This window comes from Cyanistes caeruleus, chromosome 1, assembly GCF_971803275.1.
Source record: "Cyanistes caeruleus chromosome 1, bCyaCae1.hap1.1, whole genome shotgun sequence".
Taxonomy (NCBI): Eukaryota; Metazoa; Chordata; class Aves; order Passeriformes; family Paridae; genus Cyanistes; species Cyanistes caeruleus.
Window position 1 is genome coordinate 63482726 of NC_141701.1, and position 71809 is coordinate 63554534.

General features: G+C 40.2%; 1 protein-coding gene and 4 long non-coding RNA genes across 5 annotated transcripts; 3 read left to right on the top strand and 2 right to left on the bottom strand.

The window, feature by feature from the left end:
* Nucleotides 1-16022: 16022 nt before the first annotated feature.
* Nucleotides 16023-21843, top strand: IRX2 (iroquois homeobox 2). Its single transcript, XM_086895920.1, has 5 exons — nt 16023-16358; nt 18194-18599; nt 19002-19745; nt 20478-20545; nt 21253-21843. The coding sequence occupies exons 1-4, from the start codon at nt 16116-16118 to the stop codon at nt 20519-20521; spliced, it is 1437 nt and encodes a 478-aa protein (XP_086752046.1). The 5' UTR covers nt 16023-16115; the 3' UTR covers nt 20522-20545; nt 21253-21843.
* Nucleotides 21844-24018: 2175 nt separating this feature from the next.
* Nucleotides 24019-24660, bottom strand: LOC111925409 (uncharacterized). The gene is made up of 2 exons (XR_002862233.2): nt 24432-24660; nt 24019-24321 (listed from the first exon to the last, which is right to left on the bottom strand). It is a non-coding gene; the product is annotated as an uncharacterized LOC111925409 (long non-coding RNA).
* A 617-nt stretch (nt 24661-25277) lies between these two features.
* On the bottom strand, nt 25278-27218 carry LOC147655542 (uncharacterized). The gene is made up of 2 exons (XR_015288790.1): nt 26507-27218; nt 25278-26387 (listed from the first exon to the last, which is right to left on the bottom strand). It is a non-coding gene; the product is annotated as an uncharacterized LOC147655542 (long non-coding RNA).
* LOC147655543 (uncharacterized) lies at nt 27117-28275 on the top strand. The gene is made up of 2 exons (XR_015288791.1): nt 27117-27155; nt 27741-28275. It is a non-coding gene; the product is annotated as an uncharacterized LOC147655543 (long non-coding RNA).
* A 3313-nt stretch (nt 28276-31588) lies between these two features.
* LOC111925411 (uncharacterized) lies at nt 31589-51582 on the top strand. The gene is made up of 4 exons (XR_002862234.2): nt 31589-32056; nt 43717-43876; nt 44203-44299; nt 50153-51582. It is a non-coding gene; the product is annotated as an uncharacterized LOC111925411 (long non-coding RNA).
* Nucleotides 51583-71809: the final 20227 nt, after the last annotated feature.

The following is a 71809-nucleotide window of genomic DNA, read 5'->3' on the forward strand; positions in this document are numbered from 1 at the left end:
TATACCTCTGATGGGCTGTAATGCATGGGATGTCAGGCTAAGATGATCTAATAATCCTTTCTGGCCCTAAACCGTATGAAACCATCATCAGTCACTTCCATTAATCTTCCATGAAGGAAAATAAGACACCTGAACATAGCAAGACAGTGACATACAGCAGTAAAAATGTTGAAAATGTTTCTCAACTTCACCCTGCTCTCTCTCTAATTCTGCCATAAATTACTGGCCTGCATCCATACAGACACTGAGATACTCTCAGGCTGTTTCAACTTGGACTTGCTACCAAGGTAGTGGCAATTGACCCGTTTTGGGGGGAGAATAAGAAAGGGATGGTGGTACACCAAAAATTCAGCAGGGTTACCAAAGTCCCTCCACGGTATCACAAGGATTTTTAGGCACAGGCACACCGTGTTAGACAACGATGGCCATGCAGCCCTTACTATTTTCATTAGCCTGAAGAGAAACAAGCAGACTCAGATTAACTCTCTCTGCTTTCATGCCTTGTGTAAAACACAATGAGAAAATTGCAATCTGGAAATGGGTAAAAAGCTTTGGATCAAAAAATTCCGATGGATCTTGGCCAGTTTGTGCAGAAGTTACCATAACAGGGTCTCATTGCTCCATACACGGGAAACAAACAGCTGGAGGGCCTAAGCATCCACATGATGAGGTTTTGAGAGAACCAAGCCTGGGAGATGTGCTGATTTTCTCTTCTGGCACGTGAAAAGGTTTATTTTGGACAGCATCTGTTTTACTTTTTGTTCTCCGTTCCTTTAAAAAGGGAGCGACTAGGTCAGATGGACCCCCTGGAAGGAGCAGAGATTCCTCCTTTCCCTGGAGAGCAGATGAGCATGCTTGAGGATTGAGTGGGAGGAGGAGGATAGGAGGAGCTCCCAGGCTTCTTCAGCATCTAGTGGGGAGAAGAGAAGAGAAGAGATTGACAGCCCTAGTGAGGAGATGGGAGCCTGCTGTTCAAGAGAGGTTCATGAAAGGAGCAGGGAAAACATGCACAGCCAATCTCCCTTGGTGACAGGAAAAAACTTCCTAGGGATCAGAGGGGACTGCACAAAGCTTGCTGCATCCCAGAAAGTTACTAAATTGACTGAAACCAAACCTGGAAACAAGTATCCACTGAGCAACACACAGGGGAAGAGCAGTGAAGCTGTTTATAAACTTCTTTTATATATATGTATATTTAGTCCTCGCGGAGAGAGAAACTGTTTCTTTATTTATAAAGTCAAATGTTTTCATTTCTATTCTGTACAAATTGTCTTTGGGCTTTTAAAGACCCTTTGGTCTCCTCAGATTGCTTCCAGGAAGGAAAAACAGTCTAGATCATCATCAAAGCTTTGTCTGTCTTCTCACAAGATGTGGAACCCAAAGTGACCCACCCCCGTCTTGTTCCTCAACACTAGAGATACATAAATGATAGAAACACTGTGAAACAGTTATTGAATTTCATCTGTGACATGAAACAACCCCTAAAATGTGTTTGAAAAATTGGGAAAAATACATTGGTTAACATCTTAATAATTCTTCATTTAGTGTCAATAGGTCAAATAGGAAGAAAAATGAATTTTGGTTCATTGGTAGTTCAGGAAAAAAATAAAACAAAAAATAAAGTGTTTCTTTTTGATCAAATTGAAAACTATTTTTTGTTTTATAGTTTCATGAAACATTTCAAAAGTGATGCAACCCAAAATATTTTATGTGGCTTCAAAAAACTTTTAAAACTGTTTTTCTCAAAAAAATTGAAAGGAAATTTCAAAATGGAATGTTATTTCAAATTAAATAATTGAAATGCTTGACTTAAAATAACGTCAAAAGGAAATATCTGATTCTTTAAAAGAATTATGAGGTTCTTTTCAAGGCGAAACACTCAACAAAATTAACACAATTTTGCCAAATCTTTTAGTATATCTCTGTTTCTCTTGAAAAGAAAAAAATCAGTTGAAATTTTTCACAAACAAGCAAACATTAAGAGCCAAAAGACATGTAAGCACTGAACATTTTCTGGCCATACAGACCAGAAGTGCTCCCAAAGAGTTTGTTTAGTCATAACCAGAAAAGCCTACCAGAAACCCAGATCTGTTAGGAATAAAATTGGAAACAGATATGTCATGAATGGTTTTTGTTGCCTTTTATTATTTCACATTTTCTTTTGCATTCCTTCTCTTCTCCTTTTGCCCAGTCCTTCTTAGATGCCTGTGTACCAGACACTCCAGGACAAAACATCCTGTGATCTCCACACAAATACCTCCACAGAGTAATTATGGGTCAAAGTCTGTGCTGGCAGAAAATATTTCCCTACTTGTAACTTAGATTATGTTAGCTGTGGATGGCACCTGATCACTTCAGGTACAATGATTTTAAAGGATTGTTTTACAGAGATCCTCAGCATATTTTAGTAGTTTTTAGTCCATAGATTTTCATAGGGATGACAAAAGTTCCCTCTTTGGAATTTAGAGAGAAAACAAAGCCATAGTCATCTTCACTAGTGGATTTCAATTATTAAAGAAACATAATTATTTTGAGAGCAGGTGAAGAACATCAACAGCAACAATGCAGCACTCCCTCTGCAGCCTAAGAACTCTCTTGAACAGGATGAAGATCTGAGAGGTTAAGCAGAAAAGGAGAACTCGTGGCCTTTAAGAAAAACAGGGCCTACAGGGTATTTTCACACACTCACAGACATCCCAGAAATGTACAAACCCATCAAACTGTTCTGGAGGAAGAGAGCCTTGAGCTAACGCTGACCCAAAATGCTGAGCCATATGTCCTGCTGCTGTGCCATACAGATGCCCCGTCTTCAGCTGTCAACTGCATTTATTAGTTTTGGTATCACACCTCAGGAACAAAGTTACTTTGCTTTTGAATCTACACAGCCTCCCAAAGTAGCAGGTAAGCACAATTCTAGGTCACAGGGAAAAATGCTGTGTGAGTGTGTCAACATGGGTTAGGTTTATGCTGTCCCTATTTAGTAATGCTGGATGAATATGGATCACAGCAGGTACCAGGATGCTGGAAAAGAAAACAGGTTAAATCAGTTTGATGTCCTTGAGATTAAAAGTATCTGCTCTGTTTCTTACTCACTGAGTCCTCTGGTGCTGATGAATTCATATGGGGGACTTCTGTTTTTTCTAGTGTTTCTCTGGAGGACAAATATTCTTTTTGTTAAATCAATGTTATCTTCCTCCTTTTTTTTTTTATCTGAAAAACAGAATGTACTAGAAAGCTCTCTCACTCTTCTCTTATTTCCCTCCTTCTCTTCCTCTCTCTTTCTCTCCTTCTCTTTCTCATTTTGACCTTTTGAAGGCTTTTTAACATCATAGGAATACTAAGTTTGGTCTTTGTCATTTTTTTTCCTGGAAGAGCCATGTGAAGTCTTGTGTTCTGGGCGTTCTGGCACTGCTGTATAAAGAATGAGGATCTTGAACAAAGACTTTCTTTGCCCAAAACTGTAATTAGTTGCTGAAGTTGCTAACAAAAGCAGAGGCAGATGAATAAAATTATTCTAGACATTGAAAAGCTTGTATGATGACAAATTGAAAAGATAGAAACTGTTTAGGAAAAAAAAAAAAAACAGGTAATTTTTGTTCAGAAGAACAATCAGACTTATTATAGCCATAAAAATTAGGTACAAATAATCGTAGTGCAATCAATATGTCTCTGTGTAAATCAGTGTTGCACCTTCAGATGGAATATTTTGCTCTATTGGCTAAGGTACCATCACAAAGGGGATGTGGGTTTTGAAAATTTCCTAAGTTTCTTAGCTCTTTCCACACTGAGAAACGCAAGAATTCATGAGTGGATAGACCTGTTGATAAGAAAGTCCATGTCTATTTACTGAGCCTAGCTATTTCATGAGATTTACAGGATGAACTTTGTCATCTTTTGTGAAAGTCCGAATAAATCATGTCTTCCAAACTCCTTGTATTCACTCTCTTGTTATCACACCCAATAATTAATGTGAACAAAGAATGTGAATATCTTACAGAGGCACAGATTTCTTTTACAGAAGCCACGGCGATCTGTCTCCATGATATTATTTTCAGCTAGGTCTTTTATAATTCTGTTTTAAATTAGCATTTTGACCAATTTTCTTAGTGCTAAGGCAATAATTCTTAGCCCTGGATTTCCCAGAACAACCTTTACAGTAAAATACCATTTGCAACATAACTGTTCTCTGAGAGAGCAACTATTTGAAACAACTTTGAAAATGTCTTTGAGGCCCAGAAGTCCTCTTGAAGCAATGCCAAAATACTCCCTAAAATCAAGGCCAAGCTGCTGGTGCAGCTTCTTCAGAGAGATCTTAACCACAGGAATTTAGCCCTTGTAGTGTTTTGTTTCTGACTTGCCACCATACCAGCTTCCCCAGCCAGCTGATCAAATGGCAGCCCCGTGGTCCCCTATGTGTGTCCATGGGCAGTACACCCATCAGACCAGTGTTCATGGCCCTAATCCCTACACAGCATTTGGCTCTACACAGTGGAGGCAGTGCCCACCCCAGTGCAGCCTACAGGCTTGAACCCTTGGTGATTATCACAGTCACCTTCAAACTCCCACAAGAAATCAATTTAGTCAAATGGAAATGAAGGAGGTGTGAGCTGAGACTGATTTTGTCCTAGTAAGCTTACCTTGAATCCCTCTTGCTGGTCCAGAGAGTACACATTCCTGATTTGTAAAGTGTGCTCTGGTTTTATATTGGTTTTGAGCTTTATTTCAAAATTTGATGTGAATTTTACATTTTATATACAGCTCCTATATGCAGGATGAAATAGGGAATGCTTGAAACTCTTTATTATTATATATATCTTATCTGATAGAAGTTGTTTTATATTATTCTGACAAAATCTAGAACTTATATATCACCTGGAATAACTTGAGCAATAGAAAAGGAATTTTTAATTGTGGAATTCAATAAAAACATAATGTTTAAAAGTATAGAATTTTCAAGTGTATGAGGCAAAGCAACAATCTACCTTCTCTGGCTTGTGGATGTCCCATCACTGCAAGTGTTCAAGGCCAGGTTAGATGGGCTTTGAGCAGACTGGTTTAGTGGAAGGTGTCCCTCACTATGGCAGAGGGCTTGGAACTACATCCCTTTCTTTAAGGTCCCTTTCAACCCAACAATTCTATGATTCTCTTGGCGTGTAATACAACCTCTGGTCCCTCAGATGAGTTTCCTCTCCTGTTGCCCCCCAGGCATGTTTTAAAGAACCAAGAAAGATCAAGTGATCAGTTCCAAAGTACACTAAACAATTTTTTTTAGTGAGATTTGACATAAATATCAATAATTGAACGTGAAAAATGTAATAAAAAATTAAAACCAAGGGTTTTGTGAAGGAAGCAATTCTTAATCCATTTTTTAATAAGAGTAATGAACAGCCTTACTGCTGATGCTTTCATGTGCTTTACTGAATTTTCTTCTCCTAGCAGGCTAAATGATGAGGAAATCAGGTCTGAGTGTAATTACAGTGACAATGTTTACTTCATGACATCCTACAATGAAGTAGTTAGCACCCTGTTCTACCTTGGTAGAAAGAGTGAATCTATACCCAAGCAAATGAGAAGTCTTTTTGCCTCTTTGAGAGGGAACAGCAAACTGCCAGCAAGAGTTAATAACACCAGATGCAGGCCCAGTGGACCTGGGAGAGTCTCTAATTTGCTTTGTCTCATGGCTCATCCTGTGTAAAGTTTCACACTGTGTGTACACTCAGTGGTCACCTGTATTAGTCCTGCTGTGCACTTGGTCCTGCCTCTTGTCAGAAAAGTCAATTGTTTCCACAGCCTTTCACCTCTTAACATTTTCTTTGGTTCTTCTGTGCCTGCCATCGTTTTTATGACCTAACTGAAAGTCTTCAGTTGAAAAGCATAATTTACATTTCTGGACTTGCTAACAGATCTGTAAAAGCCTGTTAGCATTAATACCTCCTCACTGGTGTTTGCATATATGTGTCCTATTTACTGTGAAGGTTAGGAGCTAGGAGTTCCTCTAGCTGTGCATTTGTGCTGCCCTTGGAAGTATGGAGTCTCTTGATCTCGTATATAATACGAAAGACTAATCTTGAATAGCAATAAAAACATTATTTACTTCTTAAAAAAAAAACAAACAAAACGAAACAAACTTCACAGATTTTTCCTATGAATGTTATTCTGAGTCTGAAAACTAAGCTGCAACCATGGCTTATGTGTTCCTTTGACCAAAACACTTAGCAGTGATTTTTAAAAAGTAAATCTGGTAAACAGTAAATCTGGTATGTGGCCAAGTAAAGTGGAAAAGGAAGGAAGCAAAAGACTAGTAAAAGGCTAGTTCTGAGTAAAAGTCACATATCTGCTTCAAGTGTTAGCACACTTTAAGCAACATCTCTTATTTTAAGAGAGCCAAAGGAGACCATTCCATTAATCAGGTAAAACCAGATCAAGTAAATAATAAAAAGAGAACAGCATACTAAATGTACTGTTTCTTCTTGTGGTTACATATTTGAAACAAGCATATTTAAAGGAAAAAAATTCCTTTATATTCTGTACTTTTCACAGGGACTAGAATTAATGTTTCTTCCCTTTATACATAATTTTAAATCAAGTTCATGGAAATATTTTTAGTGGATAGAGCTCATAAATCTGATATGGTTCATAATTTCAGCTGGAGCACAAGAGATGCTAGAAATAAAGCAAAGCAAAATTAAAAATAAATTAACTGATTTGCAAATGCATATATTGTATTAACTGTGTTCGTGCAAATCCAAAGACCTATCATACATTCTTGAAAGAACAGTGCTGAACAATTTCTTAAAACAGCATGTTTGCGAAACTAAGATTCGCTAGTTTATAAGGAAATCTCACCAACCTATAGCAAAGGATATTTAACATGTCTGACTATTGACTGGAGTTCAAACAACAAGAAACAGCTCATAAAGCTCTTCCAGTGAGATTATTCCCTTTGAAGGTCACAAAGGCAAGTCCACCATTGCCAAGTCATGATGCATCTGGCACATTATTTTCTAGAAAATCTCGACTAAGTGATGGTAAAGGAGTCGCTGCAGGGGAAGGAAAGCATGAGAGAAAGAGAGAAACTTCTTGTTTTGAACCCAAACAGCTGTAAAAAATTCAAAGACCAGAACACTACGATTGTGATGATCCCAGGACAGAATTATTTGAGAAAATATGTCATAATGGAAACTGCTGGTCAATTGTTTGGGATTTTTTCTTCCCATCCATCCTTATCACTTCCTGTCATTCGTGTACATGGAGTTCACCAAAGGGACCCCAAATGAAAAAGTCGGGTGGTATATTTGCATGCAAAATAAAATTTAAATTTTGTGTACCCCTGGTGTTAAAGGTAATGACATCACAAAATTCACAACAAAATTTAAAAGTCCATGTTCCAAAGTTCAGAGGAGGCACAACCTTCAAAGACTTCACTAAGTCACAACTGGGGAATGTCCAAGCAGAGAAAAAAGGATCATTTCACTATTTCCCTTTTAGTGATACATTAAAAGGTCATGTGTTATAAGGCTGGGCTGAATAAAGCAGAATTCCCCGCCTCTTGATAAGTATGAAGGGATTTGTTCTTTTAAATTTTTGGAGCTTTCACTTTAAAAATAAAATGTCTTTTTGAAAACTGGAGAAAATCTCTGGATAAGTTTGCACTGGCATTAGTTTAACATAGATATTTTAGAAGACGTCAGTCAATATTTTTGTTTTCACTGTTGTCTTGCTACAAGCAAAACAATACAATCTCTCCAAACCTTCCCTAGTGTGAAAATTCAGCCTGTACACGGTATTTTAGCTACAAGATCCCACTCATGTGCTGAGCATAGTCAAACACAGACCAAAGTCAACAGCTCATGCCATTCTTTAAGTCATTTTGATATCAGAAGGAATGAAAGCACAACTTTTTTTTTTTTTGTGATAGAAATGGCTCAAATATATGAAAGGAAACGTGTACATGTTTAGACTTCTCATTGATAAAATCATGACCAGCCTTTCTGAGACAAAGTAACTTAAAATCTGCACAGTTCTAGGTTGAAAATCTAGGGGCCAGATGGTCTGCCTGCCTTTCCTTTACGTGATGTAAGGGAAGGCTGTAAACTTGGTTCAACTGGCAGTCTACTCCAGTGTTGCTACAAAGCCAAGAAAAGCAGTGAGACCACATGAGTAAATGCAGATAGCATTTGTTTAAACATTCAAAGCAATATTTGTGGGGGTTCTTGTTTAACTTTTATATATAGGGACTGATACTATGAAGAATATTCCCCCCCCCATCAAATTCAAAGATTCTAACTCAGAATAAAGTTTGAAAGTAAAAAATAAAGAAAAAAAAAAGTTGAAGTTATTCCTTAATTAAACGAAAGGATCACTGAGAGTTCAATATTGACTTAAAGGAAATATCAATTTAAATTTTATGAAAATAAAAACTTCAATTGTCTTTGACTCTGCTCATTAATGGAAAAATAAATAAATTCAAAATTACCATAAATCTACCTGTATGTTTGTGAATTATGCATTAGTTTAAAATAGATTTTGTTTTAATGCATTGTGGTATTGCTAAGTACATGAAGATGTAATAGTTTTCCTGACTGTGATGACAGGTTTTCTGTCCTTTTCTTCTGTCTACTTTTGGAAATGCTCCATCAACCTCAAAATGCTTTAACATACAATGAGGATTATTGATTGTTCTGAGAAAGGAAACTAACCTAGTTTTAAAGGGATACAAAAAGGTCTCATTGTTCAGGAAGGCTATTTAAAGAAGAGAGTAAGGCTTTTTGGTTTGGGAGTGTGGGTAGGCTTGATCCAGAAATGTGTTTGTGGGTCCACAAAGGAAGGGCACAGGTAGACGTGTACACACATGGAGGTGAACGTTCGTATGAATGAACGAGAGAAAAGCACAAAGCAGGTGAGCAGGTGCTCTCTAGTGTTAAAAGCGGTGATCAAACAGATGATGGCAACAACGCCGGGAAAGGCAGACTGACTTCAAAATTGCCGAAAACAACTTAAGCTGGCATAAGTATATGAGGAAGAGCCAGTAGGAGAACTCCTTTTATACACAGCGGCTCCGGGTGAAGCACTCCCAGGAGCCTGCCTACCAGAGTGTCCAAACCTATTTGTTGACTATCCCTATGCCAAATAATCCGCTTCAACATAAGCCCTTAAAATAAAGCTACTGTCCAGTTCAAGCGTCCCACTTTACTCTGACCACCACCCACCTCGCAAGAGCACCGGGCTCTGGAGGCGCTCAGTCTCCCTCTGGAGCAGCCTTCCCGAGGCGCTGGCCCAGTAGGAAACGCAAAGACGTGGCACTGCCTGCCTGCATCCTCCGCGGGGCCGGGGATGGGGAATGGGGGATGGGGGATGGGGAGCGCTCCTTCCCCCGGCAGCAGGAGGGCCAAGGGGGGCCTGTGCGCCCGAGCCAGCTCCTCACCGCCCCGCCGGCCCTGCCCGCAGAGCCCGAGGGCACCGCCCTCATCCTCTCCCTCCCGCCGGTGGGGAGAGGTGGTCCAGCTCGGCCCGGCACCGAAACACAGCGAGGGCTGCAAGGAGCAGCCGCGGCTCCGCGCAGGCGGCGGCAGCCGGGCCGAGAGGCTCCGCTGGGCAGCGGCGGGACCTCCGCACCCCTGCCCTCACTGCGTGGATTGCTCGTCCAGAAACTAAATAGTGTGACTTCTTTTCTTTTCTTTTCTTTTCTTTTCTTTTCTTTTCTTTTCTTTTCTTTTCTTTTCTTTTCTTTTCTTTTCTTTTCTTTTCTTTTCTTTTCTTTTCTTTTCTTTTCTTTTCTTTTCTTTTCTTTTCTTTTCTTTTCTTTTCTTTCCTTTCCTTTCCTTTCCTTTCCTTTCCTTTCCTTTCCTTTCCTTTCCTTTCCTTTCCTTTCCTTTCCTTTCCTTTCCTTTCCTTTCCTTTCCTTTCCTTTCCTTTCCTTTCCTTTCCTTTCCTTTCCTTTCCTTTCCTTTCCTTTCCTTTCCTTTCCTTTCCTTTCCTTTCCTTTCCTTTCCTTTCCTTTCCTTTCCTTTCCTTTCCTTTCCTTTCCTTTCCTTTCCTTTCCTTTCCTTTCCTTTCCTTTCCTTTCCTTTCCTTTCCTTTCCTTTCCTTTCCTTTCCTTTCCTTTCCTTTCCTTTCCTTTCCTTTCCTTTCCTTTCCTTTCCTTTCTGTCCATCTCTTCCTCAAGAATGATGAACTATCCCACCTGTGGATCGTACACTTGTTCTCTCCCTGAGAAACTCTGTCTGCCTTACAGGTGAAAAAAGCAGGCTCCAGGAAAGCTTTTGAGGTCTTTTATCTTATATCTTTATACCTACGGATACATATTTGCTTATATTTCCCTAGGCAGAAAATTACTAACAATCTTAATAACAGTGTAACATAAGGGAAGAAACTTTCCTAAGCCTCAGATCTGCTTTTTAGAGATCAGCTTTGGTTAGGTTTTTGTTTTCATTTATTTATTTTTAAGCATTTCCCCCAGTAACGTTTCAAAAGGAGGAAGGTAAATCCTGGTAAAGACATGGCCCGTTATTAGTGCAAATTATCGAAGCCACAGACGCCCTCGGGATTTTTTTTTTAATTTTTTTTTTTTTTTAAGAAGAAGCTGCAAACAAGGGGTGCATTTAATATGGGTCTATTCATCCGTTTTTCGTGTTATAGAGAGTCACCTAGATTCTCGGATCTACCCTGGGCAGACCCTCCTTGCATTGTATTTTAAAAATGAAATGCACTCTTCCTGAACTGAAAATTAAAAAAAAAAAAAAAAAATGGGCTAAGGGGAAAACAAGTGACCATAACTCAGGCGATCAGTCCACCTTTTAGTGCAGGTATTATGGGAAGAAGTTAGATAACAGTGTTGATAAAAGTAATGACCGAAATATTAAAGGAGATCTCAAGGAAGGTGCTCCCATGCACAATTCGCCGCAAGTGCTTGGGAGCGCTGAAGAATCCATTGCCACAGCGCCCCCTCCCACACGCGGCTTGAACTAACCATCTTATCCCGAAGACGGCCAAAGAAAAGTTCTTTCTTTTCCTCTCTCACTCGTCCTTTTCACCGCTCCTCGCTTTTAGCCCGTGAGCAGCTCCACGATGGGCTCGCCCAGCTCTCCCCGTCTCCCCGCGCTGGCGCAGCTCGCTCCCGCACGGCACCTCGCTCAGAAGGAGCCCGATAAAGCGGGCTCCTTTCACTGGAGAACCGGACAACTCCGCTCGCACAGTGTGCGTGTGTCATTTGTTATTTTTAAATACAATAGTCTATTATTTAACGTCGTTGTCTCCGGGAGATAGTGGCGGTCCCCCATTTCATGAGAGAAAGGAGAAAGCATTCCCAGACCATTGTGTGGTTATGTCACAGGAAACTGTTTCAGCTGCGCATTGTGTTACATCTTCAAACCCCACCAAGTTCCACTTCTCTTTGCTTGAAAAGTTGCTGTGACCGGTGTCACGACAATTGGGCAATTGGCATTGTGCGGGTGACAGGCGTGTGCGCCTCTCCGGGCCGCAGGGAGCCCTCCCGGGGAGGGAAACCTCTCCTTCACCCCAACGAGGCTCGTGTTTTTATGTTTTTTCTTCTTCCTCCACTTGTGTAAAACCGAAGGGAGCGGGGTCCGCAGTGAACGGCCCCGGGCAGACGCCCGAATGTCGGGCAGAGGCAGCAGGAGCCCCATCCGCACAGACGGGGCTTTCAACTCCACCCGCCCCAAAACTTCAGCCTCTGTCACTGCTGCAAGGAGATGGAGCTAATAAATGACAAAACGCAAAACCTGTCTCCCAGGACAGCAGCGAGCGATAGCAGGGGGTGGTGAGGGGGCTCTCTTCTACCTTCTCAGCCCTGCTGGAAGAAACTGAATTAAAGGAGACAAGGCGAGGTCGCAGTTTAAAATCTGGAAAGGTAAACGCTGACCTAATGAATAAATTATTAAAATACGAAACACAGTGTGTAAAGTCTTAATGTCTCTGTGTAGGCATGTTAATTTGCCACAGTTATTACCAATAAAAAGTGCATGTAATACTATTCTGGTGTTTAACAGCGCAAGTTAGACGGCTTTGTATTAGTAACGGGTAGTACTGTGGGAAAATTAGATTTCGGCGGTGGAGTCAAGCAAGTGAAAAACCTCTTCACTGCGAAAGGCATTCAAATCAAGCAGAGATAACTCCGAGAAGAAGTTATATGCAGACACCTACACTGATCGCTGTTTAGAAACGTTATTGAAACAGTTTTCTGGTTTGTGTATTGCAAAGCCTTCGCCAGCTATATTTAAATGACCCCACTAGCTATTAGTCCTCCACATTGTGCAGAGTCAAATTAGTGGTGTACTTGTAATAAAATGCATACCGGCTCCTTGCAGTGGCTAAATCCATTCCTTTCTGAAGCCATACAAAAATTATGCAAATCAAATCAACGCAAGAACTTGTCTTTGAAATGATAATATTTTACTTCATTAATCTCTGATTGCGAAATTACCCTGTTTCTGTATATGAAACAATATTTTTGGACTGCACAAATTAAAACATCAGAAATATAATCTGTTGCTCTATGTGTCTGGAGGAAAGGGAGTAATATTCCTGATTTAAACATTCCTCACACCAAAATCACAAAAAATTTATTCTCGTAGACGAAAGGCATGCAGATGGAGGCAAAACCAGCACCTACATTTTACACGGATGGCCACGTAGACCTAACGTGTGTAGCATATGTCTATACGTGTAGATATGTATGGAGATTTGTATCTCTCGTGTGTGCGTGTGTGTCTGCGCGTATCTACACACACTCCGAACTGAATTACATCAGTTCTCCTGGGATCACGGTATTTATTTAAGCACTCTTCCCAGGTCATAACTGTAACACTCACTTAATAGCATTAATCCCCTGTTATAATGTAAACACAACGGCCATTGTATTCCCAATCTGTATTGTTCCACTAATTATTAAAGAGGAAGAACTAAAAGCAATCAATTCGCGAAGATAAACACCACTTCTCCTGGAAAAAGAACAGCGTCCCAAATAAAAATGCAGAGAGTATAGTACATTTTGCAAGGCATGCAGGTTGGCTTAGAGAGATTCATGTATGACTTTATAATGTTATAATTAATTTTGCATTCTCGTCTCTCCAGCTGCTGCTCCTTTCAGAAGCAGAGCTCATATACTTAGAAATCGGTCTGCGGAACGCAGCAATTGACTATTCAGATGTAGTCGCATGATATCGATTATTCCATAGAAATACTGAAATATGAATATGTTTTATATAAAGCCCTTGTTTTTAGAGTTTCTATTTTTATTTAATATATGCGCATTAATCAGCAAGCAGGGAAGCAAATGTCTTTTCTGTAATCTGTTGCACTGAGTTTACCAGTTGTTTATCACTCTCTTATCAGGAAGTCGGGAGTTAATGACAAGAAATACCTGTTGGTGTTAACCTCCTCCCCCTCACCTGCTTTTTTTTTTTTAAGGATTGCCTCTTCTACAGGCCAGATGATAGATCTGGATAGGAATTAATTCGGTATGTCTGGTGGCCAGATCTCTGCTGCTGCTTATAGCGGCAGGGGTAAACTGGTATGTGGGTTTCACAGAAAAGAAGGAGAGTAAAGGAGAGAAATAAAAACTGAGATAGAAAAAGAAAGCGGAAAGCTCTGATTGCTTCAAACACTTTACACATCCCGAGGTTTGACCGTAGTTCCAGCACGTCATTTTCCCCTCTCTGTGCGCCAAGCTATTGAAACGGCTTCTTCAAGTGTATTTTTTTTTTTCTTTTTTTAATCAGCTGCATGTTTAATTGATTAACAATAGGCTGCTCTGCACACCCGCAATTTCTCAGCTACTGCCATCTCCCCTCCTGCCGGCGGCCAGCCGATTCCCCGGCATCGCCTCCATCCTACATGACTTGAAGCTACTTGAAGAACTCGGCCATAAATGTCAAGCAACTTCATTTGTTTAAGTACGGAATAAGTGCGCACTCATATATGTTGAATATAAACCACAGTTACATTAACTTTATATTTTTATTTTTTTTTTTTCCTGAGCACTGAAACAATATTAACGAGGCCGTTCCGGGCTGGTAACTTGCTGAAGGTTGCAGGTGAAGTTGCTTGTGGGAAGCACGGTGGCTTGCAGTCCTGCAGCCCCGTCCCTACGTGCCGGCCCACCCTGCTGCAGCTCCGCACGGACGGAGTTGCGGGGAGTTGCGGGGCGCAGGTGCGGAGCAGGATGCGCGGAGCGGCCTAGCACACCTCGGCTCCCTGCAGCGGCTTGGTGGGACGGGCAGGGCCCAGCGCCGTGCCCCGGGGCTGTAGGACCGAAGGAGTACCGAGCGAGGGGAGCCCCGGCTCCACCGCGGCTATGGGGACGGCGACAAAGGGGACCGCCGGCACCGCGACCCGTCCCGAGAGGCAAAGGGCAGAGCCTGTGTGCGCACAGCTCGCCGCCGGCTTCTGAAGGGACCTTCTGGACTAACCATTAAAGAAATGTACGTGCGCATAGATGGGTGTATTTGAGCTTGCACTGAGGAGACAAGGGCGGTGTGTCCGCCTCGTCCTCCTGCGCCCGGGCCGGAGCAGCGCTGGCACTGGCTGGAAAGTGTCCAGGGCCGAGGGGAGAGGGCAGAAGAAATTAATTACATAGAGACTATATTCCAGGAGATCCATCTGATCTGCCAATAGGAGGAAGCGATGGGGGGAGAAGGCAGATAGCCCCCCGGAAGGAGTCACCCAGGCCTCTTCCCCACGCACCAGCGAAGGAAGAATAGAACTGAAAAACAAAAAAAGATGGGGGGATTTATAAAAAAGATGGGGTGATTTATTTTTCCTCCATGTGCAAACGCGTTGCATGCCTAGATCTTGACTGTTTGTGGCAACTTATAAAACTGTAAAGTTCACGCTGCCAGGGCCAGTGTGATCCTGGATCTGCTGATTAGAGCAGTTGCTCTTCTCTCTGCCATGTAGGGCAGTACTTTTACCAAGTGCTCGCTCTCCCCTTGCCCGGCCCGGCCCTGCGCGCACACGCGCGCGAACGCGCACATTTCACACGCGTGTGCGCGCCTGCAGCGCTTCGGAGAGTGCGTGAGGGAGGGGATGCAGATCTCTGTTATTCACATTCTTCTCCGTTGCCCCTGTGGATATAGAAAGAGGGATGGAAGGCGTGCAGTGGAGAGAGTGCGGAAGAGTATTCATGGCTCCGCGTGTCCGGAGAGAAGCTGATGAACAGTATCATCGCTCGGCTTCAGCAGCGTGCTCGCAGTCGGAGCGGCTGCCTTGCATTACAAAGCCTGCCTTCCCTGGCTGCCTTTGCTGTCTGCCTTCCCCGGCTGCCTTTGCTGTGTGCCTTCCCTGCCTGCCTGCCGGCCGCGGGAGGAGCCGGAGCCGGGGCCGGGGCCGGAGCGGGAGGGGCGGGCCCGCCGGGCTATGCAGATGAGCGCCCGTGACGGACAGCTCTGTTTTCCAATGTCCCTCAGAAACTCCAGTGCTGCTTCCCTCAACTCTTCACTCCACACTCTATACTTCCCCCAAAATACAGGCTCGCAGGCGCTGGGGGAGCTGGCTGGCTGACTAGGAGAACTCCATATGCAGCAGCCACTTTTCTGATTTCGGGGGCTCGCTTCTCTCTCTCCCCCCCGCCCCTCCCGTCCTCCTCTCTCATTCTGTTTCTTTCCCTTTCTTTTTTATTAACCCTCTGTGCTTCCATCTCCCCCAGATGCCCGTCCCTTCTCGGATAGATTTCTGACCTTTCCTACTAATTTTCCATTTCGGGGGTTCTTATTTTTTTCCCCCCTCCTGTTTGTTTTTTTTATTTTCTGTTTGTTTGGTTTGTTTTGTTTCTTTTTTCCTTAATTCTGATCGTGTGCGCATGGGGGGGAGCCTACAACAATTTTGATTCTCTACATAACTGCACAGAGCCAACCGGGGGGGGGGGGGGGGGGAGGGAGGGAGGGAGGGAGGGAGAGAAAGAGAGAGAGAGAGAGAGAGAGAGAGAGAGTGAGAGAGAAGGAGGGAGGGAGGGAGAAAGAGGGAGGGAGGGCGGGAGGGAGGGAGCGGGAGGGCGGGCGGGAGAGAGGGAGAGCACGAAAGCAGCGCCAGGAGCAGCGGCAGCAGCAGGGCCGGTCACCCTCGCCCCCTCCCTGCTCCTGTGCACGCCAGTGCAAGCCATGTCCTATCCTCAGGGTTACCTCTACCAGCCCCCCGGCTCGCTGGCTCTGTACTCCTGCCCGGCGTACGGGGCGTCGGCGCTGGCGGCCCCCAGGAGCGAGGAGCTGGCCAGGTCTTCGTCGGGATCGGCGTTCAGCCCTTACCCGGGATCGGCAGCTTTCACCGCTCAGGCGGCGGCCACAGGCTTCACCAGCCCGCTCCAGTACTCCACAGACCCCGCCACGGGATTCCCCTCCTACATGGTAACTACCGAAGAGAAACCCTCTCCTTCTTCATTAGCATCCGCATTCTCATCCTCATCATCTTCAGCCTTTCTCCTCACACACTCACCATCAGCCCCCGACACCACGCCGCACAACCGGGAGCCCCGCACCGCCGCCGCCTCGGCGCTGCCGGCGCCGGCCGCGCATCGCTCCGCGCCGCCCGCAGCCCGGCCGGGGACCAGCGGAGCGGAGCGGAGCGGAGGCGAGAGGAGCGGCGGGCCGGGGCCGGGGCCGGGGCCGGGGCCGGGGCCGGGGCCGGGGTCGGGGTCGGGGCTGGAGCGCTGCTTCGCGTCCCAGCCAAGCGCGGTGCCGGCAGGCCTGGGTCCCGGGCTCTCCGCGAGGTTTGAGGAACAGGGAGAGCACTTTGGTTAAGGAAATACGGATGGTCCCAGTCAGTTGGGTTGGATGCTTTCATTTTCCCCCCGTTTCCGCGTGTGTATTTGTCCCCTGCTTTTTTGCTTTTTTTTTTTTTTTTTTTTTTTTTTTTAATATGTATTTTCTTTTCGCTGTGATAGCACAGGGGAGGGCTTCTTTTTTTTTTTTTTTTCCCTAATTTTTTTTCTCTCTCTTTTTCAAGTCGGTGTTTAGAGGCGCTGGGGGTTTTATTCCCGTGTGGTTTATTTACTTTCAGTGTGTTTTGTGCTAATGGTTTAACTGGATTTTGGGAATGAAAAGGAGCATCTGTTTGCGATCGCTTAAGCCCAAGATGGTCGTAGTGGCCGCAGTTTCGGATTTCACTTTCTTCTTATTAGTTTAAGGAGCAGTTGCAACTGCGTGTTGTGTGTGTTCTGTGCATAAAGTATATAAATAAAACCATAAACTATATAAATAAACTGCACGTCTAGATGCTAATATAGTTTTATAAACACGCACACGCAGAAAGAGTGAGACACATATCTAGTCCGTACACACAAAGACCTGTGCCCGGAATTTGAGAGCAGAGCCTCTGTCGATACCCTAGGAGAGAGGATGGCAGCGGGGAAGTTCGCTCTCCCTGCAAAGTGACAGGGAAACTACTTGCTTTCCGTCTGTTCATAATACAGTGCATAAATTGTCGTGCAGCCTTTATTCGAGGTGGTATAAAAGATCTGAGGGTCTCTCTTGTTTTTCCTGTTGAGAAGCAGTAGGCGAGTGGCTGGAAGTTGCAGCGAGGTTGTGAACTGTGCGGGATATTGGGCGATGTTGAGCCTACGACTCCCCGATCTGCGGGGTTCAGAGCCGTGCTGAAAGTTAGCGAGTTTCTTAGCGATATCTTTAACTTTTCTTGCATTATGCAGACTTAAATAAGCGCAATTTAAACGTTAAAGAGCGAATTAAAATGCTAATTACATCGCATTTGAACAATTCGAAACGGTGCATATCTTCTGATTTGCAAATTGGATTTGCAATGCATTAGCGCAGTGAATTGCTAAGTGGCGGCTTTGTTGTATTTTCTATAGCAAAAAAGGAAACATCTTTTGAACCTTTGAGAGAAATGTTGATATCAAGACACTACCTGTAGGGCCTTTAAAATGTCTACGCGGTTCAAAAATTATATTGGGAAATATTCAATTACAAGGAGCTGAAATTAGTCAGAAAGATTAAAACATCGCCGATTTTAAGCGCGTGTGCCCGTGTCTGTGTGCTGGGCGGAGGAAGGAGGGGGGGGAATTGTAACTTAATGGCCTTTGGGTGCTGCTACTCCCCCTCATAGAATATGGATACAAGACACCATCCCGGGGAAATACAAATATAACTGCCGATCTCGCCTTGACAACTCACTAATGGCTATCAGCAATAACAAATTGCCAACCCCACCGTTTTGTTCTGTCCAGGGCTCTCCTTACGACGCCCATACAACGGGGATGACCGGAGCCATCAGCTACCACCCGTACGGCAGCCCTGCCTACCCCTACCAGCTCAACGACCCCGCGTACAGGAAAAACGCCACCCGCGACGCCACGGCCACCCTCAAGGCCTGGCTGCAGGAGCACCGCAAGAACCCCTACCCCACCAAGGGCGAGAAGATCATGCTGGCCATCATCACCAAGATGACCCTCACCCAGGTCTCCACCTGGTTCGCCAACGCCCGCCGGCGGCTCAAGAAGGAGAACAAGATGACCTGGGCCCCGAGGAACAAGAGTGAGGACGAGGACGAAGACGAAGGCGACGGCGCGAGGAGTAAGGAGGAGAGTCCCGAGAAGATGCCCGAGAGCAACGAAACCTCCGCGGAGGACGAAGGTAGGAGCGGGGTGACCGCAGCCCCGGAGGGGTGGCTCCATCCCGCCCCTTCCAGTCCCCCTGGAGCGGGGCAGCTGGGTATGAGCGGGGGCGCCGCGTTTAACAAAGGCGACCCCCAAACCTGTCCCGTCCCGTCGCCTCCGGCCGCTCCGGTGGCCTGTCGCCGGTCAGTGCCCGTGGCCGAGGCGGGCGGGGGGCGGCTGGGGACGCCGTGAAGGGCTGGGCGGGGAGGTGCGGGAGGCAGCCCGTGGGGGATGGATGCTCCCCGGAACGGGAAAAGGCCGGGATGCCTTGAGTCTGCCCGGCCGCAGCGGTGGCGCGGTGGCGGCCGGGCTCGCTTCTCTCCCGCTCTGTTTTGCCGCCCCTCCTGACTGCCTCTCTGTGCCCGGCGGGCCCCCGCAGGGATCGGCTTGCAAGTCGACTCGCTGACGGACCACTCCTGCTCCGCCGAGTCGGACGGCGAGAAGCTGCCCTGCCGAGCGGGAGACCCCCTCTGCGAGTCGGGCTCGGAGTGCAAAGACAAGTACGAGGACATCGAGGAGGAGGAGGAGGACGAGGACGAGGACGAGGAGGAGGACATCGAGGAGGATGACGGCGGCGGCGGGGAGCGCGACCGGCCGGCCAAGCCCGCTACCTCCTCGCCGCTGGCGGCCGTGGAGGCCCCGCTCCTCGGCCACCCGCACGCCGACGCCGCCCGCAGCGCTAGCAAGGCGGCGCTGGGCCCCCGCGCCTCCCCCGGCCCCCCGACGCCGGCCAGCAAGCCCAAGCTCTGGTCTCTGGCCGAAATCGCCACCTCGGACCTCAAGAGTCAGACCCTGGGCCAAGGCTGCCAGCCTGCGCCGCTCTCCTCGGCCACCCCCGCCTCCGCCCCGCACAGCGCTGCCTACTCGCCCTCCTCCCTCCTGGGGAGGCATATTTATTACACCTCACCTTTTTATAGCAATTATACAAACTATGGGAACTTTAACGCTCTGCAGAGCCAGGGAATCCTGAGATACAACTCCGCAGCAGTGGCATCAAACGAGGGACTAAGTCAGACTGTCCTAAATGCCAGCTCTGTCCACAAACAGAGCAGTGACTCTTTGAAAACGATCACTAACCAGCTAGAACAGCATTACAGGCCCTCTAGCTATGACTCTAAGAAAGGTAGGTGACTTGTTTCTTCCGCTTTCTTCCCTTTTCTCCCTCGTCCTCCTTCCCCGACCCGCAGATGTCCCCTGTGGGCTGTTAACACTGAAACCTTGTCTGGAAAAAGCTGAGCTAGCTCGGTGGCACCGCTACCAGAGCGAAAATGGGCACTCATATATCTTGGGGATTAAAACCGGCACGTCGCCGTCGTATCGGTACCTGCCCCTAAGAACCGCGAGGAGAACCGAGAGGAAATGTAAAAGACGACTTTTAGATCAGTCTCACTGCAGATGCAGCTTTGAAAAGTAATTTTTTAAAAAAAGGAAAACTACACACAAAGCTATCCGGAGAGCATCGGTGTCATTGCCTGTAATTTTTTTTTTCCTGACAAACTGGTTTGACTCTCTTTGTCTCCAGTATTCTCACGGGGGTTTTTTTTCAGCTTTGGGTTCAGATAATTGCTGACCTTGGACGTGAAGTTACGTGGAGCGTGACATTTTTTGTAACTGGTTGCTTCTCGGTTTGTTTGGGGTTTGGGTTTTTTTTTTTTTCTAAATAGTTTTGCACTAATATGGTTGTCATCTTGTTCTACAAAAACTACTCGACATACAGGCAAATATAAAATGTTGGCTAGTCTTTTAAAAGACCCAGCTACGAATTCTGCACCAGTGAGGGTTGAGACCTACACAGACTGTATAATCTAGTTAGCTGGCTGTGTCCTGTGACTAACTGACGGTTCTATTTTGACAGATCCCACTGAAGTCTGCACAGTAGGAGTACAACCATACCTATAGAAGTGCAATCACACAGCAATGCAAGTAAGTGAGAACATTTTCTATTACACTGGTCATTTGGCATCAGGTCTGAGACGTGCTGCACAGTTCTAGACTTGCTTAACGTTAATTTCTTCCTTCCTTTCTTGAGTTTGGTCACAAAGTAAAATATTATTTTTTCTGTTGTTTTCGGAAACCTCTTATGACGACTTTTCTTTCTTGGCTTTGTCTTAATTTTCAAGCCAGGTTAGACAGTTCCCTCACTTTGCATACTCTTCGCTTGTGTAAGGCAAAGCCGTAGGGCCTACTTAAAAGTTACGGAAAGAAATCTTTGGGGGGAAAAAAATACCTTTGAAGGTATTATTATTTAAAAACAGAGTGCTTGTGCTCACGTGGCAGTGCTAAAATTGTACATCCTGAGCGGGGCTTCACGCAGTGACTGAGTATTTAAAATGAAAAGGGACAACTGTAAGAAACCGACATGAATCTTAAGCAAGGTATATTACCTGTGACTTGGCTCCTGTCTAGCTAGCAAAGGCACTCTGAATACTTCCACTATTTAGAGCTAAATAAACAACAACAACAAAAAAAATCACCTTGCAGTTATTTTTATCGACTAACTTTTATTTTTGTTAGAAGAAATTAGACGAGTAAGAATTTTGCCTTACTTCCTTTCCCGCCCACCCCGTTTAGTGGTGTTAGAGTTTAATTGAAGGATTTTTGGATGATCTGGTTTTTTCCTTGGTCCACAGGTAGGTGTCACAATTGCTTTGAAAAAGTCAGCAAGCCATCATCTCTCCCCGAGCTAATATATATAACAAATCTCTAAATCCGGATCACATCTGGTGCCACTGTATAAAAGAAGACCACAGAGCACTATTAAATCTTCAGAATCTAATTATTAAACCAGAATTTTGTTGGACATATGTGAGTTTGCTGGTATAGTATAGTTTCCCCAATGTATGTGTGACTTTTGAAAACAGATCTGTTTTTCTCAGGATATCTTGAATTGATCACTTCATTGCCACGGTATCTATTCAATAGGTGTGATAGGATTTATTGTAAAATTTATTTGTAAAAGATGTATACAGTAGAGATAATAAAGACGTGATTGGAGAACTTGAGTCCTTACAAAGTGGAAACAAATTTGATATTTATTTTTGTAACGATATAAAGCTTCTAGTAATTTATGCAAGTTGTATTGCAATGGAATCTGAACTTTTTGTAAATAAATTTTGCCTGGTTTTTATTTGAAACGTTGATGGTTATACAATCTTTGGTTGTTTAACAAGAATTCTTTACTAATTTATATCTCTAATTGTAAATAAAAACAGACTAGTCTGCAACAATGCTGTGTTTTTCGTTCATTCCCCTCAAAATACTAATTTATTAATTAGAAAAGGAGGAAATTTCTAATTTCACTAGTAAAGCTCAGATCAGGAAATGAGTAAGCAATTTAAACATGTTGCAAATATATACTTTGCATAAATTAATTCCTTTTGGCTTGTTCCGTTATACTTAAGCTTTAAATACACTTTTAGGTACAAATACAGATTTGTATATACACGTGAATATGCATAGAAAGGGAGATGGGAATATATGCATGTTTTTTATAAACTATTTATACTGGGTATGAAGTAGCTCTTTATTTGAGTTATTCTTTAAATTCACTATTTCTAGGAGAAAAAAAATATTATCGGCTATGACTTACTTCTAATTACTTCTTTTTGGCTTCTGGCTAAAATATGCCAGGGGAGAAAAAAAAAAAAAAAAGAATTAAAAGTCCAATACCTCTCTGAGGTTTTTTTATGGTTTTCCCTCTTTATATTGGTAAAGTATACCTTTACAGTTACATTGGAAACCTGCTCTGATTAGAATCACAAAATTAGCCAACTCATAATTTCAATTTTTAGTAAAATAATGGGAATCTTCATATAATATAATTTCAGAAAAGAAATGAACAATCATTTATTTTCCCCAAAAGATAAATTGAGTGAATATAACTTACGGTTATAAAACAAGAATAATAGCTTCTTAGATTGCCCTTTAATCAATCATACACTTATTTTTCAAGAGGCTCATCTATTTTATTCCATGATTAATAATGTTCCAGCGTGAGAGCATTATTAGATCCCAGCAGGGGAGATCCTGAATGCTTTTAGCTGCTTTGGAATGGTCAGTTGGGGTTCATTATGGTCTGATATTGAACAATTTATAAAATCTTGTCTAAACATCTGCCAGCTCAGATAGGCTGATGTGTCTGAAGATGGGAAATTGCTGGACCAGTTGATATTGACAAACGGATCTCTCTCCAGTGGCTTTTTGTTCAGTGAAAATTAGTGGCCTCTTGCTCAGGTCTTGTTAGAAAGGGCATTTGAAAGTGATCTTAGATACTTCAGGCATCAGCCTTGGGAAGGTTAACTGGATAAAGAGCTCTGCTAGTCTGGAGTCCGTAAATATGTAGTGATTATATTAAACAGGGGAAAGGAAGCTGTTTTTCTTGAATGTATATACACAATTCCCATGATCCATCTTCCCTTGCACACCCCCCCTCGCCTCTCTTTGTAATTTACCCCTATAAAGACATCTAACTGACTGAGAAAATGCATGTGTTTTTCAGCTGAAAGGGCAGAAATTAATAACGTTATCCTGGAATACTCTGGGATCTGTCTAGCTAAATATAAAGCAGTGAAGATCCTTGCAGCTGGAGGCCTACTCATGCTCCTATGGTGTTTGTGGAATGATGCTTCTTCGCTCCTGTAACATCCTCTTTTTCACTGAGGTAGAATGCAATTGTATCTGCATGCAGTGTGTAGTACAATTAGGCAAACAGCTAAGAAGTAATTAATTCTTTTCCCTCCAGTTTAGCATATGATGCAGATTGCAAATATTTACTATAATCACCCTTGACCGTCTGTACTGTGCAGCCCAGGAAGGCTTTACGGGGGGGATTTTTATGTCAGGAGAGATGCCTGAACTTTTTTCCCCCACTCCTGTTCCTACTCCATGAGCCCCCACCACCCATGTTATACGTCCCAGGTCTCTGTTGGACACAAAGTGTACATTTCAATTGGTAAAAACCAAAAGCTGTGGCAGAGATTAAAAAAGGCTAATGACATTCCTTTGATGTTTATACGCCCAAAGACTTATAAAAGATTTCCATAATTTACCCACCCTTGCTAGTATTTAGACCTGGATTTCTTTCTGGAAAGAAAAGTAGAAAGACTTGGAAAACTCGCTTTCAAGTATTCACTATGTATGTAAAACCCAATGGACTTCTCTCATCCTCTGAGAAATTCACAAACGGTTCATGGATGCAGATGGGCGCCATTGAAATGATTTGGCATATGAATTTATTTTTTTAAACAAGAAACTAATGGGCGAGAACTGCATATTCAACATCATTTGAGATTTAGTAATCAAAATTGAAAGCAGGAGGAAAGTGTAGCCTTGCTAGATTGTTGGCAAAAACAATGTGATTATTTCAGTGTAGCAAAAAAGAGGGATGAACGATAAAATACATCACTCCGTGTATGGTTTATTTCATAACGATGCTAATGAGCCCGCTGGGATTAAAATCTCACACCCCCTTCTATATTTACTCCTTCTTCTCCCCACCCCCCGCTCCTGGTTTCTCTGCTCATTTCGGAGCGGGAAAGGCAAACCCTTCCCTCTTCGGGGCCAGAGGTTTCATTAGAGCTGATTTATTGAAATTCGGGCTTTAATCTCAGGTGGGATCCCGGAGGAATTGGCGCTGTCGTCAAATAGGAAGAGGGTCGCTTTCCACTTTACACTTCCTGGGCTGCTTTTTTCCTCTCTCCCTGCAAATGTCAACATTTGTTCTCAATAAGAGAGTTATTGTTTCAGGAAAGCTGCTCACCAACTGCCTTTAGGAGCAGAAAAAAAAATAAAAAATAAAAGCGTAGCCCACCTTTGTTTGGCTGGAGGCTGAGGAAAGGGATGGGGACGGACGGAGGTAACACGCAGCCCAGGCCAGCAGCGGACAGACAGACAGACAGACATGAGAACTGCTGCTGCGCACCAGCTCTCGGCTGGAGGGAAACGGGCCCGGCTAAGGGAAAAGTTAATGCAAAGCGCAATGGGCATCTGCATTTCTCTCCCCTCTCCACTGACGTACTTGTCCCCGACTTGCTCAGCCCCTGTAACAGAGAGGCAGGCTGCAAGGAAAAAAAAATAAATAACAAAACAAACCACAAACACAACAACAAAAAAGGACTGCCCTCACGGACTTCTGTCCGCGGAGATCAGGTCTTCGGGTTTTGGGGAGGGATGGAAGGGTGATCTTCCAGGTGAAGAAAGAAGATGTAAGGTTAGCTGTCTGATTCAGCCCTACCTGACGGCAGCCACCTCCCTAAGGGGCCATCAATCAGCTGGGGACACGGCCCCGCGGCGAGGAGCGGGAGCGGCCCGGCCCGGCCCGGCCCGGCCCGGAGCGGACACAGCCAGCCCGGCCCGGCCCGGCCCGGCCCGGAGCGGACACAGCCAGCCCGGCCCGGCCCGGCCCGGCCCGGAGCGGACACAGCCAGCCCGGCCCGGCCCGGCCCGGCCCGGAGCGGACACAGCCAGCCCGGCCCGGCCCGGCCCGGCCCGGCCCGGAGCGGACACAGCCAGCCCGGCCCGGCCCGGCCCGGCCCGCTCCGCTCCGCGCTGGCCTCGCCGTGTCCATCCTCACGGGAAAAAATACGCAACCCTGTCACCACTGAAAGTTTCTGGCCCCGTCACATGTTACATCTCACTTGAAGGCGGTTCAGTGCTCGTCTGAGAGACCCGGCAGTAATCAATACCGGGAGGGTTTTATTGCTTATTAACTTTTGAAACAAACCACCCCTCCCTCCAACCTCACCTCGCCCCCACAAAAAAAAAAAACAAAACCAAAAACCAACAAAACAACAAACAAAAAACACGACCGGTCAAAAACAAACAACCCTCCCAAAAGAAAACCCAACAAAAGCCATCGCACCAAAATAAACCCCAGACAGAATTTATATATAAGTCGATCTATTCTTTGCCTTCTTCATTCAGACATATCTCGGGTACTTAGGCAACCTTCCCACGATCCAGGTAGTCGAAAAGAGCTTTTCCATTGTAGGAACTGAATAATGATGGTAAAAAAATACTGTTATTAGAGTAATACTCCACATTAAGTAATGTGATGTGCATCCCTTTGTTTTTAATCCAGTAACTAATAACTTAGGTATGTTACCAGCTTCTAAAGGAATAAAAGCGAGGGGGGGGAAATAAAAGTTAAAAACAAAGGGATCCATAGCGCATAGTCAAAGCACCCATGCATCTAATCCCTGATTATTATTCGGCGTCTCTGAAGCAGAGTGTTTATTGAAAGTACAGAGGGAAAGCGCGGTCCGGGACACGCCGGCACACAGGTAGCTGGGAGCTGCAGGCAGGCGGGCTCTGGGGGAGTGCTTTACCTATGAGCGCCCTGCCCCAGGTGACAGCCCCGCTCCCCCAGCCTGGACCCGTGCCCCCCTCCCTAGCCGTGACTCATGGAATAATGTCACCATTTCACATCCAATCCCCACCGAGACGGCTGCATTTTCCTAGAGCAGAGTAAGGGACAGAGGGACGTGGCCACTCGGCCCCGGGGGTGGTCACCGTGAACCTGGATCCTTTCGGGATTTAGGGATTGAGGGTGGGAGGTGCCACCCCTGCCCTGCTGGTCTCGGAAAGGCAGGAAAGCACACAGGCAGAAAAAGTCACTTTTCCACTCCGTCTTGTGTCCTCCGTGACGGGGGATTTCAAAATACTCCCGAATATTTGTGCAGGAGACAAAAATAAAAAAAATAAATCTTATTGCTCCTTGTTCGGCGGCTGTGTGGATATTGTTGCTGCTCGGGCTCTTAAAGAATGCCTAGGAAGTAAAATAAAAATAAGTATGTGCATTTTTATAGGGAGATAAATTGACAATTTATTGTGTATAACTTCTGATCAATTATTAAACGTTAGTGTCAACAACAGGGTTATAATTACCTTCAGTTATTTAAAGGGATATTTATTTTTTCTTCTCTCTGATCTGGTAATTAGTTAATGCTCTGGAGTAATGAATTCAAAGCTGATTTGATAATGATTGAGACAGGTTTTTTCCCCCCTCTCTTTTGGCAGCCCCCCCTCCCGGGGAGGGGGAGGGGAGGAGGTGTCTACCCCCGTTTGCAAAGAGTCCATGTAAAGGCAAATCACCGCGCGTTTCACTTTTCAGACCATAAATAACGATTCGGGGAGTAAAAAGGCGAAATGACAAACAAATAGAGCGCAGCTGGGATGAATAAGGCCGATCAAAGTTAGCGGGGGCCGACGCTTCCCGCAGCCGCCGCAGGTCTGAGTCCCATAAAGGTGCCAGCAACTCTTACCTCTCTCCCCGAGATCAAGGGAGAGGGCGAGCAGGACATTTTAACCCTCTGACATCTTCCCTCGAGCGGAGGAGGGGAAAGGGAAGAAGGAGACCGCGTATTTCTTGTTTGGGGGAATGAATGCCTTCACCATTGCTCTAGGGAAGGGGTTTCACCTGGAGCCCGCGAAGCTCCCGCCCAGCCCGCGGAGGATGCACAGGGGACAGAGGGGAGAGGCGCAGAGCAGAGCGGGGCTGGCTCGGCTCCCCGGAGCGGCAGAGGCGCAGCCCGGTGTGTGTGAATGATTCCCCAACCTGGCTCAGCCCTCAGGATGGGAGACCAAAAAAAAAATAATTTTTTTTTCCCTCCTTGCGGGAGCTCGGCAGAGCTTCATCGTGAAGGAAAGCAGCAAAAGAGCAGCCCGCAGGAACCGTGGCTGCTGCCTTGTTCCCGTGGCTTGGGGCGTGGGTAACCCGCTCCCCCCGGGCCTGGGACTCGGCAGCCCGGGGGAGGTAACTACGGAAAGCTCCCCTTCCCCCCGCCCCAGGGGCGTGTGGCGCTCAGCCGAGGTAGAAGCTCCATTGTTGCCTCCCTCCCCTCTTCCCTAGACCTCTACTTAATTTAGCGTCAGGCGAGGTCTCGGAGCCAAAAGGGATGATTTTTTTGTTGTTGTTGGTTTTTTTTGGTTTTTTTTTTTTTTCTTTTCTTAACGCGATGGGGCTCTTTTTACGGCAGCTCTGAGTGAGATGGAATAAGTGCATATGATATTATATGTAACAGTTATACGTTTATATATAAAAATGTTTCCCCAATGCAACAAAACTGCACTGGGAATTGCAGTGCAAAATGCAAGTTTTAAAATTAATTCATCCTGACAGGTCTGACATCGCCCGGCTCCCTTTTTCCTGCAACTACGTCCGCAAATGAATGCCGCCTCCAGAGTGTATGTTTTAATTTGTCACATCAAGGCAATAAAAGGGAGCGATATATACTTAAGCCAGTTAACATTGTAATAACAGGTTTAAAGGAGCAATTAAATGGTAGTGAGTCGCATGTCTGACTTTCTATAGGCATTACCACATCAATGGTACCTTTTAGGCTGACTATAACTTAGCATGATTGTCTCAATTAGTTTAGCTACATGATAGTTATTGTGAACTCTTTGTGAGTAATCAATGTTACGCAAGCTTATGGGAAGGAGGCTTTAATAGGGGTGAGCAGCAGCTAAATCACACGAACCTCCTATTTTATGGAAACACCTTTCTCTCTCTGTGTCTGTTTCTAGCTCTCTCTCCCTCTCCTCTTTATTTCTTTCCTCCAAGCCCCAAGAAAGAAAGGGTAATTTATAGACTTATAAATCTGTTTCCGAGGTCGGTGTAGCTGAACGTAGATTTACAGGCAAAAAGCAGCTTCTGCCGCGGTTGATCAACGAAAGAGCCCAGCGCGGATGGCGAGGCACCCCCGCTCCGCCTCTCCTCGGCTTTAGCGGTGCATGTCGTGGCTGTTCACTGTCACGATTAAGCCCCGAGCCACAAATAACCTTGAGGGATGCTCACGTATGAGATGATACGTGTGTGCAGAAGTCCTAGGGGCGCCTGAGCTTCCCCTTGCTGCCACGGGAGCGGGTCCGAGGGAGCGCTGCGGGGACAGACACGCGTGTGCGTGCGGAACAGGAGCGGCTGCTCGCCTGTGTGGGTGTTAAGGCGAGGGGCGGAGGGAGGAAGGACTGCAAAGCTGGCTTAGAAATACGATTTAATGCACAGAGAAGGGTCCTGCCGGAGCCACGGGCCGCTTGGTAACTTCTTAATTCTCCACTTACGGATTCTCTTGCTAAATACTGAGCTGCGGGTGGCTAACGCAAAATACAGAGGGCTGGAAATTGAGTGGGAGATGCTTGAATTGCTTCAAAACACTAACAAGTATGTACTGTTTTCTGTCACGGGGAAAAAAAAAAAAAAAAAAAGAGCGAGGGACTTTGTGCAGTTGAAATTTAAGATAAACAAAATGCAGGGATATTTCTGCTGGTGAAGTTATTCTCATTAGTCCTAACAATGACTCGCTATTAGACAAGGCTGGAGTCAGCCTCAGTCGCAAGATTTCAGATCTGCAAGCTTTTTTCCTTTTTTTTTTTTTTTTTACATGCACATTACATTTCTGTCATGCTTTGCACAAGAACACGATATCCCCAAAGAACCCAAAGAAGAAAAAAAATACTCTGACAGCAACCATTAGTTAAGAGTGCAATGAATAAACCCCTTGCACAAGAGTATCAGGACTAATTAAGATTCTGTTTAGCAGCCCTGGATGGAATGTTAATGTAGCTTTGACTAACTGGGAATAAGCAGGGGGAAAAACTGCATTTTAAGAGGAATGCTGGGGTGATAACATCTCTCACTTCTTCTGTCCAAGGTCTGCCCAAGCCTGTTACAAAGTCATTATCTCAAATTACTCCTGTACTTCATTTTTAGAGGGTTTGGGCAAGATCCCCTGGCATTGAAGCGCTGCCTAGAGCCTCACAAAGCCAATACTCTCTAAGGGGATAAAGGCTGAATCAACCCACTATCTCTACCTTCGAGAGTTTGCTGGTACCAGTTTCTTGGACAAATACAGCCAGGATTCTGGAGGCAGATTAGGATCTATTGCTGGCGTCTCCTCACAAATCCCTAAAGGGTTTTTGACCCTTTGAAGTTTCGTCTATTTTGCTTACACAGAAGTTTACATGATTAAGTCAGGATTTTACAAGGCTCAACAAGGCAAATTTAGTCACCTCGGAACACTCAACACCAAAAAAAAAGTAAAATATCCTGTTGTCCTGCTACTCGTTTAGTTCCAGAAATACTAGCATACTGTCATATTTAGAGTGATTAATAAAATAGAAAAATATCTGCAAGACTGCTTCAGCAGGGAAGAGTAAAAATTCCTCCTCCCCCATATTATTATTAAATTATTCCTTTCAGACTTGGATATAGCGTTCCCCCTTCCCAATGATCTTTTTTAATGCAGCTATGTTTATCAGAGAGTGGATAAAACTTCCTGAAGTTTTTTCCAGGCTTTTTTGAACATTTCCAGCTTGCCTTTGCTTCCCCTTATCCAGACAGTTACATTTCTTCGTCGTCGAGCAACAAGCCCCCCTAATCCTCCCCTCTGAAGTAAACTTTTGCAAATGCTTTCCTTGTTAAAAACAGCCTCGCATAATGCAAATCTTTTTTTCCTGGAATGAGAGGGCTGGGAACTGACAGCGTAAACAGGAGAGGAGGAGGAGCAGAGCTCCTTCTCAGGGAATAGTTACCTATTTAAAGAAGTTTCCTGCAGTCAGAGAGTGAGCGCTGTAGCCAGGGACTGCGGTTGCAGCTGGCCCACCCTACTTCTGTGGAACACAAGCAGACTCTTTCTCTTTTTCACTTTCAGTCTTCCTCTCCCTCCCTTTCTCACCAGAGGGAAGATCACTCTGCTAAGGAATTACTCCTGCAGTTATTATCAATGAAGGAAGGAATTATCTGTTCAATTCCTCCTGCCTCTGAAATAACAGTAATAGTAATAGCAGTAATAATATTATTATTATAATCAAAATACCTGGCAGGCTGGATCAGTGAGTATCAGGGACAAGCAAAGACAATCAGGCGAGCTGCAGATTTCTCTTCCTCAATTGATTTATAATTGATGAATGGATTTTCTTGTGCAGCTGCAGTGTGGTTAAAATCTATTGAAGAAGTAGGTGTTCTGGAAGGTGTTATTTTGTACGGGAGACAGTTAGGAGTAACTGGGTGCGTTTATCAGCAGGAGATCTGAGCAAGCAACACGATTACATTGCTGTTAGTGGCTAGGATTCAACTTTCCATAGGCCTCCAGCACCTGCAGTCTTGTAGGTGACTCACATGGAGATGGTTCCTGCTGGCTGCCGGCCGCACGCTGCATCTGGGCATTGATCTGGCACAGAGCTACCCACTGATTTTGGCCAGGAATGCTTTGCCCTCCTCCTGACAAGCCGTTCACTGGTGCCGTGCTGGCGGAAATCGGTCAGGCCTGGTTTTGCAAGAAAAGGGGGAACAATGTCTTGCAGCATTTCTCTCACACATTTAAAGGAAGTGGAAGGGATTTTCATACCTCTTAACATGAGCCGTTTCCCTACTTCGGGTATGACTTTTCCCCCTGCCTGTAGGGATGTACCTAGCAGTAAATGCATTTGCAATGTGTCTTAAGGAAACAGAACTTTAATGTGGGTATCAAGAGATATGCAAAGCTGTTATCAAGCCTCTGGATCGTGGGTGTTTACCATAGATCTGGATGAACTTTAGGACATGGTCCCTGAGTGGGGTTTTTTTCCACATCTTCTGGATTCACACTGTAAACCATGTGGACTTCAGGGTAATACCTTGTTTTTTTCAATTGCTCTTTGGGAATACAAACCCCCAAAAATTGTCAACATAAAGGACAGGCATCAGGACCTCCCTTTGCTGCTTGTAAAGGGGCTTAAGGCTATGTTGAAGGAGACGAGGTGTAAACGGGATAGAAAGGTCTTACTTGGCTTCTTATCTTTGAGAACACTTGGCCTCAGGATTGTATTATTTTTTGACCTTAAACTCATCCAAGAAATTGGGTGCTGTCTTCCCTTATGTCTAGAAAGGCTTCAGCCTTGCCAGAGGTGATTATGCCTAAGCAAGTTTGGGGTATCGACCCCAGCATGGTGACCCCACGTCCTTTAAGGGCTCAGCAGGCCTCAAACCCTAGCCCCTTGCTGGAGGTGGTCACACTCGCCTTTTCCAGCATGGCATGGGGCTGGTTCTGCTGGTGAGAGCACAGCACAAACCCAACACAAAACCTCTGCAGTAGGGGTAGAAAACGTGACTCAAGCTCCTGGCCGTGCAGCCGTGTCTCTGCGCTGCCTCTCCCTCTAGGGAGCTGTGCCTCTTTCTGCACAGCCCCATTAGGAGAGGGGGAGCGAGCAAACCCCCTCCCGCCCCTTCCCCCTTCTTTACCTCTCTCTGAGAAAGGGGGCACAGAGATTTCCCTGGAGAGGCGGGCTCCAGCATATGGACATTATCTTCCCTGAGCTTGGAGTTGTGTGTGCCTGTGGCTGGAGCAGATTTAAGCCACGTTTTGCTGCTTTCTGTCTTTTGTATGGGATATCTGCACACAGGCGAGGTGGCTTCGTGTTCAGGGAGAGGGCTGCTCCTGGGCAGCTGCTGAAATGCAGGTGAGGCCCAGTCCCACTGATGGGGTTTTAAGAGGGATTGTGAGGGGAAAGCTGTGGGATTTAATGCCTGTCTTTCTCTTCCTGCTTGCTCTTCTGCTGCATGAGAAGAATCTTCTTCTCAGCACATGTTTCTCCTGGGAAAAAAACAACTCACTCCAAACCCAAAACCTCCAGTGCCGTGCTCAGATCTGTTTCTTCCTACAGATCATGAGACTTTTTTTTTTTTTGCAGGGGGGAGGGGCTCATTCGTCTTCTGATTTTTAAACCTCTTTCACACTAAATTTTACACTCTAAATTTGGAAGAGAGATATTAATTTATAAAATAATGAAATGTGGAATACTTACCTCGTTATCAGTTCCACAATCTGGGGCTTAAAAGTGAAAAACTCACTGACAAAATGAACTTGAGATTTCCCTTAAAACACTGAACTCTTACTTGATTTTAAAATGTTATTGTCAGCAAAGCAGCTGCATTATTGCAATTCTATTTCTCTATGTTTAGTTCATATTAATGTCTGTAAGCTACATCTTCCCTCATCATTAGTCCGCACATTTTAAAAAAAATTCTTATTAGAGCTGCAAAATGTGCTTATAGAGGCAATAAAAATCTAACCTATTTGAATTGTTTTCATAGTAAATAATTTGAATTGCAGAATATTACTGGTGAACACGTAAGAAATAATTTATCTTTCTTATCTGAATATGGAAAGTTTGCCATATCGAACAATTTGTTTTGTTTTTTACAACAGTTACAGAGAACATATAGTGGAATCCTCCAAACCATTATTGTGCAAAGCCCTTTCTGAATTACAAACACACATAATTCAACTTCAGCTAACTTCAGTGGGACTTAAATACTCAAGAAGTAGCATTAAAAGGAAATTTTTGTTATCTGTAATAGCAGGAAAGAAATTATAGTCCTGCAACTAACATAATAGGGAAAAAAATGTTTACAGGAATTAATAATTAGAAGAAAATAATCAGTTAAAAACACCTCTTTGTGACGTTTTAGAGGACTAGAAACAATAAAAATGTCTGGGGAAATATGGTCCATAATACCCTTGAAAAATCCATGCAGCTGAGTCCAATTTCTATTATTGTATCCAGTCCTAAAAAAACCTGGTAAACTGAACAATTCATCCTGAAGTTATTTTACTGTAACATGCATATAATATTATTTTTATTAGTGGATTAGGATTAGGTTTGTGATTCTGAAGATAAGTCCCAATGTAAATCCATAATAAACTTGTTTTCAACCTAATGAAATGATTGGACAACAGATAAATCTACATTTTGTCTCTCACTTTTCCCCCTCCTTTTTCTTTCTTTTGTTCTAATCCCTTCCATAATGCCTAGGAATATTAAATATGAATGCATTAGGTGCTTGCTTGACTCAGTGGATAATACAGCTTCACTCTTCTTCCATTATCTCAGTGTCATTAGTATATTATAATAAAAGCATATATTAGATGGGCTGAAAAAAATCAGATGTGTGAAGCAGCCTCTTTTAAAATATGTGAAATCACTCATCAAACAAAATGGGAAAAAAGTTTCTAATACTGTTTAATTACAAATTAACTATTTTTGTATTTAAAGATAATAGAAGAGTATGCCAGTTCTAAAATTCAAAATCTAAAATGCATGCTTGAATACAAACCTAAAAATTAAACATAAAATACCATCTTTCTGCTGGAAAATTGCTACCATGGACATCTACCTTTATACAGAATGAAGTCTAGTGAAATAATGACCCGTGTGGTCATAGAAATAATTACTTTATTGTAAAACATATGGATAAGAAGACAAAAGTAAGATCCCACAGCCATTATTTTTGTGGTATCCACACTACCAACTGCTTGAATTGAAAGAATGAGTAAGTTAAATGAGGTTTTTTTTTTAGATGTCTATTTTTTCGTGCTGTAATATGTAAGATTCCTTGGACTGGGTTGTGCAGCGGCCAAACTCCAGCTACCTCTGGAACCCAAGACTGTAATGATCATGACTCCAAGGCACACTGGACATGTGACAAGGAAGGCAATGATCCTGGTCTGGATCTGGGAGCGTTCTGGGTTTTTGTGGAAGAAATCTGCTGTGGTGCGCTCTTCCATCTTCATCTCTCGTTGCCATAGCTTCTTTCTCAGTCTGTGATTCCAGACACAGCTGGTTAGTACATCACAGATCAGGTCAGGCAATTTCATTTGATGTGTGGGGATCATATGTAAGACCCATATGTAGGAGAGGAGATCGGTGGGAGTAGAAAGAGAGAGAAAGAAAGAAATCACTCCTTGCAAATGTGTCTGGCACAGGCACTGTTAAAGGGCAATATGTTGGAAATCAAATGGTATGAAATATGTCAGATCTGATATTTCCTTACGTATGCTGTTTCCACACTTTTAAGAAGAGATAAAAATAAGTTGTGCTGTAACTAACTCTTTTCACCTATCATCCTCAGTAAGAATCTGGTGTTTTGTGTATACACATCATCAACTGGACTGAATGACTGATACATTAGGTAGTGTCAGACATGAGGATCTGGGACTGTGCTGACTGTTGGAAGCTTATCCTGACTGCATTCTTTTCACTTCATCTGCCAAAGCCATCAGATAATTCTGGAACAGCATCTACCTGTGGCAGAGATATACTTCTTGTTCCTTGTTAGACAGTCTTCATCATCACAGCAATTATTTGATGTGGAGAGTAAAGAGGGGCAATTTTTGTGGCCTTCCTTTACTTTCCCTCTGAATGTTCTCTAATACTGAGAACACTCTCAAGAGAACTGTGGTTTTTTATATGCAGGAGAGTGCAGGAGGAAACCACAGTTTTACCAAAATTGGAGTTTTATAATGTTCAACCAGGATTTGTCTATTTTCTGAGACAGAACTATCAACTTATAACATTGGCAATGCCAATGTTTTAAAGAACATTGAAAGGAACATTAAAGGAAAACTATATATTTTTCAAATATTTTTTACACTGAAAATGTGACATCATATTACTGTAGTTCTACATGTTAAACATATTAATCTCTACAAATATACTAATAATACATGAATCAATACAGAAGGAACTACGAGTTGACTTTAAGGGAATACAGTTGCCTCTATCTAAGAATGTAAACACATTTAGAGGTATAGTAGATAAACCATAATGAGATTAGGCTTTCCATCAATTCATTTAAAATTTATGCTTGCAACTTTTGTTATACTCTGTAAAGTTCTCCTGCATGAACCCTGTGTGAGGAAACCCAAAAATGAAGATAAAAAATTTAAGATATTCTTTATCCAGCTATTCAGGCTTTATTGCAATGTACAAAGAGAATGGGATAGACTTAATAATATTTTGAGAAAAAGTTCTAAATCAGGTGGTTTTTTTTTCTTTGTTCTTAAACTGCCAATAAGTCAGGCTTTGCAGTGATAAGTAACTATGTGCAGCAGGATTTCAACAAGTCCATTCAATATATGACCTTGAAGAGAAATTTGGAGCTCAGTAAGATGTTCAAGTAATTTATATCTCAGAACTCTTAAATGCATTTCCATTTTCACATGAGTACAAAACATACCTTGGTTGAAAATAGTCACTCATGTTACTCAAAAGAAACTGGTAAATTTGTTCAGATATTTTGTCCTGATGAGTTTTATGTGAATTTGACAAGAAAAACAGATCGTGGATTTGATGTGATTACATGCAAATGTAGGTAAACAGAAAAAAAACTTCGAAATGCATGCAAAAATAACAATGCTAGCAGATTGTTAAAAATAGATAACATTCAATGAACACTTATATGTATGTATATGCTGCAGATGGAGCTAAAAGTAAGATCCCTATTTAAAGATGGATAACATTTTCTTATATAAGATTCTGGTGTGGTTCTTGCAATCCTTCAGACAAGAATTTTTTATGTCTGATGTCAGCCTTGCAATGCATGTCTTGCTTTTATATAACAAGAAAGCTTCAACAAAACAGTTTAACTGTTTCCAGGAATGATAGGGAGAAATTGTTTGGTTTGCTAATGTTAAAAATCTGCGTGACCTTACTAGATAAACTGCTTTACAGTAAATGATCTAAGTTTAAGAAGGAGCTATCTTGAGGCCAAAAGGAGGTGCATTTTTTCCTTTCCCTGTAAAAATATACACCTATTTGGCAGAGTTATCATTGCTATAATAGCTTGGAGTTTAATTATTTGTAGATTTTATCTGTAATGTGTATATTCAAGGCTGGCAATCTCAGAGCAGAGCTAAGCATGTCATTCCTTATAATTGTTTCTCTTATGTGCCTTGGTAACTGTAGAAGTGAGGGCAAGAACACTGTCTCTTTTTCTGCTCTTATTCTTCCTTCATTGCCACCCCTATCAGTTCAGAGCAGTCTGAAGAAGGTCAGATTAATCAGCCTTGAATCAAAGTTTGAGTGGGGAGCAGAGCTGGGACAAGGCCAGATGTCTGCAGCACTTGGGATCTGGAGGAGGAGGCAACTGGCTCTAGAAGAGACCATAGACAAGGTCACGCAGTAGAAACAATAAAAAAATAGGAAGAGAGGTGAGAAGAGCATGTCCAGAGGAAAAGATAAAAGTGGAAAATGACAGGTTAGAAAAGACTGTGAAATGTCTATGGCCACCAAAACACACCATCTTTCAGGATGTGGGCTAGGACCTAGGATTTCTGTTTTTCAGAGTTCCTCTTCTACTTAATAAATAAGTGGGATGTCACTGGCAGTGTACAGTTCTAATTCCCTATATCGTGGGACCAAAATCACTGCTGATTACTCCCTTGTTTCAGGTGAAAAAACTTCTGCTGGAATTCAGATTCCTGTGCTGTAGTCCACAATGTGAGAAATGGGAACATTTCACATGATTAACATTTTTGTCAGACTGAGAAACAAAGAAGTGATTATCTTTTTTCTTCCCTAGGCCTTGCATCATCCCACTTGATTGTCTGCTGAATAGACAGATTTCTCAGAATGAGGCAGTGTTTCAAAAACTAGCCTTCATGAGTGGATTTCCTAACTTTTTAATGTTTGGCTTTGTAGCTCCAATGTTTCGTTTAAACTCGATTCTTGAATCAAGCAGCAAACGCTAGAACAAAATGACACAAGTGGCTTTTTGTCACTCATCCATACTATGATTGCTTAAATATATGTATGTGTGTGTGAGAATGTACACATATATGCACTTTATATGTGTATATATTTATATACACACACACAGGGATGTGTTCTCTCTCTTCGTATATCTTTTTTGTGGGCTGAAGATGGAGAAAAGTGTAGCAGGGAATTACATAATCCTATAAGCAGTTGTGTTGGTGAATTAATTTACCTTATTTGAGTGAGGACTGCCAAATCCAGCATGAGAATTTGTGACATTGATGTTATTCAGATGTGAGAGTTTCTAGGACTGCAACTACTGGCTGCAGTTATTTGGAGACTTTCTGTTTCTTCCAACCGTTAGCGCTGCAATACGCTGTAACTAACTGATTGCAGCGAGGCTCCATGCTGAATTTACACATACAGAGTTCCATATCTGCCCAAGAATGTGTGCACATAGCTAGTGTCATTGTAGGCACCGAGCCATTTGTAAGTTTAAAGTTACTGATTTACATTAACATTTGTAGGATTTGCGCCCTGGTTAATTTGTCGTCTTCCTAAATGGGAAAGGGATATGGACAAGTCTGGGCTAAACTGACAAATGTGTTAGTCCTGCCAAAGTGTATTCATAGTGTATCTAATGCTTTTCTTCAGTCAGTTGGTCAGTCAGTCAGTGATTCTTTCTACCAAAAAATTGCTCCTAGAAAGGAAAATGAGCCTAAGAACTTAGAAGCAGGAAGGGTATGTGTCAGAGGAGAATTTATTTTTCTCTTGCTTCCTTTCAGCTACTCCAGAGAAATAAGTAAGAAATAATAATAAGAAATGACATAATGTATATGAACTAACAAACATCTAACACTTGATGAGGTCCAAGAAGGGAATATGAAAATAGGCAATCATATGAAATAAAATTTTATGGAACTTGCAGTTCACAACTATGCTGATCAGTAGTCGCACTGGCAAGAATTCAGATCTCTGTTTTTCATGTATGTATACATATATCCCTGTTTCTGCTGGTGTTTTACACAAATGCTGACACACATATGCACAGGCACTTCTCTCTAGCATAATAGAGATTGATTCTTATGCAAATTACCAGCACCATTTTGACCTCAGATTCTGTGTTTCAGAATGTTTGCTAATTTTTGATTAGTATTTATAATACCAGAAGAATTATATCAAAGCATTTTTCTAATAGTCAACCAACAGGACTAAAAAATATGTATTATACCATAAAAATGCCATCTATCTCAATAATTTATGTATCAGAGCAGGACAGCACCACTGTCTAAAAATGATGCCAGTTTTAAGAAGGCAATTGAAATGAGCCCTGCTTGAGCAGGCCTGAGCCTAGCAGGGGTCTGTAAATTCACAGTTAAAAATTTCTTACTGTAATAAGCTCCTGTCTTGCCAATAGCCGTGTGTTGGACTTCTTTGACGCAGTATAATAAGATTTCATATGTTTTAAAAAAGTGTTGTTTGGGTGCAGGAAACATTGAGATAATATACAAGACAAATTTAGAGATAGTTTATCCGACTTATTGAGTGCCTGACTGTCACATGGGACAATGAGCTCCGGTGCTTATGCCCTCTATGACTGCCTCAGGGACTGAGGGATGTAGCATCCAGGGCTGAAGCTGGCTACTCCTGACTGGAGATGTCTTTCCACTGAAGTCTTAGAAAAACAGCAGTCTTAGGCTGAGCAAAACCCCTGCTCCTAAAAGAAGGCTGGACTCTGAGCAGTCACTATTGTGTTTAGTAACATTAATAAATGCAGAAGGGCACAGAGGTCTAAAATGTGCAGGAATTCACAGCAGAAATTTGGAGGATTTCTTCAAGATGCCCAAGGATCATTTGGTCTGACTAAGGTCCAGGGGGAAATCCAGTTTTATTTTCCCAAGTCTAAGGAGCTCGTGCCTGACAAGGGGAACTGGGGCCCAGCTCTGGGAAGGCAAGCATCCAAAATCTGCTCCATCCAGAGGGATGGGACGGTTTGGACTACATCATTTGCAGTGGTGTTGTTCTCGGTTTCACTTTCACCACCCCAAGTGCATTCCTTTAACTGCCTCCTGCCTCAGGCAGCTGTTTATTTTGCCTTTATCAGTCTTGTTAAAAGAAAAAAAAAAAAGAAAAATGAAAAAAGATGGAAAATTATCAAATAAGAGACAATGCTTCATAAGCATCCACTATAATATTTTGCTTAAAAACATTTAGATTTTAGAGATTTCTCTTTATAGACATTATTAATATTTTATACATGAGATTTTCGAAGATGAGAGCAAGTATTACAGATGTTTAAGCTGTGCTGTTAGGATATCCACTTATAAGTAAAATGAAAAATAACAGGAGCTGAGCAATGTGTACAAAAATTCAAATACTGTTAGAAAGTTTCTTAAATATCAACAGAATATTGGGCACCTTGAGAAATGTAAAAGGGGAAAAATAAGAGCTATCAGATACAGTATTTTGTGCTTTTCCCCTGGAATTTGTTGACACAATTATTTTTTAATTACCTTATTACAGTCTGCTTTGTTACTGATATAATTGAGTTCCTCACTATTTCAGGTTAAGCAGTAAACCCCAACCAAACCCAAGGCATAACATGCAGTAGCTAAATGTGACCCTTTAGACCTGTCAACTGATTAAAATCAAGTGGGTTGTGTCAGTTCACAGACCTTACTAAAAGTTCACTGGAAATGTCAGAAAATCTCTCTTTTATTTAATTGAGATGTGGATGAAATGTTAAGTCGAGATATTTCTCCATGTCTAAAAAGGCCTGATTAAAAGAATTTGAGTTGTGTCTTCAAACACTATTGGCTCTAGAAGGGGAAATGGCTAATGCATGAGCATTTCAACTGTTCAAGAGGATGATATAGTCAATCAAATTAGCCCTTTTTACTTGTCAATGACAGATAAAGATGTTTATGCATGCTATTATATGTTGAGATTGCTTGTTAAATAGCTTTACTAGTGCCTTTAAACAATAATCTAAACACAAATGAAACCATTCAATACACTGTCCTATAGAATGAAATTTCTGCCAGAGCCATGTGACTGGATATCAAAGTGACTTGACTGCATTTTAGTCTTTTAGTTGAACTCATTTTACCCTGTTTTTTTTTTTTTTTGGGTTGTTGCTCATTTGTTTGCTTTATTTTTCCTCTTTCTTTTTTTTTTCTTTCCTGCAAAAGAATGGCAAGTCCTGTTTAATCAATTGACAAAAAATACTTAGTTCATGGCTTACATTATGAAATTATTATATTTGTAGTTGAGAGGGAGGCTGAATTCACACAAATATTTCTTGTTAGGCAAATCTGGAATATAGATCAACTGTAAGTACCAAACGATGAAAGCAAATCTGGAATATCTTATGTCTCCTCTAGTAAAACATAAACAGATGCAAAATGTCCAACATAATATTTTTGGTCACTATTTGATGCCCATTGTTATACCTTAACTGCCAACATCAGGATGAGTTTCCTGTATGTTGAGAATTCTAGATTGTGCAGCTTCACAGTTTTGTTCCGAAGAACTTTATTTAACCTACCACCACTCTAGAATTGCCCTCTGAGCTTTATATTACAACAGAACATTTAGAGGGTCCTGGCAGCAGAAAAATTCACTTACATATTTTAGGCATTTGTATGTACTTGGTCGAAGTGAAATATCAAAATAAATCAGTTAATTTGTGCCTTGGTTCAGTATCTTTAAGAAGTCCTGTAATACTGTTAATAGCACTAAGAAATAGAACTGCCTAAGAATTTTTTCCATAGTTTAAACTTTTGTATAAGTTTGCTCCCTAGTTAAATCTCACATAGAGAAATTTTTCAGTACAATCATATTTCAGTAAATCCACACAGGAATATTAGTCGTAGTTCATTTAATCACCAAATCCTAACAACTAAGTGTTCACTTCATTAAAGACATTAAAAAATTCTGGCCAGCTGTTTCCTGCCACTTGGCTGAGGACAAGGTGGAGAAAGACAAGCAATTCAATCCTCGGTAACTCTCAGTTGTGTTCAGCATAATTCTGCCACATAATTATACTTTCATCATTTTATTCCTAAACTAGAATCTGAATCCAAGGGGGGTTCTATGACTTATGGGCTTAAATTCTGACATGTTTAAATTCATGTTGTACACACAAAAATTTCCGAAGATTTTAGTAATCAACTTAGACAAATGCTTTGTTTTGTCAACTGTGCTTTCCCTTTTTTTTTTTTTTTTTTAATAACTTTAAATTAAAGTAGTCAAATAGATTGAAGAGGGAGGTATAATTAACATACTATTTGTATATACAAATGATGGATTAGTTATTTGCTCTGTTCCTGGAAGAACATTTTCTGTTCTGGTACATACACAAAATTCTGGAGCATTAAGAACTCTTTGTCAAAGATCAAGATGGCTGTATCATGATGGTTTTAAAGCTTCTGGCAATTTTTATGTACTGAATATAAAAAGAAATAGTGATTACTACTGAAGAGTGACTTTAAAAATATCCATTTGATTGCAGGAACAATCAGTCCCATTAAAATAAGTGCTAAGGTACCAAATAATAAATCAATATTCTAAGGTCAAAATCTAAACAGACATAGATCAGTGAAGTTGTATGGACTTCTACTAAGCTGTGCTTATTTATACAGCTGGGTCTGGCTATAGGGTGCTGCAAAAATGACAAAGTTATCCAATTTGATCATAATTCAAGAGAACTCTCCCTGGAAACAGAGTTTAGCATTCTGTAAAGCCCACGGAGAAGATTAGGTATGTCAGGACAGGATCAAAACCTATCCACTGGCCCAGGAAACGCTGAACAGGGCTATGTGAAATCCTGCCTGTCCCTGGGGTGCCAGCAGCTCAGCCCAGGCACTTGTGGCCACTTGTGCACTGCATATTTTTGTCCTCTCCCCAGTATAAGGCTGTTACTGATTTTCTTTGCAAGAATAAGCAGGATACAGTCTTTTCAATAAAAAAAAAATCATCTGCTTACAGCCTAACAGCTGCAGAGCCAGCAAATTTTTGCAAATTTCCTTCTCTCCTCCATGTAGCTCCTGTCCCAGTTCAGTGTCCTCAAGCCCTTGAACCAGGGGAGTGGGATGTACTGAGCTGTAGACTCTATTCCTACTGCATAGGCTAATTAATGGGAAAAAGTGCATTCATTTTGCCTTGCCTTGGGGTTTTAAAATCGAAGCACAGCTTCTCATGATGCTGCCAGCAGCTTGATTTTATTAGTGCTTCCTGGGCATACTCTGTGGGCTGTGATCTGAGTCAGCTCAGCCAGTAGGGACTCATTCAAGGGGCAAGAAAAGCATTTACTACAGAATCCCTCAGGGGAGTCAGAACTAATTTGGGATTCCTACCAGGTTAGTAAGCAAGGTGCCCAGCTCCTCATCCTAGCTTGAACTAGAGCAAATCCAAAACACTGTAAAGTTCTCATTGCCTTCAGGGCCAGGCAACAACCAAGGAAAATTTTTGGGTACTAATTTTGGACTTAAATTTAGCCTAAACTCCAGTCAGGTGTTGTGTTCCTAAAGGACTCACTTCTTTAAACACTTCACCTCAAGAGGTCTTCAGCATGTACTTATAAATTAGGCATAAATCTTAAATTTTGCCTTTGAAAAAGGATACTTTACTCAACTTCATGAGTGTGACCAGCTAGAGCTTTAGGTAAGGATCTTCTAAGGTAATGTACTGATTCCCTCCTGATGCACTTCTTAAGTTTTGTAGTCTCATCTGCTCTTTAGCTTTCTATTTATAATTTTAGGGTTGCTTTGCTCTTCACTATATGGATTTTGAGAATGGTGTTCTATTTTACAAATAATATTCACATTTATTTTGTTTTTCACTGTTATATGGTGGAGACAGAAACTGTAACCGTGTGCTTTTGTGGAAATTTGTAAATAAGATTAGCAAAGAGGAAAAGTAGGAAGGTGGCACTAATAGTAGTCTGAAACTACTGCATAGACTTTTACTGAGCTTATACTTACCTACTTGCAGCAAAGATAAACATCACAAGGAAGTGCAATAATATTTGTTCAAGGTTTCTCTTTTTGCTTCAAATCTCATTTTATTGCTGTAGTTTTTCCTATTGCTGCTATTAATTTAATCAGTAGTTTAATCTCAATGGGCTTTCATGCCCTGAAGAGATATGAGGGCTTACAAGGATCAGATGGTATAAGGATATAAAGCTAGGAGACTTGCTGACTGCATAGATGAGCCAGAAAACAGCAAAACTGTCACCTGCAGCTTGCTAAAGCCTAGATGTTCTCAGAACACCGCCTCACTTTCCCAACAGGACAGATAAAAATTCAGAAATTTTGAATATGTCTTTCCTTTTCTGAAGATAGCTTCTCAAGCAACATGGATGGTAATGACTGAAAAAAAAAAAAAAAAGCTAGTTCTGCTGCTGGATCCCTGAAGGGATTGAAGGAGGTTTAACAGCCTTTAGTCAGGTGCTGAATTTTTTGTATGCTGTGAGTGGGATAGTTAGTCTCTGTAGCCTGACTCTAACCACAGCCACCGAGCAGATAAAAAAAAAAACTGTCCTGGAACACGTAAAAGAGAAAAGAAGCTTTTATCTGTTGCAGGTACGTGCTCTGCTGAGCACTCTGTCAGGTCTGTGACAGTCAACAGCAAATAAGGATCTGCAACGCAGAGCACAAGTTGTCATTATCAACTGAGACATTCCATCCAAAAACAGATGGAGAGAGATGCCACTCCTTGTTTTACAAAATGCACATTGAGAAGGTAAGTGGTACCTGTGAAACTTCCAGTAACTCTTTGCTAAATTTATGACCTCTGACTAAGCATTGTGTCTTGCCAAGCAGGAGACAGCTTTTGGTGTGCACAGCAGGACTGTGGAAGCCTAGAAAGCTCCATTTCAGAAATTTCAGATCCCCACAGGTTTTTGTTCTACATTTGATATCTGACTGGCAGACATTAAAGTTTGAGATAGTCAGTATAGTCAGTAGTGGGACAAACTGTCTCTAGAGCCTTAGCTAAAAGCTGGAGGACTTAAGTGCAGTTTTCTAGATGTGCAGGGAAGCACTGAAGGCACATATCTTGTTTTACAGAGCTGGGTTCTAGTCACGCCCTCAAAAGATGGAAGCACAGACCAAGTTATGTAACCTCTCCAGGCTACTTCTGTCCTGAACTGCAGCGGTCTCTGAGGTAGGTCAGCTTCCCTTCTCATTTGTTCCATGGTTTCTGGGAAGATTTCCACCTGGAATAAAGTTTACAAGAGCAAAGATAAGAATGTCATTAAAATCACCAACTAGTTCATATACTCAGGCTGCATAAGACCTGAAAGATGTCAGACTTAACAATTAAAAGACTATCAGAACAACAGAGAGAGATCAGAGGCCTTGACAAGGTTAGCAAAATTAAAGAAAAAGAATAGGAGTTATACAGATAAAATGTTTGCATTTTCATGATTAATTTATTAGAATAAAATTTTGCTTTTCTGAGTTCACTTTGTTTTAATATTCCTTTGAATATGGCTTCCGTATCAAAGTGAAAGGAAAAAAAAACCAAAGTATCTCATCCCAGATATTTTTCATGTGTGTGAAGCTCGAATCACTCACAGTTTGTACCTCCAAGTGAAGGAAGGCTGTCCTGTTCAGTTGATGGGTGAGTCAAACTCAGTGGGTGCAACTAAAGCTTGTAGAGGCCTGTGAAGGACAACTACTTTTTACCATACTTGTCACCATGCCACTCACTATCTGCATGGAATGATCTATTGCTGCTGCTGTTGCTGACAAAATCTGCTTTTTTTTCCACCCCCCCACATGCTTATCCTGCCCAACAGCATCTGCTTTTGTTCAAAGAGGCCTATGCCTTCCCTCACCTTGATGATCCGTTGCTGTATCTTTCTGGCAAAGAACTCAAAAGATTTTGCCAGAAGGTTGCACTCAATCAATCCTGCCTTTAGGGTGTCCTAGAAGTGCTTTCTTGGATCACCATTGCTTCCTCTTTCCACACTCCAGTTCCCTTCATAGGAGGCGCTTGAACATATGTACATCATTGATTCAAGCCATATGTCCAGCCCATTACACCTGGGCTTTCCATGTGGATATGCTGCAGGAATTTATCACTGGTCAGTTTAGTGTAGCATCTGACTCAGAGTAAGACACATAGGTGCCTCTGGTGGAACTTCTCCAGCTGGCAGATGTGCTTTATATACTATATCAAAATCTTGCCTCTGTTTAGCACAACAGCCTTTTACAGTTCTAGTCTGTATTTCTAGTCTGTATTTCTAGTCTGTTCTGACACTGATTCCATATTCATTTAGCAAACCCAGCAGAAAATTCCCCTAATTCTATGAATGCAGGAAACTACCTCTCCATGAACATCGACACAGACATTCAACATAATTTGAATGTGGGTGAGCCCACATGCAACAAACAGCTCAGTCTCACTGTGTTTAATGGAAGGGACATTGTATTCTTCTCCATGTTGATTGACAAATTATCTTGGTTTTCCTCAAATTTATGATTAGTCTGATTTTTTCTTGTTGGTCTTGGAAGTAGCACATTTGTTTGTTAAGAAGATCTGAAGTCTTTGGCTGATGTGAGCTACCAGCGTGCAATGATGTGCATATCAGCATTCTTGTGTGCTCTACTTGGTGGCTTCTGTTTGGTGTGCAGTCCTTCTGCTACCCAAAAGTGAGTCCTGCTATTTAGACTGAAGTAGCATTTGTTTTACATGACTCCTCAGAATAAAATAACATTTTCTCTATTAAATGCATCAAGAAAAATAGAGAACAACAGTCCATTTCGTACCCAGTGATTTACAAAAACAAAGTAAGAGACTTTCAGGGAGGGTCTGAAAGGCATATGGTCTAAATAGAAAAATAAAGGCAGAAGGAAGAGGAAGGAAAGAAGGGGAGAATTAGTTCAAAGAGATGGATGTGGGTGGTATAAATGGACAATGAACACAAGGGGGAGGAAGTTGAGGTTAAAAAATAGAGAAAGAAGCCTCTCATCATGGCCCTTAGGAAAGAGGTGAATGAAATTACACCACAACAGTCAAAGCACTGCTTAAGCAAGAAATTACACTCAAAACACACTTAAGTAAAATTAAAGGAAGCTTCAGTTCTGGAGGGAATGGTGGAAACAGCCTCTCAGAAATATTCTCCCAAAGAAAATATTTAAGTACTGAGCATAAAAGCTTTACAAAAAGGTAGGTTAAATCATGTCCTGATATATCAGCAGAGTGACATATAGTTTGGCCTTCTTCCTAAAATTAGGAGCTCAGTTACATATGTATACCTTAAGACCAAAGACTCTGCAGCTAAGCCTGTGTTGTATTAATCTTTGTGTTGCAAAATTTTTCATAATATATTTATTAGCACAATGCCAGATTCATCACTGAATTAATTCAGCTTCACATCTGTGTATCTAATAGATTTTGATCAATGAATCTGGAGGAAGAAATGGATCAGTTGGTTGTGGTTTGTATTCTTAAATATTTGAGGTTTTTTATTTCCACTTTGGCACAACTTTCATGAACTACTTGAAGTTCTGCGGAGTTTGGACTACGGCTACACTAAAGAACATCTGATATAATAACTCTTTACATGCATTGCCTTACCAAAAAAATATTCAAGAATGCATTAATGACAAATAAACTCAAAGCATTTGGCTTGGTCTCTTTCGTTTTAAATAATAAACAAGACAACATCATGTTATGAAGAATCTAATTGAAGATTTGGAATAAGTAATTATAATAACCCAACAGGAGTTCCAGGGTCTTTTTGAAGCAACATTTTTCTTGGATTACAAAACACTGATAGAAGTCTCAGTGCTGTAAGCCACATGAAGAAAGGAAACCCCAAATTAAGAATGATAATTACAAAGCAGAGACACTTCTTCTGCATCTTTCTTTCATCAAAAAATGCCAACTCGGCCATTTAAAAGACATGAAATAGTGTTATCAGAGTTTTTTCCCATGTGAAATGTTTGTACAGGAGATGTAGCAACTAAGAACACACAAGTACAATATTTGAGCATGCAACTCCATATCACAACCATGTTGAGGAAGAAGATAACTGCTTTCCACAGCATTCTGATTTTAGACAATAAGCTTGTCTTTTATAACCAAAGAAAAGAAAAAAAATCAAAAGACATCTTTTCCATTTTCTCTTGCAATTTTTAAGTATTTCTTGCAGATGTTCAAGCGTTCAAAGAATAATTTGAAACTGTAATCTGAATCTACCGGAGGAAGTTTAAAGTATGTTGACCAAACTGTTCCATATTGCAGAAATCATGTTCTTATGATTAAGAAGGATCAAACAAAATAATAATCCAAAGTGACCGAACCATGTCTCCTAAAAAAAATAATTCTAAATCCATATACAAGCACATGGATAAAATAAAAATATTTGTAAGAAGGTGATATTGCATTGATTGCAGTTTGATTGTAGCCACAAAGTAGGTTCCTTACTATGAATTTAGGAGCCTAACTTTAGGCATCTAAGTTTGCAAGAGGCTAGTACCTTGTGATACGAAGCTGTTGGACAAGCTTATAGAGATATCTGTGAGGAGATATGTCTGAAGAGAAGGAATTCTTGTTTTGATTAGTGGAAAACATAGTAATCATGTCAAAATATTCTCAGATTGAATGCCATAAAGTCTACATTAGGCATGGAGATATAAGTCCAGTTGCTACATTTATTTTAATTTTGGGAAAAGAGTAGACTAATTGGTAAGCTGCTTTGAGTAAATTTTCAACAGATGAGAGTTTGCTTACTTTGGAATTAGAATACTGGGGCTCCAGCTGGAGCTTTTTTTTTTTTTTTTTTTTTTTAATAGAGAGGAGCTAATGAATTACCTCCTATTAATATTTCACCTCTGATTTCTATATATTAAACAATAAAAATCCTCATTCATAATTATGCAATCGAGTAGTACAGCAGCAAGGTATGAATAGCAGACAAATAATTTGAGATATATACAAATAATTTTCTGAGAATTCCTAAATACCTCTGAACATATAAAGTGAACTTTACCTAAAGTAAAACCTTTACATGAAAATTAAACAGGCTGCAAAATTTCTATGCAACATCCAAAAAAGTCCATGTTGCCTTATCTCACAGTAGGGAAATTAAACTTACTGTTACAATTTAAACAAATCTATTAATTGTGTACTACATCATTCCTCTTGGTTTGATGGTATTTAAATGGAGTTTAATACAAATTTACAGTCACCTGTGCTTGATGCAAAGAATAGTTCTAGAATCAGAATCATAGCATCAATCTTTTAATTGGGCTGGAAGGGACCTTAAAGATCATCTAGTTTCAACCACTCTGCCATGGGCAGGGACAGCTTCCACTAGACCAGGTTGCTCAAAGCCCCATCCAACCTGGCCTCAACCTGGCCTCAAATACTTCCATGGATGTAGCAACCTGTTCCAGAGCTTCACTACTCTCTGAGTAAAGAATTTTCTCCTATCATCTAATCTAAATCTACACTCCCTCTTACAGCTTAAGGTCACTCCCCTTTGTTCTATCATTACACGCCTTTGTAAAAAGTTCCTCTCCTGCTTTCTTGTAGGTCCCCTTTAGGGTTGCTATAAGGTCTTCCTGAAGCCTTCTCTTCTCCAGGCTGAATGGTCCTAAATCTTTCAGCTCCATTCCTCTCATCTTCAAGACCCTTCTCTGGACTCAGGAAACAGGTCCGTTTCCTTCTTGTGTTGAGAATTCTAGACCTGGGTGCAGTGCTGCAGGTGGGTTCTCATGAAGGTAGATTATAGGGGAAGAATCACCTCCCTCAACCTGCTGGTCACTCCTCTTTTGGTGCTGCCCAGGTCTGGGCTGTGGGCACATGTTTCTGTCCTTTCTGCGCTTTCCATCCACAGCAACCCCTAGTTCTCCTCTGCAGGACTTTGTTCCATGAGTTCTCCGGGTCTGTGCTCATGACTGGGGTTGCCCCAGCCCAGGTGCTGCCAGGTCCTTCTGGATGGCATCCCTTGCCTCTGTTGTCTACTTCTCCACTCAGCTTTGTGTCATTTCTACACTTGCTGAGGGTGCTCTTGATCTCACTCTATGTGTCTTTGATAAAGGTACCAAAATGTACCAGTCCCAAGAACTTTCATCTCACTCAGATGAGCGAGGGACACCACTTGTCTCTGGCTTCCCCCCAGAAATAAAGCTATTAACCACAGCTCTCTGAGCGTGTCCAGCCAGCCAATTTCTTATACACTGAATAGCCTACATTTCAAATCCATGTCTCTCCAATTTGGAGAGAAGGATGTCATATGGGACCATGTTGAAGCTCTAACAGAACTATAGGTGGTCTTCACTTATTGACTACTGCAGTTACTCCATCATAAAAGGCAATCAGAATAAATTAGATTACTGTCACCTCTAGTTATTTCATCTTGACTGTTTTTAATGTAAGCTAATACTAATTCTGAGGCATTTAAAAATCTACTTTATCTTAAAAATATTTGTTCTTAATTCTAAGACTGCATTGAAATTCTAGGTTAACATTTCATCTTTTATGGCTTATACATGAAAGTCTGATGTTCTGTCTGATTAAGAGGAACCATATGTTTTAAAATTAAAAAGCAGAAAATCATGGGTGTTTATGCCTTTCTTTTCAGAACAAGCATGATATCTCACTCACACCTCTTTTTTGGATATGTATGTATACATTTATCATTGTTACTTAGTGCTTTGTTTTAGCTGAGAACTGGTTTGCTGTACTTCAGATGGGACAGTTTTGTTCTTTGGCAAAGCAACAGGATGATATCAAATTCAGACAAAACACTGGAAGCTAAATTAAGTAACATGGGTTTTTTACCACGTGGGAAATTTTATGTAATTTGCTATTTTACTGCAAGTGGATCCTACCAGAAAAGTGTGGGGCTTGGTTGGTTTTTTTTTTTTTTTTTTTGTTTTTTTTTTTTTGTGGTGGTGGGTTTTTTGTTTGTTTGTTTGTTTGTTGGGGTTTTTTATGGCTCACCATGACTGACAGTATTTTCTTTATTTGTGGATCTTACTGTTGCACATTTCCTTCAAGAGGAACTGACTGGGGCTGGGAGCTGACCTTTTCCTGGAGACCTACGAGTAGGACAACCTTGCTGTCTGAGCAGCTGAGCATCTGAAGGACAGCAAGGAGCATTCCCACAACTGGGAAGAGCAGGGAGAACACGAAGAGCAAGGCCTTGCAAAAGGCCCAAGAAAAGCCTGCTGAAGGAGTCAGAGCACTACTTCTGCAGATTGCCAAAGTCAACATACTGAAACTGAGTCTAGAGGACATCACTGATGTGCCTACATGTAGGGGGTTTGTAAGGATGTTCAATTCTATCTTGCCTCTGGCAATTTGAATTTTATCTGTCCTAAAATGCTGGTGATCATCTGCCCTAATGTAACCATTCCCAGTGTTTAAAGACAACAAATAAAAAATATGTGTAAATACAGCTCCTAATTTTATAAGACCTTTTGGGCTTATACATGTGCTTGCAGTTTTATCACAAAACTTTTAAAACTTCTAGTTGTGAAAATAATTTTAAAATCTTGTTAGGAGCTTGAAACTGATGGAAGATTAAAAGTTATGGTACTAAATTATAATGAAAATCCAAATATATACTTTCAAAGAGAAATATGTTTAGCATTTGCTGCCATTACTTTCAGCATTAAGTTTTGGTATGAAGAGCCTCTGATGTTGCCAAGTTTTTATAGACAACCTGCTGTTTGCAAACCAAAGCAAGAAATGTCCCATTTCCTGACCTTTGCCTTTGTTTTTAGTTCTCACACACAAAATATTTGGTTTGTGAGAGAAATTTTTAATATTCACTATCAGGCTTAGATTCTTTCACAGTTAATGTATGACTTTCAATTTAATCTTCTTGATTTTCTTTTTTTTTTTTTTTTTGGTGTTTTTCTTGGATATGTTATAGCATAAGTCAGCAGACTTCCTTCAAAAGTACTAAATAAAATAGTCATATGAATCTGAAAGATATTTTCCTCTTGTGCTATTTTCTAGTATTTTATTTTTATAAGTAACTGAGCTGTGTTACCATCAAATACTAGGGTCAAACTAAACCACAATATTTTAAATAGGAATTTAGTCAGTACACACATATATAAAATGCCATTCTAGTACACTATTCAGTGTTTTTAAAAGAAATGACTGATAAAATAGTGGTTTGTTCTGTTCCAAGTGTTCATTCCTGCTGGTGATTTGCTGCACATCACAGCTGCTAATAATCAGGCTGCTGGAATAAAGGCTACTGTATCCTTTGCACAGTATTTAGTCTTTAGGACAACTGTAATGTTTTAACAATGTTCTACTACTTGCTGGTTTGTGATCTACACAAAAGTAGTAAAATGATTTAATAGCAGAGATTTATGATAGCTAACCTGTAATTACAACCTCATTACTTTCATAGTACATGCTGCAGAAAATTTGCATATAGCATAATTAAAATAAACGCATTTCCTACTAAATCTGAGTGTGTTTTTTCATATAAAAAAGGCCCATTCCTTCACAGGTCAAATAAGTGGATTGATTTGATTTACAAATGTTTCTTTTGGGCCTTTGTGTTTTCTGAGAAGATTGTGTCTCTCTCAGATACAGGCCCTGATACAGTAATCTATCCCTTTGTCACACTGAGATGCAATCGCCACAGGATTTTGTGTGATGGTTTTGAATCTTGTATTAAATGTGGTTTGAGAGTCCAGTGTTTCACCATCAGCTCATCTGTGCCCTGATGCAAAATGCAGTGTAAGGCTCTGGGTTTGACCTAAAAGAAGCATGGTAGAACACTAGTCTCTGTCCATGTCTTTTTACATTTGACTTGCTTTTTAACTTGGTCTTTCTGCAGGTATCAGTGTTTGAGTCATACTGAAGAGCTCTACTTTTCCCACGGGGTTTTCTGCAGGATGGTGTGAGATTTGACTATAGCTCAGTTTTGGTCATTACAACATTTCTGTGTAAAGCAAGCATTTCTACTGTGCATATTCCTTGTAGCAGCTCATTAGAATTTACTTTAGAATAGAAGTGTGCCATTTAAATAGACTTCAGTAAGTTGTACAAATAGGTCTCATTTATATTACTGACACCTTGCACAGGAATTTTCTGTCACCTTTTCATATTTCACCATGCTGTTATCTCAAATAACTCATGGTGATATCAAATGAAGAAAACATGATGTGTTTTTGCAAACTGTGATACAGGGGGAAAATTGCTCAAATAATATTAAATTTCAAAGAAGCCCAGTCAGAGGTATCAGAACATCCTAACACCTCTCAGCAATTATCCTTAGAGAAAAAAACAACTGGCCTCAAGCTGAGTTCTGGTTTTGTAAAGATCTTTGTCCTGGAAATATTTGTACTTACCTGTAGAACACATTTTTAAGTCTTTGGCCAAGACTCAGTGAACACCTTGATATGCATTGGTTTTTACAATGCAGTTTTCAAACACACATTAGATGGTTTTGGATTCAGACTTTGACCAAAGTTAGTCCTAATTACAAATAATTTCACCTCAGTTCATACATTTCATTTAAAAATACAGTCCCACTTTAATCTGATTGATCTCTTTCCTAGGAGTCCTAGAGCTTAACTAGTCATTGCAAAATCAGGTTTGTAAAAGCTTGGTTAAGTGTTTTCTGCACACAAACTCCCAAATGCTTCCTCCATCCTCATTGTTCTGACAAACTATTCTGTTCTTTATTGGTGGAAATCATTCATATTGGCATTAAATGAAGTTGTAAGGAAAATATTCACAATTGTTTAAAAAAGAAATCAAATGGCAGTTTGATGCACTTGTATCTCATACATTTGTTCTGTGTGACTACCACTTTGAGCTAAGATTTATTCCTTTAAATGTTCACTATAATTAGAGAAGAAATTATTTTATTAAGGAAAGAAAGCTCAGTTTTATTTTAATGGAGATAGAATCTAGGAAGATTAGATAATCCAGTCAGAGTACTGAGACAAGATCTTGGGGTGTGGGTGACTTCTCACAAACCCTTATCTACAGAAAAATGGTTGTTATGAATATTCTATCAAATACTCAGTCTCAACACAACTCATAGATCACATACATCAATACAAATATCCACCAAGAATACAAATGTCCACCAAACATGAGATTTAGCTCTAAATTCCCATAGCAGAGCCTCTTTTTAATGCCTATGCTGTAATTTACTTACTATTCTAGACTGTTGAATTTCAGTGCTTCCAGAGTTGTCAGATGGATAGCTGTCACTATGTCATAAACCAAATATCTTTGCAGTTTTTACAAATGCCAGGTAAAAAAACAGTGAGTCATGGTTACATCCTTGCAGAAGGTCCACTCTTTGAGAATGCTCTGAAAGTGGCAATGTACAGGTGCCCATGGAGAGCAGTTCTAGTAGTTTGTCAGATTATGTAGCATGGCATTAAACTGTCTGATGATTATGTGAGACAGTCAGGTCTGAAGTGCTAACACACTTAGCTAAACATATCATCCTCTTTTTCAATAAAACACTGTTTACCAGTGTCTACTTACACTATTAATTTCTTAGGAGAAATAAATACCTGGATGAAAGCCAGGCAGTTTTAGCTTAGCCTGAGATCAGCAGAGCTGATGATCAAAGGAACAAGTGCAGCTACATAATGCAAAAGATAGGAACGAGTTAAGGTTTTGCCTTTGTAGTCTGCTTGCTTACATTTTGATCATAGTCCTTGGAAAGCAATTCATGTATCAAACTATTTCCCTCGCTGTCCCCTCCTCATATCCCCATGGTCCAGCAAACCCTCACAGGTATTTGTGCATGATATCAGTTTTAAATGACGGCAGAATTGCTTTTTTAATTTTATTTTTTTCACAAATTATGAATTAAAACCAGAACTATCTTAAATTTCATTGTCAATTTTTATGATATTTTCAAAATATGTCTATTCACAGAATACATGTATAAAGGTTATAAAAAACTTTAAAAATAATACGAGATACAATTATCTCAGTGTTTAAAAAACATGTAAAATAAGTAAAAATGTATAAACTTTTATATGTACGTATACAGTAAACACCTGAGAGAAAAATGGAAAAATGCTCAGTTTTCTGAGATTTTGATTCAACAATTAAAACATCAAATACAAACATATCCTGCTAATAAGCCAATGTCAATTTAGAAAAAAACTTCTATGAGAAAAAATTACTTTTACTGAACTTGAACATTTTTTTTTGAAACTAGAAATTGACATGTTCTTACTTTATTTAGAATTTCTAATCTTATCATGTTTCTGTGGAAAACTGTACTGCCATAAATCCACATTTTTATTTCTACTTCATTATTATCATATTTTGACAACAAATATAAAAAATGAAAAGCATGGAATTATTTATTTTCAAATGTCTATACTGTTTTTTCCTGTTTTCTACTGTGGAACATTCTAAAGATCAGAACAATTGCTGATAGGCAAAGGAATAATAAAAATATACAATATTATATGTATCTTCATGAAATTTGAAGGAAGAGGAGAAAAAAATACAGAATTATGGAAAGAAACAGGAAAAATACTCTCAAATGAGTTTTTTTAAAAACTTTATTCTTTTGTATTCTTGTAAATGGAAAAAACCTTTTCCTAAAGGTAAGAAAAGGGTGCTTCACCTTCATCCAGTTATCTGAGAGTTCTTCACTCAGTTGTGATTCCTGAATACTTAGTACCTTCCTTGTATTTATATCATTTTGCTACAAGGCATCCCACATTTTACTACATTGCTTTTAGAAATGTGTTCTTCTCTGAATCTTTCTCTTTTTAGCTCCTGGTAACTGCTCTTCAAGTGACAGCAAATTGGACACTCCTGCCAACTTTTCCCGTCCCAAACATGATTTTATCATACCTGCTTTAGGTTATTTTATTTTCTGAATTAAAGAAACTGAATTACTTCCTTAATGATCCATATTCCTGGCTGTTCTCACCCTGTTCTGAACACTTCCCAATTAAATGATCTCCTCCATGAGAAGCAAGGACAAGAAGGGACCTTTTACCATTCAAGATGTGAATCAGATATATGTTTACTGAGTGACACAGTAATATACATGTTTTTCCTTCTAATTCCTAATGATTCATTTGCGTTTTTGATTGCCAGAGTGTGTCAAGTTGATTTTTTCATAGATTTTTCCACCGTAACCCCAAGACCTCATACTTTGGTGACAGTGGTCAGCTCAGGGACCATATGTTTAAACAGAGATTTATTTTACCATTGGCATCAGTCTAGATTTATCAAAAGTAAATTGTTCTTGTTATTCTTGTTATTCTTATTATTCTTGTTGTTATTTATTGCCAAGGTCCTGAATCCCATGAGATTTTTTTTTGATGTTCCTAAGAATTTGCTATGATTTTACTATCCCTAATAGTGTCATTAGAAAACTTAGCACCTGATGATCCTACTTCTAGGGACATGAAAATAATGAACTCTAGGCTAACCCTTCATAATTCCATTAAAAAACCTCCTTCCATTATAATAATTGACCATTGCTTCCTGCCCTCTGTTTCTAGAACAGCAATACAGTATTTTACCATTCCATAATCCCTTTTATCCCATGACTACATAATTGCCTTGAAAATTTTTTGGATGTTCGTAGAAAATATCTTTACCTTCCTGCATCTAAATTCTGTTGTTGAACTCTGCAAGGAAGTGTCACATGACTTATTTTACAGTTCTAATAAGAACTATATAATTCTAATAATAACTGAAAATGTAAAGAAATTGTCACCATGTTTGTGCAGAAGAAAATGTGATACTTCTCCAATAAGGTTCAGTGTGTTTACTGAAAAAAAAATGTTGTATTTTGTTTTAAAAGTTTCTCATCATGTTTATGTAGGCACTGCCTTAAATTTAGACTTTTGGATCATACTATATATACAGTTATACTATCAGGTTGTTTCCTATCCTGTATGGAAATTCTGTTTGTTCTACTTAAATATTAAATACTTTATTTCTGGTTAATTATTATCCCATGAGAAACTCTATATAGAATAATTTGAGATTATTTTTCTCTGTAGCAATTAAGGAAAGGAAATATGAATCTATACTGGATAGGGTTCTCTAGCAGGTACAAATAGAAGAAACTTCATCATAAAGATGGAAGTGTTATAAAAAACCCAAAAAAGTGAGAGCCAGAATCTCTAAGTGTTAAAGACAGCTGCATATAAGCAGTGGAGAGAAGACTAATGTTAAATAGAAGTTAAGTAAATACAGCCAAATATATTTAAAATAATAACTGGAGACAGTTAAAGGATTTTCTCTAGGTCATCACTCATTGACAATTTCTAGAAAAAAATCATACATTATTATAGTAACGGTAACATGAGAATTCACTTCTTCAACTTGACCATATCCAATTATGTTGTGCTTTCAGCATTCAGCTGCTTTCCTTTTTGCTACACTTAAGACACAACATCTGGAGGGCCTCCTTAAATGAAGTTTAGATAATCTACTAGTGAACTATTTAATTAGGAATTCACCAGTGGGAAAAGTACTAAAGCTGTTATTTGTCTTTACTCACACTTATTAATAAGAGAAAAGAAACCACAGCATTAGCTGGAATATTTTTTCATATTTGAAAAAAAGACGCTTTAAAACAATCTTACTGTAGTGTTTCTAACTGCAGTAAGAGTGAGAAAAGTATTCTATTGAGGTATAATTCAAAATAATATAATGCTGTAAAACAGTTTATTTAGTTTCTTTCTGATTGTAGATGATTTTTTCATTCTTTTATCCACCCTAAAAAATTAAGAAACAATAAAGGGCATTGTTTTTACAACTTGTCTTTCTGCAGTTTTCATACCAGCATCAGTAGATAAAATGTTTTCCTAGCTTTTTATACATGACTGGCAGACATTAAATATGCTTTGACAGTGAACCTGTAGTGCACTTATCCTGGACTGCTTTAGCATGTATTTCAATCATACTATCACCAGCCTAGAATGAAATGCTCCTCTATGTAATGAAGGTATCTGTTTTGTTGAGAATGCTGAAAGAAGACCAGTGCTGGATGTCTTCTGAGATGACTGCTCCTGCTCAGTATCAGCTGGGTTGAGACTCTCTTAACATGTTTCACTTGTGATCTTTTAAAGCTGCCAGGATGGAATGATTTTCAGTCACTTTGCCATGCAATAGATTTAAAATCGTGTCCCCAGAAAAGTATGTTAATAAATTAAAACCAAAAATTATTAATCTAATGCATTGTCTTGTCTCTGTACCCACAATTTATTGTATGACTATCACAAGATTATGGCAATTTTCCAATGAAACAAAGTGTTTGTATTTTGTTCTCTGTAAAGCATTTCGCTCACTGCTGCACTCACTATTTCAATGGGTTATTCTGGGTTATTTCAATGGAGCAGAATGGTCAACCAAACTGACCTTTAGACAATTAAACACCATATGAACATTAATTTTGATTATTTTTATACTTTTGATATGAACTTAATTATGTGATGTAAATCTAAACATTAGTTGGAAGAAATCATTTTCCTGGGAAATTAAAATGTGGTCCTTGTACAGTGTTGAGTCTCAAGGAGGTCAAGAATGTTTTAATGTGAAACACCCTCAATTTACTTCAGGTCTCCTTTAATAGCTTCTCTGGACAGTGACAGAAGGAAACCATTCTGTATGGAATAGAAAAATGATTTTTCCCTCTCACCAATCATGGTGAGAGAGGTACTGTATTCATTAGTTTGTTGGTGGGTCTATCTAGCAACTACAAAAATATTTATTTGTGTCTTAAGTATCTCAAGTAATCTTGATTTATGTATTTTATTTCCAGGTATTTTTAAAATTTTTTAAAATTTGTTTGATTTGGGGTTTTTTTTTTGTTTGTTTTTGTTTTGTTTTATTTTAGTAAAGTAAAAATATCTTATGAGTTTGTTTTGTAAAATTGCTTTGCTAGGTGAAGACCCAGGGTACTTTAGCCAAGGAGTTCCCAGCCTTCTCTAAAATGACCAACTTCTGCAGTGAGTTTTGGGGTTTTCTTAGAATGTTTTTTAAAAATAAGTCACTCATGCATCCACTGAATTTCATGGTTCCTTCTCAGCAGCATGAATAATCCCAGGAACAATCCCAGGAACCTGGTATTTTAGAAGAAAGTTAATTTAACTTGTTACTCTCTGGAGCAGTTCTTTGAAGTATTATGGGAAAACTGTAGAGCCTCTACTTGTTTTAAGCATTCATATCATCTAAAAAGCAAAAACCCTATGAACACAATGCACAGCCTATTTTCTGTCAGTGGCTGAAATCTGTTGGTATATGTGGTTATATACATGTCAGCACAGTTTAACTTAAATGTTTGGTGAGGCAGAGGCTGTGTGTGTAGAAACAAAAGTTGGCTTAAATTTGGAGGTTTGAATAATACCCTTCTCTGCTCAGGCTATATTATTTCTTATGTACTGGAATATTTTTATGTATGCTTCCACTTTTCAGACTTCTGAAGTACAGATTTCATGCCAAACTTGCTCACTGGTATCTTTCACGTTTAAGCTAACACTCTCAAAAGACATCAAGAAATCCACAGTTCTCATCTTTCAGTTTGCATTCCCGATGAGTATCCAGGAATTTACATCTCTCTGTGTTTGCACAGGCTGCTGTACCTCTGGGTACAGCAGAGCCAAGGCTTAATTTTTATACAAAGGCAGAAATCAAAAGAGAACTTTATGATAATTATTGATTTGAACATATAATAAAAGTCAAGGAAGAGTATAAGAAACAATTTACAAAAAGCATAAAAGGTACTAAGAATTTGTATGGAGTAGGAAGCTTGCCAGGAGATCTGAAAGGACTTCAGAAAAAATAATTTTATAGTGACAAAATATTTTCTTTTCATAAGAAGACTTTTGAAAATTTGAAACAGAATAATTCATATTTATAGGTGAAACTCATTATATCTGTGTCAAAATTAAGATATAAATAGGCAGAGTTAAGGAAAAAAAATCAGTAAATTGAATTTTAACAATTAAAACAAAATTTTCCTCTCAGATTCTATAGATCCACTTGGATGAAATATTAACTGTAGCACAGCATATAATTTCCCTTGTAAGACAGACTGAAGATGCAGTTTTTTTAGATATTTTAAATCTCTAAGGTATATGTGTAAACATATAAAATTTACAGAAATGTAAAATACATAAAAATGTATAAAGATTACAGTAAAGGATTAGCTAAATCATGAATAAATATATAAGGGATAAATAAAAGAAGGACTATAACATACAAGGAGTGAATCACCAAAACATATCAGGAAAGAATCATTGAGTTGATGTAGTAAGAATTCCAATCATTTAATGATCTTCTTTAAAGAAGTCAAGAAGTATATAAGAAAAGCTAGTTGATGTAGCCATTTGGTTTTTCAAAAGAATTTCTCTTTGGTGTTTCCTCTCCAAAAATAATTGAACTGACTTGTGAGATAAGAGAAAATCATTTCACATGGAGAAAAACATGGTATGAGAAAAGCCATGTAGCAATGAATTTTCTGTGGAGTAGAAGGAGATCACTAATGAAGACTTACATGGGTCTAGTGGAAGGTGTCCCTGCCCTTGGCAGGGGGCTGGGAACGAGTTGATCTTTAAGCTCCCTTCCAACCCAGGGCATTCTATGATTCTATATCTGTATTTTATATCTATATCTATATGTGCTGTTTATCATCCCAATGAATGATTTAAGTGAGTAATAAGGTCAAAAAAATCATAGGCTTTAATAAATTAGTCAAGGTTCTAAAAATGAGAGAGATCTACAAAGTACTGCAGAGGGACATCATGATGAGGCAAGAGCCACACATCAAATAGCAAATAAAATTTGAGTTAGATGTGTTTGAGGTGATATGTACTAGGGAGCACTCCTCATTTTGTAGTTCAATGAAAACTATGCTCAATGTTAGCTAAAAACCTAAATAAAACATTATGAAATATGATGACAAGTGTTGCTCAAAATAGATGTTAATGTTCTGCTTAAATCCTCCATATGCATCATGAATATTGAATGTAGAATTGGTATCTCAACTTCAAAAGGAGCACAGGATCTGTCAAAGTCATAGCAGGGACAATCAGGGGTATGGAATGGTTTCCATACCAGTTCATATCTCATATGGCTGGGGCTTTTTGTAAAGGAGATGTCATAGGAGAGACATAACACAGGTCTGTATATTCATGATGGGAAGGCAAGAAGAAAACTTAGCACCACCTTTCCTGCTGCAAAAAAATGTTATCAAAATAAAATTAAAGTTAAAATTAAATTTATCAAAATTAAAGTTATCTAATCAAAATTAAAGTTATCAAATCAAGCAAGTCATTGGTAAGTCCCAAACAAAGAAGGCAGTTCTTCATACAATGTGTGGTTTGTTGTGAAGTTCCCTGACAAAAGGAAGTTCTTAACATTAAAAATTTATCTGAAATAAAAAGTTATTGGAAAAAATAATGAAAGAAAGTTTATAAATATAAAAATACTGTTTCTAGATTAGAAGTTTGAATTTTCATTGAGAGATGCAGATTTTCCAGCATATACATCAGCATGAGATTTTCCTGTTTCCTAATTGTTCCAGGGGTGTCTTCTGACAGGTATTGTCAGAGAAAAGATTACAGGGATCTTTGGTCTGACAAAGTGTTTCTTTCCCAGTTTTTCCATCTGTTTCTTTTCCTTCAGACCCAGGCTGCTCAGAAGCTCATGGCTCAAAGGACACTGTCCCTCACGGACAGCAGAAAAATTGGTGTAATAGCTCAGGTGTGAGATTTGTATTTATTTTGTGTTCAAAAAGGTTGAGCCTTGTGAAGTCTCGCTTGCCATAAGATTCCAGGTGTCAGCTGCCTGTTGAGTCAACCTGATATTCCTGCTGATTTTACTTTCCATTCACACTGCTAACACGAAGAGGAGGAGGCACTGGAAGACTGAGGACTCAGCACAAAGTCTGTTTTATGGGGAGTTGATGATAGGGAGACCCACACTGACGAGTGCTATCTCTGGAGCTAACTCCCCTTCGTGCTGCATCGCCGAGACACAAACCAGGAGTGAACTCACAGCTCCAGCACATGTGGGCAGTCATGAATGGTGAATTACAGTGCACCTCTTCAGGCTGTCAGCATAATTCTGTGTGAGTTTCCTCATGCAGCTGGCCTCTTATCCCTTATTTCACTTATAGTGTTGTAAAAGCAGTAAAGGAAGAGGGACAAGAGCGGTGCGCGCTACCGTAAGATACCTGCTATATCTTTCTTTCTTCTCTGCTATAAAAAACCTCAACACATACAAACAGCAGCTTAAAGCAGTAACAAGTTGGAAATGAAGGAAAATTCCTATTGCAGCACTTGAAGAGAAAAATGTGAGTGAGAGACCACAACTAGAGCAATTTCCTGTACTGAGTAATGTGAAATAAAATATAATGGGCATGTTTGGAGATGCATCAGTTCATGGAAAATACAAACAGAGGCAAAAAAAACCAAAGGGAGAAAAAGACAGGCAAGATAGATGCCAGTTTAATATGCAGTTTACTGGGGAAATAACCTGGCTGGAGATGAGGAAGGAAGAATTGTTCAAGTGAAAGATTTTACAGTACCTTCATGAGCTTTCTCGGCTGCCTGGAGCAAGAGCCCTCCAGGGCACTGTCAATTTCTAAAGGGACCTTATTGGAAATCTCATTTCAAAATTTAAAAAAAAGCTTCTTGGTGACTCCAAATCAGCTAAAACATGTTACAGAAGGAAGAGGATGTGCCAGTCCATATGGAAGGCAAGAAATGAATGGGAAGTGTATTGAAATGATTTTTTTTGGTCAAGGAAGATACCGACCGGAAAAGATAAGAGTTATTATTTACTTTCTTAGACAACAAATAGGGGTCCAAAGGATGGCAGAAAGCCAAGCTGTAGATCATTATCCAGCTATGATCTCTGTCATGTCGAGTAACTTTATTTAATACAGCAGCAATCACTTGCTATACTAACTCTTGACAAAACCCTATTTTTGAGCAGCTAAAGATAAAAACATTCCAAGTCTGAATTGGGTACACTCAAGACATAAGTACTTCTCCCTTTATTAGGCCAGACATAAGTTACATAGCCAGAGGGGATATCACATTGGAAAAAGAAGCATGATTGGTTTCTCTGGTGGCTATTCAGATCTTATCTGGAAATGAAAGGTGAGAGATGAGACTGAAGAAGGTAGGCAAAACTGTCAAAGTTGTTTGGCTGTCTTGTGGGTTGTGTTATTTTTTTAGATGCAGATCTATTTTGCGTTCTAAACAGACCATTTTGGGCAGTAGTCTAGGAGGTAGCTTTTTGTAAGTGTTTGTAATATGTGGAAAATATTCAATAAAATACATCTAGTTTTTTTTTTAAAAGTTTCTACCCCCAGTTGAAACATGGTTTAGAAAATAAGAACCAAGATCTGAAAGAAGCAGAATATTTGGGAAATAGCGGGCAGCATGAAGAATATTTAAATGATGTGTGTTCTGGAAGAAGGAGGGCAGTTCATGCTTATTATTAAAATCCAATAATTTGTTGCAAGAGAAAATGTCTACTATATTTCTTAACCTGAAATGCAATGGTACTGCATAACTGATGAGTCTTCGGAATTTATGTAAGTTCATGTCTTTTTGCATTACTTTCATATTTAACTTCCTTTCAGAACTTTGATGACACTCTCAGTTTGGTGATAGAAAAAACAAAATAAATCCTTTCAGCAAACTGTTAAAAACTAGGTTAGTTGGTGTTCAATCATGATACAAGTCCACCCACACGTGTCCACATTACACCTTGGTAAACAGAGCTGATATTTTTTCCTAAAGAATTCATATTAGCTTTATTTGAAAGTCCTATTTTCATAAAATGAATTCTCTCTGACTTCCTGGTAACTTCGTAATATATCAGTTTGTAAGACTCTCTTCAACCCACCTTTTACTGGTTTTTTTTGACTAATAGTTTCTTTTTGCACGTGAAAGTTGATGAGCCAGTGGTATTCCTTGTACCTTGTACCTTTGTTAACCCTTAGTACAGGACCACAAAGGAAGGGAGGGAGCTGGGAGGACAGCTGCAGACAGTTGCTTCCTATCCCTTCAGATCAGCTCGGTGTGGACTAGCTCCGGCAGGAAGGTGTGCAATCACATTTGCACTGCACCTGAAGGAATGATCCCAGCTGGACTGAGGTACCTGCTCTGTCTGAAGATATTTGGCTCCTTTTGTCTTGCAGTTCCCCCAGCCTCTCTGGGGTAGAAAACCTATGGAAGAGGAGAATGAAATGGTCACACTTGGCTGAAGAGACCTTTTCCTCTTATCAGTTAGAAGCCTAGGATTTTACCCCAAGAAATTTGGATGCCGTAGTCACTGACTAAAATGCATGGGCAGCTTTGAACCTTGAAGCAAAATCTTCCTCACTTTTTCTACCCCATAAATCTGAGGCAAAATCACCTAACCTCTATGCTTTGATTTCTGAAATCTCTAATAAATCTTGCTGATAGTGCTTTTAATGTTGAACCTAAAACAATAATACTCCCTTATAACATTGATCTTAAAGATTAATATAAACTGCTTATTGACTGCTTACTATGTTGATTTTGTTAAGCTGAGGAAGATGAAAACAGAATGATCACAAATATGTTAATTTGAATGTAACTATGAAGTATCTCAGAATTTATTTGCTGTCTCTGACTGAAAAAAAAAGTATAATCTTGCTCCTGCCATCCAGTAAAATTACAAAAGAATAAAATAATATTTGTTTTAGAGAAAAAAAGAAAATACAGGAATAGCGAGAAAGCACAATCTGCAAAGTTAAACCAGTGAGTAAAATTTGTGATCAGAATTTTTAGTATGTGCCTTTTCATTAATGATATCTGAACTGATATGTTCATATTCTGGTGAGCTAAAGGCATTTTATGACATCAAAATGGAAAAGGCCTCTTAAAGTGTGCATACTTCATTGTCTGCAGCAACCACTTCCTGTCCCTGTCCAGAAACAACTAAGGCCCACTGTTTAATGTTGGTAACCACAAAACCAGCCCATTTCAAAGGATCAATTTGTTAATTTCCTTATTTTATTTTTTGCATCTCAAAAAAATATTTTCTAAGAATATAGTTATTTAAAGACACTTAACAGCAACTAAAATTTTTCATTCATTAGCAATGGAACTGTGTATCCATTCAATAATTTACATAGTTTTTAATGATGATATCGGTAAAAGATGGCATTTCAATTTTGACTAATTAATTTATTTTCCAATCTCTTTGCTTTGCAGTGGAAGTGACTTCCACAGAATTCCCAACAGTCTGGCAGTGGGTGGCCTACAGTTTATTTTTTACCTCTGAATGGGAATATTAAACTGGCTTTAATTCATCTACTAACACTTTAAGAATGTCATAGTTGTTGACATCCTATTCTTAATAAACAGAAGTATTAAATACTTCAGGTGATGCAGTGATTATTGCTTATAACATTTTACCATGATTCAAATGTTTTTCATAACTCTAAATAAATATTTACCATCACCAGCCATGAAAGATAAAAATAATTTTATCTAGGCTATTAAAAATTTGAAAGAACTGTTTCTCTAGAGGTATCAAGCATCAAATACTGTCCCTTTGGTGAAAAAGGACTCCACACTAACTTCTGCCTTTATCTAGTGGCAAGTTGTTTCTCCTTGTACATTTTTTACAGAGGTAAGTACTTTGAGATTTAGCATTGTGAAGGACAAGCAGCTGTTTTACAACAAGTTCAGACTGCTCTAATCACTGAAGAGAGCAGTGTTACTGTGACTCCTGGACAGTGTTTCTTAGCATCAAGTGTGACATGGCTAGATCCATGTATTCCCATTTCAGAATATGTGCACCTGTTTAGACTTGCCTTTTCCCAAAGAAACTTTGTCTTAAAATGCTAGGGGCTCTGCAAGGTGAAGGTAACTGTTTATAGGAGGAATTTTATGGCTTTTCACCCACACCCACACCGACCTCCTTTCAGCTACTGCTCTGCCAGATGCATTTAATTATTGCCATAAACTGTAAACACTACTGCATGACCATTTCCCCTTTAGCAAGATTGTGTGTGTGAAAAAAGTAAACAGATTGTATAACAAAGTGTTCTCTAGCTGTCAGCAAGGGCTTTGAAAATAAAACACTTCCCTCCCGACTCACAATTGGCTGACAGTCGGCACATAATGAATAATAGCTCCTGGGGACCAGCAGAAAGATGTGTGGGAAAACTTTAATTAAAAGCTTGTCAGTACAATTTTACCTGGGTGACATCACCTGACTGAAATCCTGCTGCCGGGCTTTGTTGTCTATAGGATCGTAGGTAGCGCACTTGTTTTGCTGACAGCAAACAATTCAAAAAGTACTTCAAAACACTGGAGGGAAGACGCTATGCTGCCAGTAAAATATAATCTATTTGTGGTGTTCTAATTTTCTAATTAGCAGCTGTAGAAGGCTCTTCGCCATTGTGGGAGGAGGGTGACAAACAGGTTTTTGTAGCTCGTTATCTATGATGCCCTCTTGATTATGTATTTTCTTGACATTCCATTCCAGAAAATTGTGTTCCAAAATCAAATACATTTCCAAATGTAGACAGCTGGGCTCGAGCCAGAACTACAGACCTAGCATCGAATTCCCAGCTTGAAAGTCTCTTATATATATTAAATCAGAGCATCAAATCCAAAAAGACTGGAAGTTCACAGCAGAGGACTTTCAGGATGTGCAAAATTCCTAGGGAATAGGAACTTCATGATGGCCAAACACAATAAATCATGCAGTCCAAGGGAATGATTCTGCCCATCTCAAGCTGCTGGTAGCAATGAGGTGGCATACGTGCTTCTGTATACTTGTTAATGTAAAATGGGAAAGGGAATTTGAAAGCCCAAACTTGGCCCTAAAGTTGCAATTAGTAATATTCATGGAAAGAAACTTTCATCTAACACTGCTGAAATTATTAATGCTAGTAAAGCTTGGCTATTTTACAAGTAATTTGTAGTAATGGAGAGTAGTTTCTCATAACTTAATGCTAATTAATTCAGTTACATCATGATCTAGCTCAAGTCCTGAGCTGACTTTAATGGGAATAGGCTGGATCTGATCCAAAAGCCACTGAGGCCAAAGGCAGGCCTTTCCACTGATTTTGAGAGAAGTTGGTTTGGGTGTGTAGATGGATGGAATTTACTTACCTGACAGAGGAAAGACTCTCACTGAATTGTGTGTTTGCCTCCTTAGGAGCGTTCTCTCAATTTCCTTAATTTTATGCAGTTATGATTTACCAAATGTTGAGGAAAGTATTATATCTAATTAGCGGTGAACAAAAGTAAACAGGAGATTTATTTTCTCATTACATGCTAAAATTAAATGCTATTCTTGGGCATGTATATGTGAGTAATAACACAAAGCAACTCACATACAAGACTAAAGAGAAGGCTTCTAAAATCAAACATTTCTAGTACAACCTTTCTGTGCCAAACACAGTCTGAAGATTGATCAAAATGAATTTATTTTTTTTAGTAGAAGAGGCTCGAGTTATGCAAGTGGGAGGGAAAACTGGAGCAATTAATTAAGAATTTTCCTTTTTTCTTTACTGCTCTGATATGCTGTGCAATAACACCTAATTTTTTGGTAAGAGGTATGCTCTTCTGGGCATTGAAAGAAGAGCAGGTGCTTTCATATTCCAAAGGAGAAGGAAGTGTAAGGCTAAAATGTAGTTGTCATTTTCTCATCAAAAAAATAGTTGTCATTTGCTCACCAAAATGCCCATCACTTACTCTGTGACAAAACATCTTTCTAAATTTCAGTTACTAATGTATGATAGTATATTTATTCAGAGCTAGATTCATCAAGGTACCTCAAGAAGGAGTTTTGCAGTAACTGAGCATTAGGATTTTCAAGGGAGTCCCGGGCTTCAAGTGCTGTGCATGAGTCAGGAGTTTCTGATTAGGCTAAATGATAGTTGGTATTTTGAGAAATGTCCCCAAAGTGCCCTTCTAGGTAGGATTAAAATCTGTGTGGCCAGGCAGTACCCTAAAGGTCATGTCACTGAAAACTCATTAGCACCACAGTATTTCCCCTGTAATTCTTGTGTCTTGTGTAAATGAACAAGTGAATATGTAAGGAATGATGTTTGGGGAATGAAGGGAAGGAAAAACACTGTGGATCAGGCATTCCTTCAAGGAGAGAGATACTACAGCTTTATGTATTTGATGGAGCAGCAGATGTAACTCATTGCTCAAACCCTGAACAGGGGAGCATTCTCCTGCTTCAGTCACTATTTAATTGTGACATAAAAAGTGAACAAAAAGTGAAAAAAATCAAACAGTAGTGCAAAAAGCGCATTTCACTAGCAACTTCTTCCATGAAAAATTCTCTTAGGAAATTCTGCATGCAAACACGTAACCCAGACCTAGTTTCCTATGAACTGAGAAGAGAGAGACAAGTGCACTTGTTGAGCTTTTAAAGTAGTACAGGAAAAATCCCATTCATGTAGTTTAGGTTTCCCTCAAATATGCCTGTGCCATGTGTTGAAAAGGATGAAATTTTAAGCATGATTCACAAGCATTTATCTCATAATCCTCCTTGCCTTCTTAGTACTTTTTGGTTGAATCATCTGAGGAAGCCACGGGTTTTTGAAATTAGCTGAAATGAAACCAGAATTTTCTCATAGTGCAATATTAAGTATTTCAGGTGGAGGCTCTTTCATTCATCTGTGTTTATTCTGGCAACCAGAATGCTGTCATAGTGCTGTCCTTGCCAGCCATTTATACTTACATCATTATTCAAGAACTCAGGCTTCAGAAAAAAATGACGTTTGCTGGTTAACAGTAGTAAATTTGAGGATCAGGACGGAGAAATCTGGCAGGTGTAGAGAGCAGGAAGAGTATATCAGTTGTGTCATGAAACTAGCTTTATGATTTCTTTCCAGTTCCTGTTGTCAAGAATCCTCTTCACACACTCCATGATAATTGTGATTCTCAGCAGGATTCATGGGGAATGTAGTGGATTTTCTTTTCCCTTCCAGCAGTCTTCCTTCATGGGCACATATTTTAGTGGTACAGTCCAGGGATGGTTGCAGTCTTCCTTGTGCATATAAATCTAATGTGATACCCCACTGTTTTGCATAGATGTAGTGATGTCAGTGAACTGCCTGCTATTGCTTTTAGTAAGTAAATTCAGGGTCAGGTAAACCACTGGGCCAAGTATGAGAAGAAAAGGTTTCAGTTACTGGCACAGGTTTCCTGTGTGATCTTGAAAAATTAATTTATGGTCTGACTCATTAAGCTATTAAGTGATAAGCATTAAATGCCTAGATTTTAGGCTATTAGCAATATTTTTGGTGGGTAAGTGAAAATGGTTTTTTAGCTCTTGTCTTTTTTTCTGATTTTTGTGTTTTGTTTTGTTTTGTTTGGTTGGTTTTTTTGGTTTGTTTTGGTTGGTTGGTTGGTTTTTTGGTTTTGGTTTGGTTGGTAGGTTGTTTTGGTTTTGGTTTGGTTGGTTGGGTATTTTTTGAGGGAGGTTGGGAGGAGTTGGGGGGAGCTTTTTGGCATGTAGGATGGTTAGGGAACAGAAACACATGTCAAAGGGACCATTTGGATTTCTAGGCTTGGCAACAAGAGAAGTTTGCATTGAGTGTACAGGCAGCCTGTTTGAAGATCCCGCAACAATATGGAGGAAAGAGCTTTTGTCTTGTAGATTTTTGAGCTCGGAAGTCTCTTCTAAAAGAAAGTGGGTTTAGTAGGTTAAAATATGCAATCACCAATAAAATATTAAACCTGACTCTTGCCTATTTTCTTAGCTGCTGGTTTAAAATCCTTATTATGCTTTTTTTATGTAGTGTAGGGGGTTTTTTTTCTCCTCAATCCTATATCTTTTATGATGCCAGGAAAAAAGAACATGGCCTATTTTTCCCTTCCAGCCTGACTGCCTGTAAGCTTAAGTAGGTCAGAAGCAGAAAGCTTCTTTGGCATATGAAAGACACAGGTTTGGAGTCCTCTGAAGTGGCAAAGCCTGCTTTGCATGTTGTAGGTGACCATTATTATGGAAAACAAAGTAGCTGGCTTTGTTTTTCACAGTAGAATGTTTTTCACAATAAGTGGTTCACGTCTTTCTCTTTGACGAGGCAGTAGCGATAGCTGCTGTGTGTTGCTGGGAGTATGATTGTTCAAGAACAGATGCTCCAAATAACCAAAGGGATCAGGCACATCAAGGGCAGCTGAGACTACTCAAGGAACCTCAACAGTGACCAACCTCATATTAGAGGGATCATACTTCTACAGATGGATTGAATAACTAGGTAACTATGTAACTGTGTAACTTACAGAGGTCATCCACTACAATCAAAGTGGTCTTAATGACATCTGGGAAGTCTTCAGGTGACGGCAAGTTCATCCACAAATGAAGACATAACAGCTTCTTGCCTAAGTCCTGCTTTATGTACCTCAACCTTTCAAACTTTTTTTCTTTCTTTTTTGATCTATTCATAGGAAAGCTGTGAATTTCTTGTCAATGAGAACAAATATACTCCAAGTATTTCTCCAATCACAATTTACGAGCCTGCTTGTGTAGGTGGGAAATATGTCTTTCTGTTGACATTTAGTTATGCCTTGAAGGAGGGTTTCAGAGTTCTTTAAACCATGCCAGTTACACAAGTTAGCAGATGATAGCTGTTTTCATCACCACGGGGTTGTTACAGAAGCTAGTAAGAAAAGTATAAGCAGACACTTTTATTTATTATTTACATATTATCAAAGGGAAGGAAGCCTCTTTTAATTTAAGAGGGCTATGAAAAAACCTACAGAAAATCAGCTTTGCTCTTGGTATTTGATGAACTCTAATCCTTGATTGTACTTGATGATAAATTAGGTGGCTGGTCTCAGTGTTCAGTCTGATTTACAAGAGATTCTTTTGAAGTGATAAATGCCTATCAGCCTTCAGTCTTACACTGTAGAATAGAAGGATCTGAACATACTTGACCAAACAGCACCGTGTTTTGTTTCTAATAGATAATTCATATGATGCAATATAGAGACAATTTAAATCAGTTGCAAGTAGTGAAACCACTGTGTTGGTACTTTATTTTAAGACTGACAAGTCTGAAAAGAGAAGTTAACAGAAAGTCACAAGTCATTCTTGTGACAAGTGCGTGAAATCTAAAGAACAGATTCCATATGGTGTCATATTTCAAGTTGTATGTCAATGACTTCATCAGAATGTTATACCCTTCCAGTAGGAGAAATGATACCTTTGAAAACATGTGTGGCTGCATGTAAAAAGTAAGCTCTCCCTGTCTTCGCAGAGAGCCAAAACACTTTCTGCTGAACAGGCAGACAGAAGAGAAAGAACAGATGTAATTATCAATCATACACTGTCATTAGCCCAGCTCTCAGGATCTGCTGAAGAGCAGAGTACATACTGGTCAGTTACTGGTGCAGATTGTAGCTGTCTTCATTATAGATTTCTTGTCTGCTGGTTATACTCCAACATACTGAAGGCAGGATTAATCTAAATGTCTGACAGTTTAAGCCTGAGGATGGCTGCCAAGTCCATATGCATTTGTTGCCTCTTGGACATCCTCTGCCAGCAGCACAAGTGAGATGGTCTGATCCACAGAAATTATATGCATCAGTGTAAGCCCTAATCAACATCCTGTCCAAATGCCTGGCTCCTCTTTGTCATAGTGGACAGTGTACAGTTCAGGTCTTCTTCAGAGCTCAGATCCATTCTTTCTGCCATCACAGAAGAGTGGTCACCTACAGTGTGGAAATGAGGCTTCATACCACTCTTCAAAGGAATCCAAATCTCTAAGCTCCCAAAGGAGTTTCCTAACACTGAGTTACACACAGCAAATATTTGGTTAATTGTTTCTCCCCCAAACTATTTCGACCATAGAAAAATATTTGTGTCTGTGCTCAAACACTGCAGCATTCTGGGTAGTTAGACATCGTTGAGGATAAAGATGTACCTAAAAAGATGAAGCTCAAAGTGCTTTTCTGAAGAAGTAGAAAAACCAATATAGGTATTTTAAGAGGTGCTTAAGTTGAGCATTTCTGTTTATTTCCATTCTGGATGGCAGTGAGAGAAGCTGCTAATTAGGACTATTGAGACTAATCAGATTACTGAGCTCTTTAAATGTGTATTAACATATATGGAGATATTAATCCTTAAGCGTGCATTAATAAAACCAAATTTTATTATCCGTATTTGAAAATACAGTCTAGAATCCCTTGCTTGAATCACCTTGTCTCTCTGTTCATGTGTCTTTTGAATTCAGATAATTTCTTGTAGACACTGTAGTTCCTGAATACATTATATTTGTTTCATTTAGTTTTGTTTTTGTTGTGAGCAACATTTTGCAGAATCATGGAATATACTGAGTTGGCACCCACAAGGAGCCCCAAGTCAAATTCCTGGCCCTGCACAGGACTCCCCAAGGGTCACACCATGTGTCTGGGAGTGTAATCCAAAGAGTAAGCCAAACTCCTAGCTGTTTATGCATCACAAAAAAAACCCAAATTTGCTTGTCTAACTTCAGTTCCTTCAAGGAAAAGAAACAAGCATTTAGATCCAAAAAGCTGCACCTACATCCCAAGTTTTGCTGAGCAGTAGAAATAACAAACTATTACCAAAGTCAATAGAGTGTTCTCTATGACTAAAAAATAATAGAGGAAACATTTGTTTGAAGTTCCTCAGCCTGAACGACTTCGTGCTGTCCTTGAAGAAAACCATAAATAACATTATTAAGTTTTA

Excerpts from the sequence above, each read along its gene's own strand:
- IRX2 (XM_086895920.1), top strand. The coding sequence starts at position 16,116 with ATGTCCTATCCTCAGGGTTACCTCTACCAGCCCCCCGGCTCGCTGGCT. Across the intron at positions 16,359-18,193 it reads CGGGATTCCCCTCCTACATG|GGCTCTCCTTACGACGCCCA; the intron begins GTAACTACCGAA and ends TGTTCTGTCCAG. Across the intron at positions 18,600-19,001 it reads AACCTCCGCGGAGGACGAAG|GGATCGGCTTGCAAGTCGAC; the intron begins GTAGGAGCGGGG and ends GGGCCCCCGCAG.